Source organism: Ictidomys tridecemlineatus, unplaced genomic scaffold (genome assembly GCF_052094955.1).
Source record: "Ictidomys tridecemlineatus isolate mIctTri1 unplaced genomic scaffold, mIctTri1.hap1 Scaffold_46, whole genome shotgun sequence".
Lineage (NCBI taxonomy): Eukaryota > Metazoa > Chordata > Mammalia > Rodentia > Sciuridae > Ictidomys > Ictidomys tridecemlineatus.
In genome coordinates this window covers 123,149-195,237 of record NW_027522984.1, presented here as the reverse complement: position 1 = coordinate 195,237, position 72,089 = coordinate 123,149, and the positions used below count along the sequence as shown (strand labels likewise).

Below are 72,089 nucleotides of genomic sequence, written 5' to 3'. Positions count from 1 at the left end.
GGAACCACCCTGGGCTAGGGTTGTCCAAGCATGTCTTTGTATTTCTTATCATAGATGACAAATAAGTAGCTATGTAATTATTTTCATATATTTCTTTGTATTTTAAGCAGTTTTATTGTTATAAATATAACACTTTCTTGCAAAATGATATGAATTTGTGTCAAGGAACAAAATGAATGCTATGTCCATTCACTATCCTAAATTCTTTAAAAAAAATTTAAATTGCGTTTTTAAAAATAAATGACAATGAAATGCATTAAAATTTTTAGTACACATATGTAACACAATTTCTTATATCTCTGTTTGTATATAAAGTAATTTGCACCAATTTATGTTTTCATATCTGTACTGTAGATAATGATGTCCATCACATTTCACCATCCTTGCTAATCCCCTGCCTCCTCCCTTCCCCTTCCACCCCTCTGCCCTATCTAGAGTTTGTTTATTCCTCCCATGCTACCCCTCCCTACCCCACTATGAGTCAGCCTCCTTATATCAGAGAAAACATTCAGCATTTGTTTTTTTGGAGTTAGCTAAGTTCACTTAGCATTATCTTCTCCAGCACCATCCATTTACCTGAAAATGCCTTGATTTTATTCTCTTTTAATACTGAGTAAAATTCCATTGTGTATATATGCCACATTTTTTAATCCATTCATCTACTGAAGGGCATCCAGGTTGGCTCCACAATTTATCTATTGTGAATTGTGCTGCTATAAACATTGATGTGGCTGTGTCCCTGTAGCATGTTTATACCTTTTAGGTATAAACCAAGGAGAGGGATATCTTGGTCAAATAGTGATTCCATTCCCAGATTTACAAGGAATCTCCATTCTGCTTTCCATATTGGATGCACCAATTTACAGTCCCACCAGCAATGTATGAGTGTACTTTTTCGCCTACATCCTTGCCAACAGTTATAATGGCATCATAATAGTTGCCATTCTGACTGGAGTGAGATGATATCTTAGAGTAGTTTTGATTTGCATTTCTCTAATTGCTAGAGATGATGAGCATTTTTTCATATATTTGTTGATTGATTGTATATCCTCTTCTGAGAAGTGTCTGTTAAGGTTCTTGGCCCATTTATTGATTGGATTATTTGGGTTTTTTTGGTGCTTCACTTTTGAGTTCTTTATATACCCTAGAGATTGATGTTCTATCTAATGTGTGAGGGGTAAAAATTTGCTCCCAAGGTGTAGTCTCTTTATTCACCTCACAAATTGTTTCTTTTGCTGAGAAGAAACTTTTTAGCTTGTTAAATTCTTTAAATAATCATGAATTAATAATATGATCATGTTCTCATAAACATATTTCTAGGCATATGTAGATATTTTTGCTAAACTAGATTGTATCATATTTGATTTTTGCTAGCACCTGATAATATATACATTGAACCTCTGAATGTATGATTTTTTTTTGCAAGGTACCAGGAGTTGAACTCGTGGGTGGTCCACCACTGAGCCACATCTGTAGCCCTATTTTGTATTTTATTACAGGCAGGGTTTCGCTGAGATGTTTAGGACCTCACTAAATTGGTGAAGCTGGCTTTTAACTTGGGATCCTGCTGTCTCCACCTCTCAAGATGCTGGGATTACAGGTGTGTGCCATGCTCAGCGTGTATGTATGGTTTTTGCATCTATACTTTCAACTAACTTATAAATGTTTTTTCTTGTCAGTTTTCTCTAAACAGTGTAATACAATAAGTATTTATGTAGCATTTAAATATTATTAGTTATTATAAGCAATCCAGAGATGATTTAAAATATATTTCAGGATATGCATAGGTTATACAAGTATGTTCCCATTATTTTTATAAGAGACTTGATCACCCAGGATTTTTGTTTATTCCTATGCTAAAACTAATTATCCTCAGATATGGCACCATGACTCTGTTTGTGTATATGCATGTGCGTGCATGTGTGTGTGTGTGTCTGTGTTTATGTGTTTTCAAATTTTATATCATGTGCCATAACTGACATAATCACTATCTCATTTCATTGTATGTATTCACTCTCATACTTTTTATATTTTATGTGTGTTTTGTTTTCTTTAATGTCTCAATTTACCATGATTTCCTTTGAAACAGCATTTATCTCATCTCAAAAAGACTGAAAGGTCCTGTAGGCTAAGGAGAAGAAATGTGGAAAACTATATAGGCTAAGGAAGAGAAAGGTAGAAAAACTCCATAGCTTAATAATTCTCAGAGCAAAACCACAGCTGTATTTCAATGACAAGCCCATGAAATCATTTTTTACACTATTGTTTGGGGGTGTCTAAGGCACAAACTGAAACAAGTAACTGTTGTGGTTTTAATATTTCTTTGACTTCTCATCTATTGTGGAACCAGGTTCAGTAAGAATAACAAGGACAGCATCAATCCTTACATTCACATGCCCTTTGGAAATGGACCCCGAAACTGCATTAACATGAGGTTTGCTCTCATGAATATAAAACTTACTCTTGTCAAAGTAATGCAGACCTTTTTCTTCCAAACTTGTAAGGAAACACAGGTCAGTACCTTTTCATATACATAATGTTTTATTTGAAGATGTTTTTCGAAATAGAGGGGCTGAGTCACAGAAAAATATATGTTCATTCATTATTTAATTCTTAGATCTATAGTTCAGTGAGTTTCTTTTACACCATCTTTGAGATTTAGAGTTCTTCACCATGGGGGCTCCAAATCTATGGCTTTATGAAGACCAAAGTGTAAAAAACATATGGGCTCAATGAAGATTAGTGTGACATGTGTATGTATGAACTGTGAACTTAAGCACAGTGTAGATTCAGCTCCATGTCTCCTGGAGAGACCCTGTGCATAGTCATGAGGTGTGGTGACCACAGGGTTCTGATTTTTGAGGAAAGTTCTCCTCACCAGAACTTACAAAACCTGCCTATCTCAGGCCTTGTACAGTATAAATGTTTATGAAATAATTTTTCAGATAAATGAATAATTTTACTATCCAATCATGACACACCTTAGAGAATGATTAGGACAAATTCAAAGTACATGATACTAAAAATAGTTTTTTTGTTTCTGGAGCATCACTGGGCTTAATGTATCTTCTCTACTTTGCTGCTTCGGTTCCTGGTGTTTCATTCATTGCTTCTCCATGTGCTTGTCTATACATTACAGATTCCCCTGAAATTAACTAATCAAGGACTTCTTCAAACTGAAAAGTCCATTATTTTAAAGGCTGTGTGCAGAGATGGGTCAATAAGTGGAGCCTGAACTTTCCTAAGGATTTTTGCATTGTTGTCCTCAGAGCCTGGGACCCAGAACATCAGAGAACAAAAATTTATTTTGTGAAGAAAACTCAAAATAAAGATAAACTCTATATTCCTCAATTGATAAATGATAAGAGATGCTGGACCTTTGCTGAGCTTGCTAGGGTCTGTGCAAAGTATTATGTATTTTCTGATGGAAAGGAGGTACTCACTTCAGTTCTGGATGTGAAGACTCACCCTTTCTGGGTATAATGGGCTCTCTCCTCTCACTGCCAGTTAGTCCTGGCAGCTCCTCCTGAGCTCTAATTAGAGAATCAACAATTATCACCAAATATTTCAATAATTTTTAATTAGAATGAGGGTGGTTGTGGTGGCTTTTGTAGTGACATTGATATATGATGTGTTCTTTGAAATATGTTGGGATAAATTTTATAATGAGAAAGTCAATAAACATATCCTTATAGATGTTTATCTGAAGCATTTATGTTTATTTAAGGGGATATATAGTACTGAATCAGTGAGAATAAAAATTCAGTCTTGTGATCACCACAATCAGTGAATACATGGAGCTTTTTCAGAAATTCAAATTAAATAGTAAGATAGAGTTAATCCACTGTGAATTTACCCATTGCTTGAAAAGAATATTCATAGTGGCCTTGTGTCATTTTTGAAGCACAAAATTTGTAACACTCTACTGAGGTAGGTATTACTATATCTCTAGCTTAGCTTTCATACTCCAATCCTATCTCTATTGTTGATTCTGGAAAGCAAGAAACAAATTTGTAGTCCATCTGCAACTCCTAAGTTTATAACAAGCAGAAGGATCATTGAATTAGAAAGTGGTTGATAGTCAATTGTTTCTATAGCACTGCTCCTCAGATTCAACTGGTATCAGGAGCTACACAAGATTTTTCCATCTTATGTCCTGTCCCTTCTCTTCCTTCCCTTTACTTCCCCATACCTTCTTGAATAATTCACTCCTAATGCCATTAGATGTGGTTCAGCAATGTGAGGGCACACTTTGTGATAGAGGAGTGAATAATGGTGGCTTCAAGTTAGATATGAGATACAATTGGGAAGGTATCCTCAGAAGGGACAGCCTGGCCTTTGTATGGAAGCCCAAGGAACCTAAGATGGGCTCCACAGAGAGAGGTAGCCTATCATAAACACTCATTTACAAAACAGGGTAAAAAACACCTAGGTGAGCTAAGGAGGGTGTGTGGTTTTAGAATAGGATGAATAAAATTTAGTTGTATAAAAGAGAGATTGTTTAAATAAGTAAATACATTAAGGACAATAAAATCCAGTTTTTCATAGGAAATTTTGGTGAAGTGACTCTATGATTCAGTAAAGAAAATTGGGATGCGGCCTGTTAAGTAGGACTGAAATGGATGAATCACTGTGAATTTATGCTTTTCCAGATATAAAAATAGAGGAAACAAGTGTGTGTGTGTTTTTGAGTGTTCGAATGTAGAAAATTAAATTCATACTTGTCTGCACTAATGGGACTGGGTAACAGTGACATTTTAATAGCAAGACCAGTGGATCAATCTTGGTGATCAGATCATGGAACTAAAATACCATATTTCACTATAGGAAACAGGGCTGGTTACACAAAAGGCTGATTCCAGGTTAAAATTTGTGAAAGTCCAAGGTGAGTCTTTTTGTGCTAAATGCAAGAAAACATTCAAAAAAGGGTGGAAGAAATCCCAGGTCCACCCAGCCAACTGGCAGACCTACAACAGAACTCAGGCCTAACCCCACCTCCATATTGGGCCTCTATAAGTATCACCATAACCTTCCTTATGCAGTAGTCTCCACCTTGGGAAAACAGGTAGGGCGTGGAGGCAGCTGCATCTCAGAACAGACAGCTCAAAGCCACTGTAAGGCCCACTTTTTAGCCCCATCTCTGAAAGTAGTTGCATCCATCTTAAGACAACCCCACAGCTATCTTGAATTATCTCCACTATTGCCACCATCATATTTAGTTACAGTAGCATTATCACGGGACATTGACTGGGGGCCAGAAGTCCAAAACCGAGGTGAGGTACAAGTAATCTTCAGGAAAACTATAAGATTATAGGGTAGAAACTGTAATAACACAGATTTGCACTGCAAAAAAGGAAGACATATACATAACATGGAAAAAAAAGAGAAAATTGTCCCCAAAACACAAAGATACTATAATAATAGAATCCATGGACAGTACAGTTGATGAAATGTCAGAAAAGGAATTAAGAATATACAAAATTAAAATGACCTATAAAGTAAAGAATGACCTAACTGAGAAAATACAGGCAACCATTGATCACACCAACAAAGAGATAAGGGGGCAAATATCGGTAGCAATAGAGGACTTCAAGAAAGAGAGATTCTGAAAATAAAATCAGAAATCAAGGAAACAATCAACAAACAAGCAAAAACTTAACAGAAAGCATAAACAACAGATTAGAACACTTGGAAGACAGAATGTTAGATAATGAAGAAAAAAATATACAAGCTTGAAAGTAAACCTGAGCACAGCGAAAAAGTTAAGAAAAGATAAACAGAACACCCAATAATTATGGGATAATATCAAAAGACCAAATCTAAGATTTATTGAGATAGAGGAAGGGAAAAAGATTCAAACCAAAGGAATGCACAATCTCTTCAATGAAATAATATTAAAAAAATTCTTAAGTATGAAGAATAAATTGGAAAACCAAATACAAGAGGCCTATAGGAAACCAAAATTACAACAAATCTACACCAAGATGCATTATAATGAAAAGGTCTTGCATACAGAGTAAGGATAAAAATTTATAAGCAACAGATAAAGGAATGAGATCACATATAGGGAAAACAAACTAGGATCTCTGCAGATTTTTCAATCCAGACCCTGAAAGCTAGAAGATTCTGCAAAAATATATACCAAGCTATAAAGGAAAATGGATGCCAACCAATAATCATATTCAGCAAAATTAAGCTTTAGATTTGATGACGAAATAAAAATCTTCCATGACAAATGTAAGTTTAAAGAATTTACAACTAGAAAGACTGCACTACAGAACCTCTTTGCAAAATAGTCCATGAGAATAAAATAAAAAACAGCAATGAAAATCAGCAAAGGGAGTTATTACACTAAAGGAAAAATAAGTCAAAAGAGAAACCAAGTCAATTTAAATACCAAAAATAAACATAATGACTATTTATGTTTATTTTTGGTATTTTAAAATACAAATCATGTCTAAATAGTAACCCTCAATATTAATGCCCTTAACTCACCAATCAAAAGACATAGAGTAGCAGGTGGAATTTTTTTAAAAAAGACCCAACAATATGATGCATTCAAAAGGCTCATCTCATACGAAAAATCATCCACAGACCAAAGGTGAAAGATTGGGAAAAAGCACATGCACGTGGACTGTGTAAACAAGTAGGGGTTTCCACCCTCATATGAAACAGACTTCAAGCCAAAGTTAATCAAAAGGGATAAAGAAGAACATTGCATACTACTTAAGGAAACCATACATCAACAAGACATAAAAATTATAAATATGTATGCCCCAAGCAGTAGAGCATCTATGCTCACCAATCAAACTCTTCTCAAATTCCAGAGTCAAGTAGACCACAATACAGTAATTCTGCATGACTTTAATATGCCTCTTTCACCACTGGATAGATCTTCCAAACAAAAGTTAACAAAGAAATCATAGAACTCAATAATACAATCAATAACTTAGACTTAACAGACATATAGAGAAATATCATTCACCAATGAGTGAATACACTTTCTTCTCAGCAGCACATAGATCCTTCTCTGAAATAGATCATATATTATGCCACAAAGCAACTCTTAGCAAATACAAATAAGTAGAGACACTACCCTACATTCTATCTGATTATAATGAAATAAAATTAGAAATCAATAACAAAATAAAAAATAGAAGATACTCCAAAACTTAGAGAGTAAATATTATGCTATTGAATGAACAATGGGTTGTGAAAGACATCAAAGAGGAGATTAAAAATTATTAGAGGTTGTGGCTCAGTGACCCAATGCTTGCCTAGCATGTGTGAGTCTCTGGGCTTGATCCTTAGAACTGCTTATGAAAATAAGTAAAATAAAGACATAATGTCCATGTACAACTACACACAAAATCTAAAATAATTTTAAAAATTCTTGGAGGTAAATGAGAACACTGACACAAATATTGAAATCTCTGGGACACTATGAAGGCCATACTAAGAGGAAAGTTCATTGCATGGAGTTCATTCCTTAAAAGAATAAAAAGTCTACAAATAAATGTCCTAAAATTACATCTGAAAGCCCCCCAAACGAACAACAAATCAAGACCAAAAGCAGTAGAAGACAGGAAATAATTAAAATCAGATATGAAATCACTGAAACTGAAACAAAAAAAACAATTGAAAAAAATTGACAAAATGAAAAGTTAGTTCTTTGAAAAAAATAAATAAAATCAATAAACCGTTAGCCATGCTTACAAGGAAGAGAGAGTAAACTCAAATTACTAATATCTGTGATGGAAAAGGTAATATCATGATGAACACGACAGAAATACAGAAGATAATTAGAAACTATTTTGAAAATTTGTACTCCAGTAAAATAGAAAATATCGAAGATATAGACAAATTTCTAGGGTCATATGATTTGCTCAAAGTGAATCAGGATAATATTCACAAGTTACATAGATAAATTTTAAGAAATGAAATAGAAGATGGCATCAGAATCCTCCCAAACAAGAAAAGCCCAGGACCAGACAGATACATAGCTGAGTTCTAAAAGACCTTCAAAGAACTAATACAAATGCTCCTCAAACTATTTCATGAAAGAGAAAAAGAGAGAGCACTTGAAAACTAATTCTATCATGCCAATATTACCCTGATTCCAAAATCAGACAAAGACAGATCAAAGAAAGAAAGCCTCAGATCACTATCTCTAATTAACATAGATGCAAAAATTCTCAATCAAATTCTAGCCAATAAAATACAAAAACATATTAGAAAGATAGTGAACTACAATCAAATAGGGTTCATCCCAGAAATGTAAGGTTGGTTCAACATAAATATAAATGTAATTCATCACATCAGTACAATTCATTCATTATAAAATGTAATTCATTACATTAATAGACTTAAAGATCAGAATCATATGATCATCTCAATAGATGCAGGAAAGACAAAATAAAGCACTCCTTTATGTTCAAAACACTAGAAAAACTAGGGATAACAGGAACATTTTCAATACTGTAAAAGTTATCTATGCTAAGCCACAGGCTAACATCATTCTAAATGGAGAAAAATTAAAAGCATTCCCTCTAAAAACTGGAATAAGACAGTGATGCCTTCTTTTGCCACTTCTATTTAACATAGTTCTTGAAAATATAGCCAGAGCAATTAGACAGATTAAAGAAATTAAATGGATATGGATTAGAAAATAAAAAGTCAAACTCTCACTGTTTTCCAACAGCATGATTGTATGCATAGAAGATCCAAAAAATTCCACCAGAAAAATTCTAGAACTAATAAATGAATTCAGCAACGTAGCAGGATGTAAAATCAACACCCATAAACCAAAGGCCTTTCTTTACATTAGTGTCAAATCCTCTGAAAGAGAAACTAGGAAAATCATCCTCTTTACAATAGCCTCAAAGTAAATAAATAAATAAAATATTTGGGAATCAACTTAATGAAAGAAGTAAAAGACCTCTAATATAAAACTACAGAACACTAAAGAAAGAAATTGAAAAAGCCTCAGAAGATGGAAGATCCTCCCATGCTCCTGGAGAGACAGAATTAATATTTTCAAAATGATGATACTGCCAAAAGCACTATACAGATTTCATGCAATCCCAATCAAAATCCCAAAGACATTCCTCATAGAAATAGAAAAAGCAATCATGAAACTCATCTGGCAAAATAAGAGACCCAGAATACATAAAGCAAACTACCAAAAAGAGTGAAGCTGGTGGCATCATTATACCAGAATTTAAACTAAACTACAAAGCAATAGTAACAAAAACAGCATGGTATTGGCACCAATGGTACAGAATAGAGGACACAGAGACAATCCTACATAAATACAGTTATATAATACTAGACAAAGGAGCCAAAAACTTATAATGGAGAAAATAGAGCCTTTTCAAAAAATGAGGCTAGGGAAACTGGAAATCCACATGCAAAAAATGAAATTAAACCCAATTTCTCACCATGCACAAAACTCAACTCAAAGTGGATCAAGGACCTAGAAATTAAACCAGAGACACTGAATTAAAGCAGAGACACTGAACCTAATAGACAAAAAAGTAGGTCCAAATCTTCATCATGTTGGATCAGGCCCTGAATTCCTTAATAAGACCTTTATAGTGCAAGAATAAAAATCAAAAATCAATAAATGGGATGAATTCAAACTGAAAAGCTTCTTATCAATGAGGTGAATAGAGAGCCTATAGAATAGGAGCAAATTTTTAACCATATACACATTGATAGAGCATTAATATCTAGGATGTATAAAGAACTAAAAAAAATTTAACACCAAATAACACATAATCCAATCAATGAATGGTCCAATGCATTGGTTAATACCTGGTACATATTACATTTCGTCTTAAGCACAGATTATCCTATTGATATTGATGTCAGTTTTTTTAATGATTCTATTTGTGTGTTATATATAATATTGGGGTTTGTTTTGATGTAATCATACAAGCATAAAATATAATTTGCTTCACTTTGGTCCCCAGTGCATCCACTTTTTCTCCTCTCCTCCTTTCCCCTGTTCCACTTCATTTAATCTATTGGTGTTCTATTTATTTATAGCTTTTAAATTAGTGTTTGTAGATGTACATAAAGGTGAAATTCAATGTATGTAATACATTCATTTATGGACATACAATAATTTGGTAAATTTAATTTTATTTTTTCTCTCTTTTTCCCATTGCTCCTTCCTTCCTCTCAATCCCCTTTTTCTGCCCCCCTGACCTCCCTTTCACTTTCATGGGATTTCACTCCCCATTTTATTTCTTAGTTTGGTATAGCTGCTGTGTATGACAGAAAACATTCAACACTTGACTGTCTGAATCTGGCTTATTCCACTTATTCTGATGTTATGTGGTTCCATACTTTTCCTATTAGATGACATAATTTCATTATTCTTTATGGCTGAGTAAAACTCCATTATGTCCATTTTAACATATGTGAGCTGTTGCTCATGTAAGCAGAGCATGTGGAAAGTCAAATTAGATTTAGTCATAACATCATCTCAGAAAAACACATGTTTTTATAACATAGAAACATATAGTTTCCATAGGAATGTGTCTCCAAAAAAAAAATAAAAATGATTAGAGTTTGGGTGGACTAATTAAATTGTTTATAGTTATGAAATGATATTTCAAACTTTCCTTGATGAATGAATGTTGTTTCACATGCATTCAAACCTTATCATATTTTGCCAGTGAGAAGTCCACATTTTCAGGCTAGTGTCAGTAATCCCTGGGGATTTACAGACCAGAGAGATGGGAAGAGTTGCCTGGGGTAGTTACAAGTTTATACAGAAGGTTGACACTGAGAACAGATAAAAATAGAATGACCTCCTTGTGCTGCTTAAATTCCTACTTTTTTCTGTTGATTTTTAAGAACTTTGAAGATTTATCACCTAATCCTTAATTCCTCAGACCAAGTAGACACAGAATAATAGATAATGTTCCAATTAGATAGATAGTCCATCATATGGTGAAATTAGATAAAAAACTGGTGTTATTTCCATATAATCAGGGGATGTCTTTCATCACTAAAGTGATGGGGGCTTACAGGTAGTAATGACACCTGTTACAGAGCTGTTCCTCTCTTAGCTTCCCAGAATTGATGCCCACCCATTTAATTAACCCTCTATTCACCAAAAATCAGGAGGCCATATATTCTGACTTATGATCCCAAAGGAAAAGTTCAAATCATATTTTGGTGTTCCTAGACCTTGTATCCGCTCTGGCATTGCACCAAGGGGGTTGGAGGTCTATGTGTCCATGCAGGCCGCTGTTTTCTTTTTCTTTTCTTTCACATCCATTGGTTTGGGACATGCAGAATTTCCGGAAAGCATGAACCTCTCTTTTGTCAAGAATTTGGGTAACTTGCTGTGTACTGCAATATTCCCTCAGGAACTGCACAGCAACATAAATACACACTGGTGAGACCATCAGCTCCATCTTGTCTATGTCCCATCTCTTCTTGAGAGGCCATCTTCCCAACAGAATTAGTACAGATCAGACTGAAAGTACAGTTAAGGTGACTGACACAGAGACAACTTTTCTTGGTATATTAACAAGGCAGGAAGATTAAGTGGTCACCAAAGACTCCCCAGAAAGGATCATGCACAACCACAACAATCTCACTCAGTTCAACTCAGCCAACTTTTCTTGATGCCAGGAGTAAAACCTTCTGCTGGATATCAGGCTAAAATAGTGGATGATACCCAGACTGGGCCCTTGAGAAGCTCAATGTCTGGTTCAGGGAAACACTGGTGGAAACAAGCAATGTGATATAAGAGTAGAGAAGAAAACAATGGAAGTGTGTGCAGAGCACAGAAGTTGCTTCAGAGGAATAAGTGCTATTGCTGGTGGTGATGGTGGTGGTTTGTTCATTTCTTGGTTTGTGAGAATTTGTTTTGTTTTGTTTTGAACTGGGAATTAAACCAGACGTGATTCTCCACTGAGGTGCAGCCTTTATTCATTTATTTTTATTTATTTGTTTATTTATTTTGGTTCTGGGGATTGAATCCAGGGGTGCTTAGTCACTGAGCCATATCCCCAACACTTCACTATTTGTTCTAATTTGTTGTACATGACAGTAGAATGCATTTTGACACATTATATAAAAATGGAGTATAAATTCTTATTCTTCTGGTTGTATGTGATGCAGATATACACCAGTCATGTAACCATATATGCACATAGGGTAATGACCAGTTTTTTCTGCTGTTATATATATGATGCTGAGGGGTTCACTGCATTTCTGAAGCAGGTTTTGAACTCATAATCTTCCCGCCTCAGACTATAGAGTCCAAAGGAGAAGAGACGAGGAATAAGTTGTCCTACTCTTTGAGATTAGTAAGGAAAGACTACCAAAATAGGTGCTAAAAGAGCTGGCTTTTGGAGGCTCAACAGGAGTCTTTTCTGAGGCACAAAATTATTCTAGGCAGAGAAACCTGTGTGGGCAAAGATATATGGATGGAGCTTGTGTTCACAAAGGTCTCAAGATTTGTACATACAGCAGCTATGGGACTGGGTTTTCTCAGAGGTAGAATGCTCATCTACCATGTGTGAGACACTGGGTTTGATCCTCAGCATCACAGGAAAATAAGAATAATGATATTGTGTCCACTTATAACACTAACAACAACAACAACAAAATCAGCAAAAAGAAAAGCAGCTAGGTTCCAAGAACACATAAGGAGATTAGTCCCCGTAGCTTCAGTTGAGTTTGTCATAATATCACATAACCTTTGGCATTATTGACTACACAGTGATTTATTGATTTTCCACAAAATAATAATGTAAAGAATTATGGGAGTCCCATGCCAGGTACAAAATCCTGGTCTGGCCACTCACCCCCCCAAAAAAAAAATCCAAAAAGAAATTGCAAAAATCAAAAAAAGAACTTTAGTCAGTGCAGCCACACCAGAAAGACAAGGTGATCCATGTTTTTAGTCATGTCTTCTGGGTGCTGGCATGACCTGAAGGTTTAAATAGAAGCAGAATTGGGACAGTGGGGAAGAAGTATGCATTGTGAAGCAGTCTTGTCCAAACTGAGGTCTGAGGGATCACTATCTCACTTCTAGCACTCTTAGGTGGCTCCTGAGAAGTTCTTACCACTTGAAAGGAATAAATTTTATTTACTGTTCAGGATATTTATCTACCAGACCTGGAATCCTAAAAAAAACAGTGTATGTCCCATGAGATGATTGCTCCTGTTCAGGAAATAAACTCCTGTGTATATCTGTCTACAAGCTCTGCCTTTCCTGGAAGGAAATAAACAATGACTGAAGATTTCTGAGAAGCACCCTTGGATTCTGAAAAAAGATACTGTAAAAGCTGACACTTGATGGGCTGGGGTTGTGGCTCAGTTGTAGATCACTTGACTGTCATGTGTGAGACACTGGCTTTGACCCTCAGCATTGCATAAAATTAAATGAATTAAACAAAGGTGTTTTGTTCATCTACAACTAAAAAGAATATTTTTTTTTAAAAGCTGATAGTTGAATGTTCCTTCAATATTGCCTTAATATTCAAGGGGGATAAGACAGATTAGATAAATTGGTAATCTATTGCTAGTTTTTATATGAGCATTCCTTAAATTATTAACATGTCTATGTGCACAGCTGAGCAGTCACAAATATTAAGTTAGTAAAGGATCCTGAATTAAGGCAGAATGCCAAGCTTTATCCTGCTTTTAGTTACTCATTGTACAGCGGCAGGCCCCAGAGTCAATGTCTTTACCCAAGGCAGTATCTGTAAGTCCTTGTTTTCAAGCAAAGGTCAAAGAAGGAGAGTGCGTGATTCTTTGCCAGCTGCAAAGAGGACACTTGACCCCTCCAATTCTAGGAGATGCAAAGGTGGCCTTTCCACTGAATTCATCCCTGGCCCCACCTCCTTCCCCAGCACAAAAACTAGCCTCACTGAATCATAGCTTGTCACAGAAGGGACACTCTGCAGGCACAGTTCTGCAAAGGGCAGCCCATCTTGCTGAAAGAAAGATACAGAATTCAAAACTTATGAGGAAAAGTGGTGAAGAACCTATCCCTGAATTCTTTCATAGACACCTGGGTGCTCCTCGCTATCAGCCTTATGCTTTTCTGTCTGTGAGTCACTGTCAAGCCTTTTCTCCTCCAGAAGCCTGGAGTTGGTGGCCTAATCAGGTTCCTGTTTTCCTTAACTATTCAGAAGATCGAAATAGATGATGGAATTGAAATTGTTATACACACTTAAGAATTTTCTATTGATATTAGGCAGACTGCTTGAGCTTCTCCCTGCACTGAAATCTATATTCCTATGGGTTTGGGGATTCATGTTGATGTGTATTCCCAGTAATAATCTGATTGGCTCTGAGTTTACACATAGAGTGATGAACCAGAATTCAACAGATACAGCTAATGCATAAGTTCTTATCACATGTAGTGGGAACGTCACCCTTTCAAGCTTTGGGAATTCTGGGGAAAATTAGTCTCTTCATCTTCTGGGTTATCTGCTAAAAATATTCTGGAGGACTGTACCTGTTCATATGGTGATTCCTGTGCCCTCCTGGCTGTAGAACCATTTGTACAATGCACCATAGCCCCTCAGACTCCCTGGGAGGCTGACTGAACAATTCCCTCTTTTCTGTGAACCTCTCCTAGCACATCCTTCCTTCAAAAATCTCAATTCTCCCACCCTGAAATTCACAGAAATGTCTAAATGATGAGCATCTAGAGCAAAAATACCTGACAGAAATTTTAAGAAGTTTTATTCTTTTCTTTTGTATTATCTTTCCTTTCTCTGGGAGATTAGCATCAGTAAAGAGACTTATTTACCCCCAGTATAAAATCTACTAGCAACCTGACAAACACCCCAAACCCAATTGGGCTTTTCTTTATTATTTCCCTCCACACTCCAGCATGAAAGAATGAATCCATACAATCTAGAAGTGATGTAATTTAGTTTTATTGTACTGTTATAGTTAAAGCTTTGTCCCAGGGTTTTATAAACTAACTTCCATTCTGGTCACATATAATTAAATCAAGCGTTTATTGCAGTGCACTAGTGGCCACTGACTAGAACTTAAAGCTGCCCCCCACACCCGTCAGCCCTGAACAATTTCAAGGGTGCTCCTTAGAAGCCTGAAAACCACAAAAGGGATGTTTGGGGGTCTCGCCAATGTAAGGAAGCCAGGTTATAGAAGCAGGAGAGTGAAGTCAAGCGATTGGAAGCCTAACCAATAACAGTGAGTCCAGTCACCCCAGTTACAGAAACAGAGCTCTGTTACCCTAGTTAGAGAAACATTGCCCCACTAGGTAGTTCCATGTTCTTAAGGTTTTGATAGTAAAAGTAAAAGAACATCTTGACCCAATCATGACCCTTCTACTTTGCATGGCTGTTTTACAGAATGGAGTCACAAAACAAAATGGAGTCACATTTTTTTTACTATCACATTCCCACTGGTTTTAGTAGGTTTGTTGTCAATCTTGCACATCATTAGGCTTCAGTTTCTTTTTCATCCTTCTGTGTCTAAGGGACCATACTAGGCTGGCAAGACCATAAGTCGCACCTCACCTACACTCTTGTGTAATAGGCAGAGCCCTATAGTAGTCCCAATCAGGAGAAAGACTTAAGGGCCCAACTATGGCTGAGATGATTGTAGTCAGCCAAGGAGACCAGGAGCAATAGTTTTAGAACTAATTGCCTGAAGCTTCTTATGGTTTGTGTTTCTTTCTCACTAGCACCAAATTGTTTTTTTTTTTTTTTCCCAGAATGGTTTGCTTAAAAACAACACATTTTTCCTAGGGCCATACAAAATCCTACTTGTTTTAGAAAGAGATGATCTAGACCCCATCTGTTTGTAATACTATTTCTGTCAGAGAGTCTAGTAAAAATTCTAGTTTGGAGACTGATATTTTTAGTTCTCCAAAATCTATATATATTCTATGGCTGAGGGACTTAAAATTTTTAGAGCCTGTGATAAGAGCTGCAGTTCCCAAAGCAGTATACTGATCCAGCTATTCCCATACCAGCCAGGAGGGGAACTAAAATGGGGTCAGCCTGTCTATGTTGATAAATCAGAGGGCCCTGGTCTTTTAATAAGCCCAGGTACTTTTCCAATTTCTCCATCAAAATAGTAGGTTACATAGATAAGAGTTATTGACAGTTTTGAGATTTAGGCAAGGAGTTTAAAGTGGGACCTGGAAGCACAATTTTTGGTAAATGGGGAGTTGTCCCACTTATAATTTGGATTGTGAAAGCAAGTGTCTCTTTCTGGAAGATCACCCAGGGTGATCTTGGGGGTAATTCCCCAGGTACATCTTCCTGAGCTAGACATATTGGCGAATATCTATACTGACCATAATTTTTTCTATAATATTAGGGACCTACTACTGCTGTAAAGTAAAAGGGAGATGACTGTTCTTACTGCTTCGAGCTGAGAGGGAGCGATGTGCAGTGGGCAAGCAGTTTGGAGTCCCTTTGTAGAAACTGAGAGGGTCAAGGAGTCCATGGTAAAAATTTGATTCAGGAAGAATAGATTGTAAATTCATCTGGGGGTGTGCACTTCTATGAGAGAAACAAAATGACATGAGTACTGAAATAAGATTAATGCAAAGTAGTAGTTGTAGCATCTGAAATCTTTTCATGAATATTATGAAAATGATAGAAATTAATAATTGTTTACCAGGAGGCAAAAGACCTGAGAAATTGTTCCCATAACAAGGCCTAACAAAGCCTAATAAGGCCCTTTTTTAGGGAAATAAATCTTTAACATTGTCAGAATTATCAGGAATGTAGACACAACATTTAGGTAAGTTAGATAATGTCATCTTATTTTTGTAAAATATCTTTATTGGCATGACCTCTACATTCAGTAGAGATTTCTTTGTTACATAGGGGAAGATAGTTATACTAACAAACACTGATTAAGTCTATTTGTGTATGAGGTTAGGAAAATACGTAGGCCTTAAACTGACTAAAAACTTCTGACTCGCAATTTTTATTATCAGGCATTCTTGCCCAAGAATTTTTCTTTTGTTGTCTCCAGTCTTACTTACTGGAGGGTGTTAACACAAGTGTACACTTTATGTTACATTAAAATAAGTGTTGTTTATTTTAAATGCCAAGAAATGGCTATGCTTTGGTTTTTAACTGTTTTTGCTAGGTGATTAAGACCAAGCTGGTCAAACTGACCTTTTTTCTATCTATTGGAAAGAGTCAGCTGAGTTTCCTTGGAGGACACTCTTGGGGAAATTGTGAGCAGTATTTCAGCTCTGCTAGTGCCATCTACATTAGGATGGGTCAAGGTCTTGCTGACCATGTGGCTTCCCTTGGAAGCATCAGGCATGTCTCCTCTTTTTAATGAACCTTCTCTTTTGAAGCATGTATACTCATTGGCTTTCTGTTCTCCAGTAGTCTCATTAATCTCCCTTATCAGGAGGTTATGTGGCCCAGAGTTGCAAAGCTCTTCCTCCTGTTCTGGGTTCAGGCTGACACAGAGGGCAAGAGCCAAATATTGCTTTTCTTGTCCCCTTTATTTTAATCTTAATTTTTAAATTTGATCCTAAGCATCTAGCAAGTCAGTTATATCAGTGTTAAACTGAGAATACTCTGTTTTAACCTTAATGTTTATAACTTTAGAGTTAATTTTTTTACATAACACTATATCTTTATTTTTTATTAACTTATTTAATGTTGAGGATTAAACCCATTGACTCACTCATGCAAGGCAAACACTGCACTGCTGAGCTATAACTTTAGCCCCTTTTCAGTTAGTTTAACCTCTTTTAATTATTATCTGTCTACAGATGATGGCTTATTATGTCAAATTAACTTAGGTTGTGTGTTAATGAAGTTTTACTTCTATAACACATTAACAGGCTCAGTTATTGTTAGTTGTGGAGCAGGCTGAACAAGTGTCAGCTTCTTTTGTCTGCCTCAAGTCTGAACACATTCAATCTGTAAAGAAGAGTAATGTACCACACTTGTATTGATGTTTTTATATTAACCAAGGTTAGCTTTTAATGAAAAATCTAGACTGTGTAATGTAGAAAAATACTTTAAAATAAACGTTGCTGTTTAACCAAGATTATTTGTTGTAGGGGATAAAATTCACAGACACAATGTAATTAATATTTTCAGAAGGTTTTGTCATTTTAGTATATAAATATATCAGTACATTAATATTTGTCTGTAGGGAAAGAACTTGAATAGTTTTAACTATTTGTGTTACACATATAACCAACTTATTTACATATAAACCTTTTAATATTTATCTTTTATTTTTAGACCTTTATATTACTTAATTAGATCCTTTTGTTGTTTACTTAGAAGTATTAAAATTATACTTTACCACATAAAGACTTTTTACCTGGAACCTATTTTTAAATGGTTTTAAAGCTGATTTTTGTCTCTCTTTTAAAATATTATTTTATAAAGTTTACATATATTGTTTCCTGACTCTGTATGAATGTTAGCTAGCACAATATGACATACATCTGAAACATTAGCTTATTTTTTAAAACCTATTAGATTTTTACTAAATATATTTTTATATTAGAACATTTTAATAATTTTTAATCCATTGATCTTTCTTTCTGTTTATACCTTGAAATAACCCTTATACATTCCTGAATTAGATAAATTAATCTATTTTAATAAGATGAAATATTTGTTATTTATGGTCTTTAATTGAAATGTAGTTGAAACGTCTTGACTCCTTGCATATAGAACTATACTTGTTGGGACTTTTAATTTGTAGTAACCTTGTTTTTATGATAACACAAAATATTTTTGGAGAAAGAGAGAGAGAGAGAGAGAGAGAGAGAGAGAGAGAGAGAGAGAGAGAGAGAGAGAGTTTTTAAATATTTATTTTGAGGATTTTGGTGGAGGCAATATTGTTATTTTATTTTTATGTAGTGCTGAGGATCGAACCCAGTGTTCTGCATATTCCAGGCGAGTGCGTTACTACTTGAGCCACATTCTCTGTCCCACACAAATAATTTTTTAAAAAATTAATTTACCAACTTATGAAAACACAAACATTGTTTAGGTATTTTGCCTTATGGAATTTAAGGTGTTAAAAGTACTTGATACTATATTTAACAGTTAGAATTTTAACTTTGTTAAACAATTAGATGTCTATACCAAACACATCCATGATTAATTTTATATATGTTTAGGTGTAATTTATGTTTCATTTTTAAAAAACAAGGTATCAAACAGGTGCATTCAATAGTGTTAGTAATCGTTTTTTCCTGTTGAAGAAAAGTCCTAGAGAGAATGGATATCAGACACTTTATAAATATTAACATTTTAACAGCTGTTTAACCATCTAGAAAAAAACTGTCATTAGTAACTTTAAAGACATTTGTATTTTTATTTATTTTACCAATTTAAATTAAAACTTTTAAATCATAATAATGAAAGGTATTTGGATCTATTTTTTAATTTTAATTTATGATCTCAGATGTCAATTTTTTTGTACCAAATATATGTAGACATGGCAATACATGTAGATGGACAGTACACGGGTGCACCCACACAAAGCAAACAGGCAAACAAAAGCCTTGTAACTTATTTTTTAAAACCTATTAGATTGAGGGTTAACCCTTGTAAATTGGCCTTAGAATAAAGCAGAGTGTAATCAGAAAAACATATTAATCTAGGCATATTGGATCAAAGTTATCAATTTGGCAAATATAAAATTTTAAAAGTTTTTTTGACCTTTTCCTTGAGGAGGTCCTGTTCATCAAAGCTAAAATGAGTTAAGGGAATATAGACAAATGAAAGGGTCTTATTTTTTTCCTGAAAAAACTTCCGAAAGATGCAGCTCCACTGGTCTCCTAGGGAGAGTCCCTAGGTTGGGGACTCATTCTAAACTGTTTTTTCCTCATTTCCTGGATTGTGGCGACCAAATTTTAACCTGACATAGAAAAATCTTTGGACCACTTTTTTAATAGTTGGGAGTTATTCATGCTTGCAAATACTGAGAGACAAAATCCAAACTTCCTAGACAAAATTATGCTTTTTGTTATACAATTTAGTAATAATAATTTTATAAAACACTTTAGTTTTAATCTGTTCTCTATAAGAACTGACACGATTTACCCAGTTGGCACCTGGCCTAGTTACTAAGTGAAGGCAATCTCCAGATTGCTTTTTTTTTTTTTTTTACCTTTAGCTTTTACTATTGACAATTCCTGTTGGAAGCACTTTATATTTTAATGAAAGCTGTAGTGAGCACAGTTAAAACCATTTTAATCATTTCTTTTCTCATTAGAAACAAATTGAAGTAGAAATCAACACAGAACACAAAGGCAACAAACAAAAACAAACCAACAAACAAAAGTTCTGAAAATTGTTAAGAAAATAAGTTAAAGGGGTCCAGGTAGAGATCTCTATAGAGCTTCCTTGTCCCATGATGATGGTGAAGAGAAGGAGTTCTGATGAGAGAAGAGCAGTTGTGAGAACAAAAAAAGGGCCCATGCACAACACAGGAACAGATAAACACAAGACAGATGTCCGGCAAACAGACACTGGACAAATAACAAATAGAAAGGCAGAAGCTGGAGAAACGATAAACAGCAGAACAGATGCAGGACAAGCAACAATCGGTAAGGTCACACAGGGAGACCTCAAATGGGGCACAGACCACGTCTCATTCTGCCCCCAGGTACAAGATGAGGCCCCACAGGGAGTCCTCCAGGGGGACAGAGACAATGTCTCCTCATGCCCCAAGATACAGACAGGTGAGGTCACACAGGGAGTCCTCCAATGGGGCAGAGTCATGACTCATCCTGCCCCAGGCAAAGGTAAGAGCCCACTGGGAGGTCTCCAGGGAGACAGTGGCAATATCTCCTCCTGTCCCAGGAAAGGTGTAAGCAACTTTGCCCAATCTGGCCTTTTCCCCAGAGGAGTCCACTCACCATTTCTGAGAGGCCAGCCGGAGGAGCATCCTAGGATGCTATAGCCCCCCAGATGTTATAGTTAAAGCTTCACCCCAGGGTTTCACAAATTGACTTCCAGACCACTCTTGTATAATCGAATCAAGCCTTTTTTGCAGCACACTAGTGGCCACTTAACAGAATATAAAGCTGTTCCCCTGATCAGTCCTGAACAATTGCAAGGGTGCTACTTATAACCCTGAAAACCACAAAAGGGATGTTTGGGGGTCCAGCCAATGCAAGCAAGCCAGGTTTCAGAAGCGGAAGAGTGCAGTCAAGTGGCAGGAAGCCTAACCAATCACAGTTGGCTCAGTCACCCCAGTTACAGAAACAGAGCCCTGTTACCCTAGTTATAGAAACCATGCCCCATTAGGTAGTTCCATGTCCTTAAAGGTTTTGATAAAAAAAGGAAAAGAACATCTTGACCCAGTCATGACCCTTCTACTTGGCATGGTCGTTTTATAGAATGGATACACAAAACAAAATGGAGTCACATTTAATTTTACTATCACAGTATTAAATGGCAGGATTTGTAAGAATATAAGAAACCTACACTGCCTTAAACATTCTCCTCTAAAAAGCAGCAGCAAGTTCTTATTGCAACTGTCTGGAACACATTATGGGTTCTTATTTTATATTGCATATTTTTTTCTCATTCAAAAAGACAGTTCCTGAACTTTGGAGGGTCCCCCTCCATGTAGATGAGAGGAATTACAGAGCATGCTGGGCCATTTATCCATGCCACAGTTTTCTCCTTTGCCACTATGGGGCCACTTTTGCAGAAATAGCTGTTTAATGGTTAAAATAGCTGCTAGGAGTCTCTTGTACACTATTTCTTTTTCTCCATGTTTCCCTCATTTTGGGGATGGTGGAGCATGGGTTGTATGACATAGAACACTCTGGCATGGGGCTGTGAGTATGACACATCTGAGTTGCTGCCAGCCAGGCTAAAGGAGCACCAGCCTTTGTGGGTTTTCATACAAAGGAAGTTGATGCATGGGGGCAATAAACAAAGTGTGCTGTGACTGGCCACCTTGATGAACATGAGCATGCCTGGCTTTGGGCTACTATCTGAGCATCACAGTTGGAGAAACAGAATCAATGAGAGAGAATTGCCTGGAGATGATTCCTCAGTCATTCATTCCTCGCTGTAGCACTCAGAGGACACAAGGAACTCGGTCTTCCCTTTGAATCAAGGCAACCAGATTGTCTGACAACAGACTTGGGTGACACTCAACATGGCTCACATTTGTGTGAGGTAGAGGGAAGTCTCATTGTTTCAAAATGGTATATTTGCCATTCAACAGAAGGATATTATTACTGCTTCCAAGGATCCATATAAAGTCAATTTTCAAGAAGGGCTGGATGCTGAACTGGGAGCATTGCAGAGAAAAAATGAAAAACCCCAAAGTTTTATGACCAAGTTGTAAGAAAAAAATGTCACCAGAGGCTCTCAATGGGCCCTCTGTGATTGAATAGACTGTGTTAAGCAAAATCTCTTCATCAAAGTAACTTCAAAATATCACCCCCCTTTTTAGACTTGGAAATACTACATTAAGGAAGGGCCAACATACCAAAGAGACATGCAAATGAAATGCCCTGGCAGAATGCCAGGCTGGACCTTGCAGGAGCACTCAAGTCTGGGAATGTGTATTGAGTATAAACCTAATAATTGAGTAATAAAATCTCAACTTCTCTTAACTCATCATTATGACTTTGGTGTAAGGGAGTGCTTTCTAAATGAAGTTGGGAAAGATCGAATGTGCCCACTTTCTCACACTGTGAGTTGGAGTTGTTATATATCACCTACATGTTACCTATCTCATTGCCTGGTCCAGTTTCTGAGTCAAAGACTGGTCAGGCTCTTATCTATAGAATGACAATCATACTCACCTGGCTTTGTCTCTCAATTTATATATTTGAAACCTATTCATATGTGCTGTTTGAGAAGTTGGGAATTTCTGAGCCAACACCTTTGTCTTTCTTTGGAATGTTTCTGTACTACTGCAAGGTGAGTATGGTTGAGTTCCCTCTTTTTTCTTTGGCAAAAAGAAAGTACCAGTTTAATGTCATTGGTAAAACTGCACTTCTTTTGGAGGAAGTTCCCAGCTCTCATCCTTTTTGAAACAGTGTGCAAGCTCCACGCTGAGCATGGCCAGATTTTCCCTGGGGCTCTGCTGTTAAATTTTCAAGAGCCTCAGTGGAACAGCTCAGATCTCTAGTTCATCTGCATTGGATGCTCATGATGTTGTTCAGACTTGTACATATCATAAAGGGGATGTTTAATTTGCCTTTGCACATTTCCAGGAAATTTATATTGTATTTAATATTTGATCAAAAATCTGTGAAATAGAAGACATCAAGCACATTCAAACACTCGTATTCATAACTAGATTTCATGAGTAGCTATTTAAAAATGTTCATGGATAGATTTGAGACTAAAATTTCTTGAGCAATGCAAGTATTCATAGTTTGATAATTTACACATACATAATTTCTTAATGTCTAAATTTGTGGTTATTTCTATGGCACTACTCAAGTTTTACTACTGAAGGTACATTTAGAGGAATTGAGAGATGAAACAAAAGCATTCTGAATTTTTTATTATTCTCCAAAGATAATGCCCTGTCTATAAATCTTAGAAGGAAAAAATTATGAATGAGATCAGACAGTTTTTATCTATGGACTTCACATAATTAAACATAAGATGAGTATTGTTTTTTCAACAAAGGCACATTTAGTGATGTCAAATGAAAAAAATTATAAATAGATCAGACAGTTTTTATCTATGGACTTCACATAATTAAACATAAGACGAGTATTGTTTTTTCAACAAAGGCACATTTAGTGATTTCAAATGAGCAGAAATTGGGTGATTTAAATATTATTAAAATTTAAGTCAACTGAATGGAATATTCCAAAAGAAATGTGAAATTGTGGCTTGCATTTGGGACTAACCTGGTTAGGTATTTGACTCAAATCTTGATTACTGGACAGAAATTCATGAGCTCAAAATTAGAGGCCAGAAAAAAGGCTACACTCTGCTCAGATTATCTCTCCCAAACACTGAGGCTTATTTATCATATTCTAATTCTAAAATTCTGAGATCTAATGACCATCTGAGAATTTCATAATTTAGCTATTTCTGCTAAAAAGGCATTATTTTCCTATTCACGTTTTTCTGTTCAACAGTATACTAGACAGGCTGTAAGATCCACATAATTGGGGGTCTCCCTGTGCATCATAAAATATCACCCCTGAAACATAGCAACAAGAAGATTTATTTTTAAGTGTTAGAAGCAAAAACTTAGAGAACTTAATTTGCTGACTCCCATGGGTAGAGTGGCATCTCCCCATCTTTTCCACATTGAGCTGGAAAACTGGAAGGTGACCCCATTTTGTCAATCCATACTTATTCTTTCTCACTTTACAACATACATGAGAATCACTGTTATGGCATTGGTGTCCCTCAGAAGCTCATGTGTGAGGAAAGTTCAGAAATAAAGTGATTGAATTCTGAAAGCCTTAATCTACTCATTACAGAATTTCCTCAGTAAGGATTAACTGGGTGCAACTGTAGGAAGGTAGGATATTGGTGGAAGAGGTGGGTCTCTGAGGGCCTGGCTTCAAGGCATACATTTTGTCCCTGGTTAGTGGAGTTTCTGTCTGCTTTCTAGTGCCATGTCCTAAACTATTTTATTCTTTTACACTCTTCTGCCATGTTATTCTGCCTCACTGCAGACCACAGCAACATAGTAAGCCGTGTATGAATTGAGACCTCTGAAACTGTGAGTCCAGTGGTTCTTGTCAGGGTCACAGTAATGAAGAAGCCAATTAAACTAATCACATCAACATGGTTAACTAAAGAGGTGATTTGTGCCTTTAATTTCCTAATTTCCCCATGATTCTAGAAGGATTAATGAAAGAAATGAAAAAGATCTGGGGAAAAAATGAGTGAAGTGTCCTTGAGAATGTCCCTGGGAAACTCACTCACTTTCTCTCAGCTTTGATTTTTTCACATCCAGGTGGAAGGAATGATTCAAAGTTGGAAGGATTTCAAAAACAGTTCATGCACATGAGAAAATGATACAGAAAACTAGATTTGCTTCATATTCCTACTCAAGGACAACAAGCAAAACTGTGGCACATACCTATAGTCCCAACCACTCTGGAGGCTGAGGCAGGAGAATTGCAAATCCAGGAGTAATCTGAGGACCTTTAAGAAGATATATCTGCCATTTGTCCCAGATATCCCACTTCTCGGACTATACCCAACATAGAGAACATCGCAAAATCTTATCTCAAAGAAAAAAGAGAATAATTACTTCAATATGTACAATACTTCAAGAAAATTCAAGATTGACTCTAAATTCCCTTTTCTAATATCTCTTTTCTTTTTTCTTTTATGCTTTTAGATGTCTTAGTATAAGATCTTCTCTCTAATATTCCCTTTTTAGCAAGAAAGTATAGAAGGTGGCATCACCATATTAGAACTTAAACCATACTACAGAGCAATAGTAACAAAAACAGCATGGTATTGGCACCAAGATAGACTGCTAGAACAATAGTACAGAATAGAGGACACAGAGACTAACCCACATAATTGCAGTCATCTTACATTAGACAAAGGTACCCAAATAAAACAAAAACCACCTTCTTGCAAAATACAAGCATGACCTATGGCCCACATAATCACTGTGTCTTGTCCTTTCCATTGATCAGTCTGTAAGTCCTAAAGGGCCTGTTGCTGTGGAAGAGATGTGTCACTCAGTGCAGTGTGACCTTCTGAGTCATAATTTAGAAAATTTAAAACAAATACAGCATTATTGAGGTTTTTTTGGGGAGTCATAGTCTTATATCCCCCTTTTAATTTTTGTAATTGTAGCTTAATAGATAAACGAGCTCATTCTACAATGGCTTGACCTTGAGGGAATATGGAATATTCCTTATGAAATAACTGTTTTATGGTAAATCCAAAATTCTTGGTGAAATTGTTGAAAAGAAAAGCTTACATAAGCCAGTGAATTATCAGTTTTAATCTGTATCATAGTGAGGTTCTAAGCAACTTAGGAAGACTCTGTTTCAAAATCAAAAGGACTGGGTAACAAAATCAGTAAGAAATGTTAACAGATGCATTTTACAGAGATCTCCATAATGGTGAGCAGGTCATTCCCTGAATAAGGCCAGCCCGCAGTCCCACCAGGCAAGTTAGAAAGTCACTGGCCCACATAGAGGGGCAGTGTGCAGGCTTTTCAGGCTTTTTCAACATAACCCCATGATGCACATTTTGTCCTCACTGATTAATTCTCTCAGTTATCTTTGATTTATTGGTTTTGACCTCTTTTCCTTCTTGTTTTCCTGACTATTGGAATGATTCTGATTGCAAAATGGCTGAACTCCTTTTACCTCTGACTGTCTGCTGACTCATAGAATTCAGTGAATTCACATTTAGTAATAAATAAACAAAAGGTCGTCTGTAGATTTGTGTTTACAAGCAGTTCTGCAACATTTTGTAACTGTGTTGGGAGTGTTCTGGAAGATGCGGAAAGAAATATGTAACACATGTGAGGTTGAAACATCAACCAGGTTTTTTAGAAGGTCTTTTGAACTTTCAATGGAAAATGAAATTACAAGATTTTGCTCCAGGGCCCCACTTTTTGATGGTAGTAATTAGCTATGTAACTGTATGTGATGAATTAAATTTCTGGGGCTTAGTTGCTCTTTCATAAAATGATAATTATAGCCATACATATCTCATAGAATTGTTGGATGGGTTGTGCCAGTTAATGAAGGAGAAGTCCTTACAACAACAACAAAACAACAACAAAAAGATATTAGAAAAGAAAGTAGAAGTAATTGGATGTCACTTTCCTATGTTCATATATGCATACATGACCAGAAAAAATCCACATGATGTACAACCACAAAAATGGTATTTTAATTTGAATAAGATATACTCCACGTATGTATAATGTCAAAATACAATCTTCTTTCATATATATCAAAAAACCCCAAATAAAAATTTAAAGAGTTAAAAAATAAACACTAGCTAGTTTTTCTTGAGGTAAGGGGTGTGTGGAGGTGTGGTGTACCTCTCTCTCTGCACTCCCAGTTGAGAAAACTCTCTAGACTTTAGGACTCAGAGCTTCCATGGCAGCTGTGTCTTCTTTAAGATCCTGCCTATTCTACCTTTGTGCATCATGATCATAGGATCTCTTGGTTCCTGACTGGACTGCAGGAAATTATGGACTTTAATATACAAGATAAGTAGAATAATGAAGAAGTGGTGTGTTTTATATCAATCCTGAGAGAGGCAGGCGGTCCTGAGCAAGTCCTGTGATTCAGATAACAAGACCCGCGGACATCTTAGGTCAATTCTAGCCAATATCCATCACCTACATGAGGAAAGAAGTCTAGTTACACCCAATGGCTCACACTTCCCTTCTCTTTAGTTTTGTTGATTATGCTATTTTTATATTTTTTGAAAAATGAGTAAGTTTGACAAAGGAAAAAATGAGTGAGTCAAATCCTGCTACAAGTTTCAGTAAAGTATTCTTTAACTTCACAGAACTCATCCAAATTTGTAATTCAAAATCTATATGTGTGGGTTTTTTTTCATCTTGCTGTTTAGTGTTTAATTCCCCCAACAATGGTTAAAATTCATGAAAGCCATGTTTCTGGATAGTTCATGTGTAATGCTTGACACAGGTCCTGAACACAGTGGGCATACATCACATTCAACCTGCAGTGACTATGGGTTGAGGAACATTTTTCCTTCAGTCCAAGAGGATGTGTTCCTGGACCTGACAGTCTTCACACCACTCAAAACACAAGGCCGAGAATACTTGGCTATTCCCTCTCCCCACCACAAAGCTTAGATACTTCTGCCTCTCAAAGTTAGCAAGATGAAAATAGTACCTACTTAAAAGAAAGAGCATTTGAGAGCTGAGTTTAAAAAATCATCTTACTTTTTTTTTCTTTCATTCCATTCTATTTTTTTGCATACTTAAGATTATGACCTGTGAGTTTTGAATGTAAAACAAAAGCCAAACCCATGTGCAATTTATTTGTCAGTGGAAGTGATAACAGGCTTCTCAAAACAGATATTATGTGGACTTACGATGCACAAGAGAATGGACTGTCCCATGCCAAGAAAGAAGCTCCACCTTTAAAATTGATAAGAATGTTTTTTTCTCATACCTCTATGATTACTTTATTTGGCATCCTACAATTGCCTGTTCATGTGTGCCCCTCTCAAATCAGCATGGTATCTGGGGCTGAGTCTGTATATAACCAAATACGTGAGCAGATCTTCATACTTAACCTATGGAACAAATGTAGGTGTCCTTCAAAAGATGAATATATAAAGAAAATGTGATACACACACACACACACACACACAATGAAATATGACTCAACCTTAAAAAAGAATAAAATGGCATTTACTGGTAAATGGATGGAGCTGGAGAATATTATGTTAAACAAAATAAGTCAATCCCCCCAAACCAAATTTCAAATGTTTTCTCTGATATCTTAATGCTAATTCACAATAAAGTGGGGTGTAGACATGATTAAGTAGAAATATGTGAAGGGAATGAAGGGGGTTTATGAGTAGGAAGTATAGTAAAATGAATCTCTTGGTTGTACATGATGTAGATTTACCTGGATTGTGTAACCATATATGCACATAAAGTAATACTGTATTATTCATTCTATTATTCTTCCCTTTTTATATTTTATTTTGAGAGAGGGTCTATCTAAGTGTCATAGGGCCTCAATCAATTTATGAGACTGGTTTTAAACTTGCAATCCTCCTTCGTCAGCTTTCAGAGTCTTGGAGATCAGAGCAAGGAATAAGTTTTCCTACTGCTCAAGATAAATTAGGAAAGACTATACCAAAATAGGTGCTGTGGGAGCTGGTTTTTGAAGGGTAAGCTGAAGTCTTTTGTGAGGCACAAAAACATTCTAGGTGCAGTAACCTGTATAGCCAAAGATTTATGGATGTAGCTTGTTTTGATGAAGGTCTCGTGTATTCTCATGTCATCAGCTATGGTGCTATGAAAAATTAAGAAAATTAAATGCTAATGGTTTTGCTTGAGTTCAAAAATAAAATATTAAATAACATTGACATTATTGATTACACAGTGATATATTTATTTTTTCACCAAACATACACTAAGCATACTACAGAAGTTTCAGGCCAGATACAAAATCTAGGTCTGGCCACTCACCCCCAAAATCAAACGCAAAGGGTAAATGTAAAAAGCAAGTAAAGAAATATAATCTGTGTATCCACCCCAGGAAGATATATTTTTAGGCATGTCTTCAAGGTGTGGAGTTGACCTGAAGGCTTTTATATAAGAATTAGAGCAGTGGGGAAGAAGTATGCATTGTTAAGCAATCTTGCCCAAACTGTAGTCTCATGGATCACTATCTCAGTTCTAGCACTGTGAGGTAGCTCCTGAGAAGTCCTAATCACTTGAAAGGGGTAAATTTTACTTACTGCTCAGGATGTTTATCTACCAGATATTGGATACTAGAAAGGCAATGTAGATGTCATGATATGATTCCTTTTGTTGAGGGAACATTCTCTTCATAGTGATCTGTCTACAAGACTCTGCCATTCCTGAAAGGAATTGAAAAATGAATGAGAAATTCTAGGTACCACTCTGGTGCTCTGAAGAAAACCTGCTTTAAAAGCTGAGGATCAGGGCTGGGGTTACAGATCAGTTGGTAGAGTGCTTGTCTTGCATGCACAAGGCCCTGGGTTCCATCCTCAGCACCAAACAAACAAAACAAAACAAAACAAAACCCCCAAAGCTGACAATCAAATGTCCCTACAATCTTGCCTCAATCTCCAAGATGGTATCAGATTAGGTATATTTGGGACTAAATATTCTTATTTTGCTAGTTTTTAGATAAACACTCCTTAAATGATTAACATGTCTTGTGCAAAGCTGCGTAGTCACAAATATTAGGTTAGTAAAGGATACCTAATGAAGGCAGAATACCAAGATTTATTCTTCTTTTAGTTACCCATTGGACAGCTGTTGGCCTCAAAGTTAGTGAAATTACCAAAGGAAGTTTGTTTAAGTCAATAGTTTAAAAGATCAAAGAGGAGAGTGCATGATTCTTTGTCAACTGCAAAGAGAACACCTGACCTCTCCAATTCCAGGAGATGCATAGGTGGCCTTTCCACTGGCCCCACCTCCTTTCCTAGCACATAAATTGGCCTCACTGAATTACAGCTTGACACCTTTTGGCAAAAAAAGCCCAAATAGCAAAAAAAAAAAAAAAAAAAAAAACAATTAAGAAGACAGAACTGCTGAAGAAAAGTGGTGATGGATCTGATCTCCAATTCTTCCATAGAGACCTGGGTCCTCCTGGCTATCTTCCTGGTGCTCCTATATCTGTGAGTAGCTGTCCAGTCTCCTCTCCACTGTTACCCTGGAGGTGGGGACCTAATCATGTTCCTCTTTTCTTTGTCTATTTGAAAGATCAAAAGAGATCATGGAATTGAAATTTCTATAAACACTTAAAAAGTTTCTATTGAGCATGCCTGGCCCCATCTCCTTTCCTAACACATAAATTGGCCTCACTGAATTACAAATTGACACATTTTTGGCAAAAAAGCCCACATAGTAGAAAAAAAATTCAGAAGACAGAACTGCTGAACAAATGGTGAGTTCTTGTGGATAGGGAAATTGGTGTTGAGATTTGTTTCTGGGGGTTATCTGATTGGCTCTGTGTTTCACCTAGAGGAATAAACCAGAATTCAGCATATACAGATAATTAATAACTATTATCACATGCATTGGGAACCTCACTCCCTTTCAAACTTAGGGAATTCTGGGGAAAACCAGTTTACTTGGGTTTTGTCTCTTTATCTTCTTGGATTTCTGCCTATTGCAGAAGACATGCAAGAGGACTATCCCCTGTGCATGTGGTGACTCCTGCCCCCTCTTGCCCCCAGCACCCTCTATATAACACACCAATTTCCCCTCAGACTCCCTGGAAGGTTGACTGCACAATTCCCTCTTTTTCTCCTGGCACTTTCCTCTCTTGTAAAACTCAATTATTTCACCCTGAAATTCACAGAACTGTTTTCTTGTAAATGATAAGTGTCTAGAGCAGAGAATACCTGACAGAAATTTTAATAAGTTTTATTCTTTCCTTTTGTATTATTTTTGCTCTCTCTGAGATATTAGCATCAGTAAAGAGACTTATTATCCCTCAATATGAAACAGTCTAGCAGCGTGAACAACATCACAAAGCCAAATTGGCTTTACTTCTTTTCCTTTACACTCCAACATAAACGCAGGAATGAATATCATCTAGTAGGGAAATTGCTTTTACTAATGGGATCCTGACATCATGAAACAGAGGGAAAGAGGTTATTTTGATTGTGGGTAGGAGAGATTCCACACAGGTCACATCTGACATTTGTCTCAATTTCACTCTTAAAAATAAGGAATCAAAATAGCATGGAAAATGAAAATATAGATCTGTCTTATTGTCTGAAAGAAAAGGTACTACTAATTCAGGGTGTTGTGGCAACATAATCCTCTCTCTGCAGACATTCTCTAGTGAATCAATGTAGTTTAATTTTACTGTATGTAATGACAGGATTTGTACAGAGTATGTGAAAACTATACTGCCTTAAAAATTCTCCTCCAAAGAAGCAGCAAGTTCTTATTCAACTGTCTGGAACACATTATGGATTCTTATTTTATGTTGCATATTGTCTGCTCTGTCATCAGGACTGTAACTAAAATTTGGAAGGTCACCTTCTATGTAGTTAAAAGGAATTGCTGGGCATGTTGAGCTATTTAAACATGCCAGACTTTTCTCTTCTGTGCTACTATGGGGCAATCTTTGCAAGACTGGTTGTTTCGTGATTGAAGTAGCTGCCAGGAATCTCTTGTTCACCATTTTTCCTTTACCTAGTCTTTCATCTATTATCAATGCTGATAGGGGTGAAGATTTTAGGATCCAGAACCCTCAGGCATGGGGATGTGAACATGACACATCTGTGTTGCAGGTTGGCTAGCCCAAGGAAGCACCAGCCTTTGTGGGTTTTCATACAAGGAGAGTTGATGTATAGAGGCAATACAAAAATTTATTTTATGATTGACTGCCTTGGTAAACATGAGCATGCCTAAATCTATGCTGCCATCTGAGCATCACCAGTTGGAGGATCAGACTCAATGAGAGGAGGAATGGCCTGGAGATGATTCCTCAGTCATTTATTCCTCACAGTAGCACTAAGAGTCTAAGGAAACTCAGCCTTCCTTCTTGCTCAAGTCACTTAGATTGTCTGACAATGGACTTGGGTGACACTCAACTTAGCTCACGTTGGTATAAAGCCAATGGAAGTCCCAGTTTTCTTAAATGTCACATTTGTCATTCAACAGAAATAAGAATACTATGACTGCTTCCAAATATCCATGTGAAGTCAAATTTAAAGAAGGGCTGAATGCTGAACCAGAGACATGGCATAGAAAGAAGGAAAAGTATGAAAGGTTTATGACCAAATTGCAAAAAATAATGTTACCATAGGTTCTCAGTGGACACTGTGTGCTTGAATGGATTTGGTTACTCAAAATCTCATAATGAAAGGCATGTCAAAGCATTGGCCCTTTTTTACTAGGAATCTCTACGTTAAGGAAAGGTTAACATACCAAATACACATAGCAACTCTGATGCTCTGGCAGAATGCCAGCCTGACCTTCTCAGGCGCAGTCAAGGCTGGGAATGTTTATTAAGAACAAACCCAGTTATTGGGGCAATGAAGACTCAAGTTCTTTTACCAAATCATTGTGCCTCTTGTGGCAGGAAGTTATCTCTAAGTGGTGTTGGAAAACAGAATGTGCCAGTTGGAGTTTTTGTTGTTATGTATCACTGACATGTTACCTATCTCACTGCCTGGTCCAGTTTCTAAGTCAGAGACTGGTCAGGACCTTATCTATAGAATGACAATCAGGGTGACCCGGCTTTCTATTTCACTTTATAGATATGGAACCTACTCTCATGGGCTATTTAAGAAGCTGGGAATACCTGGGCCAACACCTTTGCCTTTATTTGGAACTCTTCTGTACTACCGCAAGGTGAGTGTGCTTGAGCTCCCTCTATTTTATCTCCTGAGTACAAATGCCAGTTTAGTGTCATCAATAAAAATGTTTATCTTCAAGAGAAATTTAGTAGTTTTTATCCTTTGAGAAACAATGTTCAGGCCCCTCCTGGAGCATGGGCAGGTTTTCCCTGGAGCTCTGATGTCAACTCTTCAAGAGCCTCAGTGGAACAGCTTGGATCTCTCGTACATCTGCATTTGATCTTCATGATGTTGTTCAGACTTTGAATTTTTCATAAAAATGATTTTTAACTTGCTTGGTGCACATTTCCACGACGATTATATTGTGCTTAGTATTTGAGCAAAAAATCTGTGAAAGAGGGCATGGTAAACACCTTCAAACATTCCTATTCTTTGCAAGGTCTCATGAGTCCCTTTGTAAATTAAAAATGAAACTACAATTTCTGAAGTACCCCAAGCATTCATAAGTTGACAATTTGCACATAGTTAATTTTTTAATATGTAAATACCCTGTGGTTATTTCCATGGCTTCACCCAAGTTTTACTTCCTGTGACATATTTGGAGAATTTAACAGATGAAACGACAGCATTCTGCATTTCTTCTTATCATTCAAAGATAGCACCCTAGCAGTGAGTCTTAGCAACAAATAAGTATGAATGAGATAAGTTAGCCCTTGTATATGGATTTCACATAATTAAACACAAGATGTGTATTGTTTTTTAACAAAGGCAGTATCACATATGAAATGAACAGTAATCACATGATTTAAAAAAAATTTAAATTTTTAAACTAAATACAAGGTAACATGTTCCACAAGAAATGTGAATTTTCATCAAGCCTTTGTCATTAACCCGTTTAGATATCTGACTCGGGGCCTGACTCTTGACAGAAATTTATGAGCTCAAAACCAGAGGCCAGAAAAAAATGCTACACTCTGCTCAGATTATCTCTTCCAAACACTGAGGCTTGTTTATCATACTCTAATTCTATAATTCTGAGCATAATTATAGACCCCCCTGAGAATTATAGGCCCCCTGACACCCTGAGAATTCCATTCTGCTATTCCTGCTGAAAAGGCATTATTTTCTATTTACGCTTTCCAGATAAACAGTATACTAGACAGGCTGTAAGATCCACATAATTGGGGATCTCCCTGTGCATCATGAAAACATCATCCCTGAAATATAGCAATAGGAAGATTTCTTTTTAAGTGTTAGAAAAAAAAACTTAGAGCAAGTACTTAATTTGTTGACTCCCATGGGTAGGAGTTGCATCTCTCCATCTTTTCCACTTTGATCTGGAAAAACAGAAGGTGACTCCATTTTGGCAATCCTTACTTGTTCTTTCTCACTCCACAACATGCATGAGAATCACTGTTATGGTCTTGGTATCCCTCAGAAGCTCATCTATGAGGCAATGTAAGAAAGTTCAGAAATAAAGTGATTGAATCGTGAAATCCTTAATCTACTCTATACTATTTCCTCAGTAAGGATTAATTGGGGGCAACTGTAAGCAGGTAGGGTATTGTTGGAAGAGGTGGGTCACTGGGGGCCTGGCTTCAGGGCATACATTTTGTCCCTGGTTAGTGGAGTTTCTGTCTGATTCCTAATGCCACATCCTGAGCTGCTTTATTCCTTCACACTCTTCTGCAATGCTATTCTGCCTCACCACAGACCACAGCAACACAGGAAGCGATGTATGAACTGAGACCTCTGAAAATGTGAGCCCAGTAAATCTTAGTTTTCTACATGGTTCTTGTCAGAGTCACAGTAGTGAAATAGTCAGCTAAACTACTCACATCAACATGGTCAACTTAGAGGTGACTGGTGCCTTGAACTTCCTCATTTCCCCAGTATTCTACGGAGATTCATGAGAGAAATGAAAAAAGATCTGGGGATGAATGAGTGAAGTGGCCTTGAGAATATCCCTGGGAAACTCACTCACTTTTTCTCAGCTTTGATTTTTTCACATCCAGGTGGAGGGAATGACTCAAATTTGGCAGGATTTCAAAACAGTCCATGCACATGAGAAAATGATACAGAAAACTAGACTTGCTTCATATTCATACTCAAGGACAATTAGTGAAACTATATCACACACCTGTAGTCCCAACCACTCTGGAGGCTGAGGTAAGAGAATCACAAATTCAAGGTTCATAGGAAACTTGGCAATACCTTGTCTAAAAAAAAAAGAGGATAATTTCTTCAATATGTACAATACTTCAAGAAAATTCAAGATGGACTCTAAATTCCCTTTTCTAATATGCTGCAGTCTGGCTGGGCACAAATTAACCAAGCCGCCACAAAGCCTTGTAGGTTCAAACAGCAACTCTTTATTCTGGAACTCTCACCAGCACTCTACATACACTTCCCAGGAACACACTCCCTCCACAGGGCTCCACGCAGTCAATTCTCTCTGAATCCCAAGAGAACTCAACGGGAACTCAAAAGTAGCGAGCACCAGAGGCAGCAGGATCCGCTCTAATCCCAGAGCCACCCTAATCTCAGAGCAGGGTCATCTTTTAACCATTCCCTTCAGCAAAATGCCAGGCATCATTCCGACTAAACTGTGGCTCTCAACACTAATATCCCATTTATTTTCTCTTCTTTGCCTTTGGATGACTTAGAATAAGAGCTTCCCTCTAACTGCCAGTTATAGACCATATTCCAGTCTGATTTCAAGGGATTCTAAATATTGGTTCATGAATTAAAAGCAGGGTTCAATATTTTCAAAATAACAATATAAATTCTCTTGTTTCTCCACCCAGAGTTTTTGGCAGTATGATGTCCAATGTCATAAAAAGTATGGGAAAATGTGGGGGTGAGTGCCACGTCCGGCTAACGGGAACCGAGTCCGGCGAGAGACATTGAGGTTAAAAAATTAAAAAATCACAGGACACCAAGGTTCTTCATCCAGGAGGAGGCATGTGTGCGCTTTATTGCCAAATTTGTTCTCCTTAAATATCTTTTGTAACAGGGGAAATGACTCAAAGGCGAGGAGAAAAGAGTAATAACTGTGTCCTTGGGTTATCGTCATGTCCCCTTTCAGGAGGCTCGAACAGGTCAAGCTGTTCCGAGAGACACATATGCTCGAGGTAGATAAACTGGAAACTGCAAGCCTGTATCACGGCCTTGTGAGCTGGCCACCTGCGTCACGGCCTTGTGAGCTGGCCACATTGACATGCAGAACAAGGAATTGGGGGCTGGGCCCCGGGGGACAGGGAAGGCCTGCTACCAGCAGGTGAGTATTTTGGAAACTTCCCTTGAGTAGACTTATTAAATGAGGCACTCCAGGGCAAGAGGACAATGCCAGCCCAGAGCTATTACTGGGAATTGATTACATAAAGCTTTTAGAGGCTCCTCCTCCTGTCAAGAGTCCCATATTTCACCAGATGTCATGGTTCATGGACAAGAATGTCATACTTTTGACTTTTCTCAGTCTCTGATGACCCAAAAACTCTTGGCCTCACCTTCTCTCTAGTGCCCAGCCTCTACCCCCTTTTCCATTTTTTTCTTCATTAGGAGCCTTTAATACTGCATAGGAGACATTAAGTCAGACCTTCCTAAAATGTTCACCATGCATGGCTTAATCTACTTTCAAGATTGTCACATTGAATAAAAGTGACCTTTATATAAATTTTGGGGTTATTATGTACATTTGAAAGAAAAGAGGAGACAGAGATGAACAGATTGGGAAATGATTTGACCTCTGCTTTCTTTTGTTTTAACTTTCTCTGCAAGTGTGAAGTCTTGGAGATTTCATTTGTTTTTCCCTGACAATTAGGAGTTTTCACTAGAAGTATACACAGGGATTTCTCTGCCTACCTCATTCTACTGACTTTCAAGAATAGACTTCCAGTACATTTTAAACCACTGTGTTTCCATGGGCTTATGTACTTCATAATCTGCTAGGGTGAAAACAGCTAATTTCAGTAGCCATTTTCTTAATAATTCTTGATGAAAGCAGCTCCAGAGGTATTATTGTAGTTATTGTGTTCTATAAGCAAGTGGAAGAAGGCTTTGCCTCTTCCTCCCTCTTCATCGTCTCTCATCAAGTCCTCAAAACAGCAGAGCTGACCACATCATCCTACCTAACTGGCATGGCTCATAAAGGCCATGTTGTTGATTGGAAAGAGCACACAGGGCTGAGTCCCCACTGATACAACCTTAGCCATCTCTTGTATCTTAAGCACTTGTAAGAACTTAATAATTTACTTGTCTATTTTTCTCTAATTTAATATACTTTCACATCAGAAGAAACAATTAAAGCATAAAAAGAGAACCTTCAGAAGTGGATAAAATCTTTGCCCCCTGAACTTCATTTATGGTGTTAATATTCACAATATTAATAAGCTTAACACCAACAAAACAAATAACCCAATCAATAAATGGGCAAAATGACTGAGCAGACCCTTCTCAAAAGAAGAAATACAAATTACCAATGAATATATGAAAAAATGTTTAACATATCTCCCAATTAGAGAAGTGCAGATTAAAACTGCACTGATTATAAAATATTTTTAAATACAAAATTATTAGAGAATGAGGTAGAAAACATGTACGCACCATTTAGACATCTCTGACCAGGCTCTTCTTATAAAGAGTTTCTTTATCTTTAAATATCCCTTCCCTGCTTCAGGTACATGACCTTCATTTTATATGTCCAGAATGTTCTTGTGTGTCATTACCTAACTTGAACTTGTATCTAGTGTCACTGTGCATTCTACAGTCAGGCATACGGATTATGGAATATCAGTTTGGATTCCTGGGTGTTGCTCTAACTGAAGAATATGTCTTAGTAGGTTTAATGAGCTCTTCTTTCCCAACACAGATTGTATGATGGTCAACAGCCTGTGTTGGTTATTACGGATCCAGAGATGATCAAAACAGTGCTGGTGAAAGAATGTTATTCTGTTTTTACAAATAGGGCAGTAAGCATTAATTTTTTTAAATTTCTTTTTTTTAATTGATTTTTTAAAAATAAATTACAGCAGAATGCATTACAATTCTTATCACACATATATAACACAATTTTTCATATCTATGGTTGTATATAAAGTATGTTGACACCAATTCATGTCTTCACACATGTACTTTGGATAATGATGTGTATCACATTCCATCATTTTTGCTAACCCCCGCCCCTTCCCTTTCTCTCTAACCCCTCTGCCCTATCTAGAGTTTATACATTCCTCCCATTCAACCCCTCCCTAACCCATCATGAATCAGCTTTCTTATATCAGAGAAAACATTTGGCATTTGTTTTTTTGTGGATGGGCTAACTTCACTTAGCATTATCTTTTCCAATGCCATCCATTTATCTACAAACACCATGATTGCATTCTCTTTTATTGTGGAGTAAAATTTCATTGGGAATATATCCCCCCCCCTTTTTATCCATTCATCCACTGAAGAGCATCTAGGTTGGTTCCACAGTTTTGCTATAGTGAATTGCGCTGCTATAAAACACTGATGAGGCTGTGTCCCTGTAGTATGCTGATTTTAAGTCCTTTGGGTATAAACCAAAGGCAGGGATAGCTGGGTCAAATAATGGTTCCATTTCAAGATTTCCAAGGAATCTCCATACTGCATTACATATTGGCTGCATCAATTTGCAATCCTACCAACAAAGTATGAGTATGCTGCTTTCTCCCTATGCTCGCCAATATTTATTGTTGTTTATCTTCATAATAATTGCCATTCTGACTGGAGTGACATGATAGTGGTTTTGATTTGCATTTCTCTGATTGCTAAAGATGATGAATAGCTTTTAATATATTTGTTGATTGAGCTTATATCATTTTCTGTGAAGTGTATGCTAAGGTTATTTTTAAAAATACAAATATTTATTGATTAAATTTGTGTCTTGGAGTAATCACAGCTTCACAGAAATTAGCTCCAAAACTGTTCAAGGAAGTTTCATAAAACTTTTCTTCTGTTTTTCCCAATTGACATGCTTTGAATATCATATTACTTATCTCTGAATGTAGTCTATTCCTGTTATTAGAGTAACCAGAAATTGACATTGATATAATCCACAGAACTTATTTAGATTTCACCAGTTTTATGTGCCCGTGTACATAAGAGCCTATGTACATTTGGGCAAAATTGCTGCTGTGGATAAATCCATATAATCATCAGCTTTCTTGGGATATAGTGATCCCCAAGGCTCCCTCTTGCTAGTCTTTTCAAGTCCTGATGGGTCACTTGTCTTTTTCTCTTAACAGCGTCTCCATAAGAGCAAGTATTGTCTTTTATGGGGGACGCTAATACATGAAAAGATTTGCCTCTAACTTTTATGTTGTTCTTGTTTCTCTCCTAAAAGTTATAGACTTTACAATTTACATAAAAACCTATGATCTATGTAATGCTAATTTTAAAACATGGTGAGGGTTCATTTGTTGTTGTTGTCTTGTTTTGTTGGTCTGTGGCTGTCCAGTTGTTTCAGTACCATCTTTAGAAAGACTGTTCTCCCTCTGATCATTCTGTTTACACCATTGCAAAGCATTCATTTGGGCTGAGAGGGTGTGTCTATTTTTCACTCTGTTTTATTTTAGTTGTGCCTGTGCTCTTCTCTCCATTGTGTTTTTTCTTGCAATGAGTTTCATTACCACTTTAAGTACCAACCTTGGGGGATGGTGACTATGTTAATAAAGCAAAGGAAAAAATATGTTATCATCTTGGGGCCAGGGTTGTGTGGTTCAGTGGTACAGTGCTTGCCTAACATGTGTAAAGGGCTGGGTTCAGTCCCCTGCACCACATAAAAAAAATAAAATAAAAATATTGTGTCCATCTACAAGTATATATATATATATATATATATATATATATAGACAAAGAAGTTACCATCTTAACTTTTCTATGCATGCATTTGCCCCTTAGTTCAAAAAGATGTGACACCTCATCTGGGGGAGTCCCTAGTATTATTATCAGAACAGGGAAGACTAGTGGCCTCTCTCAGTGGGTTTTATTGTAATGAACTGGTCTTTGCTTCTGGCTTGTTGGTTTTTCTGATGAATTCATAGCCTCAGAATGCTGAGCTGACTTCTCAAACTCCTGTCTCCTGGTGTGTTAAGTTAGCATTAGAGACTATCATACTGTTTAACTCCTTATTTTCTGTTATGTTTGTATGTGGTGCTGAGGATCAAATCTGGGCTGCATGCATGTCAGGCAAGCGCACTACCGCTTGAGCCACATCCCCAGGCCTCCCACTTTATTTATGTTGGTTTTTTAATTTTTCATACAAATTCAGAATAAGTTTGTCTGCAAAAACCCACTTGGTGAGATTTTGATAAGAATTCAATCAAATCTATAGATTACTTTGGAGAAAATCTGTATCTTTTCTGGGTTGAATCTTTCAATACATGTTATGCTTCTCCATTTCTTGAGATTTTCCTTAATATCTTTGATCAACATTTTATACTTTTCTGCATAGCAATCCTGTACTTGTGTTTATATCTGTTCCTAATGTGTTTCATTTTCTTTGGAGTGACAGTGAATAGTATTGTGTTTTTAATGTTTTTTTTTTTTACATTTCCCTTGTTTTTATATAGCTTGTTTTTGCATGTTAATACTGTATCTTACAACCTTGGTGAACCTATTTATTAGTTCTAGAAGTTTTAAAATATTCTTTGAGATTTTTCACATTGATAATTTTGTCCCCTGAAGACAGGGTCACTTCAGGTTCTTTCATTTGCAATTTTTATGCCTTTTTAAAAACATTGTCCCATTGCTCCAGTACAAATTTAGAGTATAGTAATATTGGATAAGAATGATAAAAGTAGAAAACTATACATTCTTCCTGAACTTAGGAGAATAGATTCACCATTTCACCAGTAAATGTTATGTTACCTTAAGGTTTTGTTGTTGGTTTTGGGTTTTTTAGTATATAGAGTCTGTTTCAGATTGAAGAAGTTTTTTTTTTCTTCCTAGTGTTTTGAGCTTTCATCATGAATGAGAACTGGATGTGTACCTTTATAAATAAAACACAGTGTTGGAAGCTGAATGACAGCTTCCAGCAGGTTGGATTGACAGGCCAGTCTCAAGCTGGGAAACATAATTATCTTTCCTTTTCCTTCTGTCCCTCCATGTTTGTGTAGTGGGAGATGATTCAACAAAAGTGCTTCCATATAATTGCATAATTTTTTCAGAATTCAGAAGAAGTTCCTAATATTTTAAGTTATTAGATACTATATTTAAGTGGCTATATCCTGGCATCCCTTGCAAGACATTTATGCTGTACATATATGGAAAAGCATAACTGGTCTAGGCAACCTAGTTTTCCAAGGTTATCTGGATGACTGTCATCAATCAGTTTTTTCCTGTGCTGCCTGTATAGGATGCCCTAGGTCATAATGCTCTCTGTACCCTGGAAGAACAGTTTACCTACCATGAGGGGTCTTTGTATTTACACAGCAGCCGTAATATAAATACTGAACATGCATCTGGTGGCTGGGTACCCCCTCTACCCTCACAAGAGAAGAGGAATTTGGGATAAAAGTTTATGGAGCATCTAACACAGGGAGAGCCCCCTAGTAGACACTCAGTAAAAAACTGATTAAAAAAACTGATGCCTGTTTAACAAGTTCTCTACAATGTGGAGACTTCCAAAACATACCTCATACAAAATGTCTTTTTTTGTGTGAACTTCAGGTAGTTTTGCCATTGGGATTTATGCAAAAAGCTCTATTTGCAGCAAGGGATGAAGAGTGGAAGAGATTTCGAGTCTTGCTGTCACCAGTGTTCTCCAGTGGGAAACTCAAGGAGGTAATAAACTAAGAGGACTTTAGTTAAAAACTTAAATAAGGATTTGGGGATAGGACATGTGTGAGAACATCATCGTTTTCCAAAGAATATTTCACTAAGTTTGAAATTTCTAATTAAAAAAACTAAAAGTAAATATCAGAAAGATCAATACAGTAGAAGGAAGGGAACAGAGGGAAGAAAGAGAGGAGAGAAAGGGGAAGTATTGGGACTGAGTTAGAACAAATTATTTTCCATGCTTTTATAATTATGTCAAAATGAAACTTATTCTTATGGATAAATAAAAAGAACTAATTAAAAATTTCAAATGACCTATTGTCTTTATATCTAGAAGAGATATTATTTTATTCATTATAAATATCTCATACTTTATAATCCTGGGAAAACCAGAGCCTCGGGGACTCGATTCTCCTCTAACTGTGGGTGAAGTTGTGTTTTGTGCTTAGAAGATCCCCATCATTAACCAATATGGAGAAGCATTGGTGAAGTACCTGAGCCAGGAAGTGAAGAAAGGCAAGCCTGTCACTGTGAAAGAGTAAGTAGCAGGCAGCTCTGTGGTTCTGAGCTGTTTTAAGACCTTCCAGCACCCTGCCAGGGAACTGAAATTATGACTGTTGAGCTACCCCCTGACCAGACAAAAGTAAGTGTGTGCTGTCACAACCACAATGGGCCACACAAGGAGGAGAGGCTCCTAGGATGAGGCAGGGTGCTGGGACATCTGTGTACAAAAACAGAATTAGTTTATCTGCTTGATCGTCAATGTGGATATTATGTAAGTCAAAACACATATTTTACAATGAAGAACATAATCACTCAGAAGTTGAGGGTAGAGCCTAGGGAATGTTGGATGGGGGGAAGTTTCTTGTACCTATTGAGCAGGGATAGAAAGATATAACACAGAGCTAGGGATGTAGCTCAGTGGCAGAACACTTGCCTAGCATGTGTAAGGCACTGAGTTTGATCCTCATCATCACATAAAAATAAACTGATAAAATAAAGGCATGCTGTCCTCTACAACTAAAAAAAAATATTTAAAAAAAATTAAAAAAGAAAAATACCATGCAGGCCATGGAACAACAAATCTCTTCATGGTTGCACTGAGAATATCAGCAAAATACAAAATATGAAATATTCTCACCACTTGTTCCTCCAGTCTCAACAGAGATAAGGTCCTGAAAGGATATGGATTACAACTACCATATCATTTGTTATATAAAATGGGTTATTTTGACCCATGAACAACCACTGATACTTGGTGAAGGTGATCCCCCCACTCACTGCTTGACAGGGTCACAGTGAGAAAAAGTGTTGGAAAAGCCGCTCTCCCACTGTCTTGACAGGGTCACAGTGAGGATGAATGCTGGCAAAGCCATGCTGGTTGGTGGGTAACCGAAACCATGAGACCCTTTTTTTTATGTAATTGGGACTTTGCATTTTCATGCATATGCTTCTCACAGGAGGCATGAGTATGTTAAATGCCAAACAAATTAAATCTTAGATGGCTAGAACATAAAAGGTAGTTCATGCCTTGGAGGGTGTCCTACTACCCAACATATCAAGGACAATGTAGAAGGCTATTCTTCTATCTTAGTACATTGTGGACAAACCTAATAACAGACAACAATCATCTTCTGAAAGGTCATGAGAACTAGTGCTCCTTGACTGAGAAACAAAGAAACTCTTTGAGAAAGCAGCTCAAACAGTTTTATGAGAATAAATTTAGGAATTAATTAAAATAGATTTATAAGACACAGTTTTAGAATAATGTTAGAAATATTATTTTATTTAGATTCTTAAGTTTAGAAATTCTTAAGTCTTTAGTTGTATAGGTTTTTGATATGTTTTAAGGATAATTCATAAACTTTAGGATATTTTAAATATAATATTTAAAGGGACATTTTTAGATGGGCATTTTAGATTAAAAATAAAGTACAAGTGTACTTTAGGTTAATGATTGGTTAGGAGACTTAGAGTCTGGTTACGTAGTTTGACATTAGTTAATAAGAAAATAACATATCTTGGGAAAAATAGTAAATCTTGGGAAAATCTGCAAAAGTAAATTAGTGACATATTTTATTAATGATTCTGTACTTTTAATAATTATATAACTGAAGGTCATATCCTGGAAAAATGTAAATTAATGTACCCTCAATCATGGTTAAGGAAATGTCATGTCTTGGCAAAGTTTTAAATTATATAATTAATGACGTATTGTGAATCTATAATGATGAGAAAAATTGTAATAAAAGGGGACGCAGAGAAAGCTGCTTTAGCTCTCTCTCTAGATATTGCTCGAGGGAAGGTCTCCTGTCTCATCTTATCGCGGACGCAACTCATCCTTCAGGACTCCCTGGACCCCGCTAGGGCAGGACCCCGGCAGATACTGTCTTGGGAAATCTGAGAGAATGTGTTCCCCACGTTGTGAGATCATCCAAGTACATTTTGAGAAAATTTTCAATGTTTTAACTGAGGATATTCTTACTCATTTCCTTTTGTGAGATTCTGCCCTTGGGGCCACTTTGGGTCCTGAAGTTCAGGACCTCTCAGGAGCTGTAGCAGTGGGTGCAGAGAAGGGGGGGCAATGTTTCTGCCTCTCAGAACAGGGTGTTGCTTTTATGTGATGTGCTAGAGAGGAATCAGCTCTGGGCACAGACTGTGCTGAGGCAGGACCTAGGTCAAGGTCACCTATATTGGATCTCCTACCAGGAGTCAATTATAACACCTTGGTTTTGCTGAAGCTCCATACTTAATCATCTTTTATCTTCTGCGCTCCACTCACTGAGGTAATTTATCTGATTATGGGTGTCTGTCTCTGTGACTGAACTCCTTGAGCTCACTACCCTGGTATCCCTAACTCCCCTGGCACAGGGGCAGCTGCCTCACGGCATTTGATAGGAGCATGGACTAGTCATTTGATCAACAGATATTTCTGACGGTTTGTGAATGTGCTCATATCACTTCTTCCAGCATGTGTAGTAGGAGAGTAAAGCAGTACAGATTGAAATTTTACATTTCTTTTTCTACTCAGAATTTTGGGGAGCTACAGCATGGACGTGATCGTTAGCACATCTTTTGGAGTTAATGTCAATTCCCTCAACAATGCACAAGATCCATTTGTGAAAAAAGCCAAGAAAGCCATTGGTTCAGATGTCTTCCATCAAATTTTTCTTATAATTAGTATGTGGATCACCGTTTCTTTTTTTTTTTCTTTTAAAATAACAACTTCATTAAGATATTATTTACATACTATATGATTCCTTACAATGTAAAACTCCATAATTTTTAGGATGATAAATGATATGTGCAGCCCTCACCATTGTCAAAACTCAGAAAACTCATTATCTTTTAACTGTCAGCTTTCAAAATGGTTTATGCTAAACAAACACTACTGTATTTTCTATTTCTTTAGCCTTGCATATGATGCATACATTATAAAAATGGGGACATACAATATGTGGTCTTTTGTGATTTAAGGTGATATCATTTAGTATTTTGTTTCCAAGTAAAATATATATCAGTATTTCATGTTTATGGCCAAATAATATACCATTGTATAGATATACTACAATTTAGTTATCCTTTCATCAGTTCATAGACATTTATGTTATTTCCACCTTTTGGCTATTATGAATGGTGCCATTATGAACATTAGTGTGACAACTTGTTTGTGAACTCTAGTTTTCAATTTCATCTGAGTATATACTCAGGAGTGAAATTGCTGCCTTACAAAGTACTTCTGTCAGTGTTTTCCATAATAGCTGTACCATTTAATATTCTTACTAAAAGTGTATGAGGGTTCCAATTACTTCACTTATTTTCTAACACTTCCTGTTTCCATCTCTTATTTTAGACATTGTAGTGGATGTGAGATGTCAACTTATGTGGATTTGATTTGTATTTTCCTGTTGGTTACTGATAACAAGCAATGTTAATCACTTTTTTATTTGTTCTTTTCAGATATACATCACATATTTATAAAAACATAAAGTATACCTTATTCTAATTAGGATGGCAGGCTTGTGGAGGTACATGATGTGGAGATTCACTATGAGGTGTTCATCTATGTACATAGGAAAGATAATTCAGATTCATTATTTTAAAGAATGTCTATCCATATCTTTCCCCACAATTACCTGAAGTATTTGTATTTTTGTTTTGAGGCTTAAGAATTTTACTGGTGTGATTCTGTACTATGTACAACCAGAGGAAGGAAATCTTGTGCTCCATTTGTGTACAATGTGTCAAAATACATTCTACTGTCATGTATAACTAATTGGAACAAATTTAAAATAAAAGAAAAAATAATTTCTAAATAATTTATTTGAAAAAATACTTCTTCATATATTCCTTACACAGTTTCTTATCAGATTATGATTTGAAACAAGCTTTTCCTATTCTATAAATATCTATTTACTTTCTTGATAGTGTCCTTTAAAGCACAAAGTTTTTAGTTTTTTGCAGTTTATTCCTATCATGGAAGGTATTCCATATCCCAACCATTAAAATGAATGAGCTGGATTTCAAAATCTTAAAATGTATTAATATTAAAGCTGTAGTGTTCACAAAAGAAAAGCAATTGATAGTAGATGCATGCAATTTGATGCCATTTATATAAATGTTAGAAACTGAACAGGTCTTGGAAACTTAATATTTAAATCATTTTCTTTTATTGTTTGTGCTCCAAGTATCAAATATAAGAATTGATTGAAACCATATTGACTTACATACTTTTTATTGTTTACTACTAAAAATTGTAGTTTAGCTCTGATATTAAGGTAGCCCAATGATTTTAATTTAAGTTTAACATTCAGGGCCAGGTGAGGACAACATGTTATTCTTTTGCATGTGGCTATGTAGTTGTTCCAGCACCATTTTTTGAAGAGTGTCTGCCCTGTTCAATGGCCAGGGCACCTTTCTCAAAATTCCATGGTCCATAGACATGTGGGTTTATTTCTGGACTCTAAATCCTATTCCATTTATCTATATGTTTACCCATCTTGTAGGACCACATTTTATTTTTGCTTTGGAGTGGGTTTTTAAATCAAGAAATGTGAGTCCTACAACTTCAATCTCATTTTCAACATTATTTTAGCTATTCTGTGTTCCTTTGAATTCTATGTGAATTTTAAATCAACTTGCCAATTCCTCAAAGGAGCCAGCTAAGATTCTGTTACAAAGTACATTAGAATCTGCAAATCAATTTCAGTACTATTGCCATTTAAACAATATTAAGTTTTCTGATCCACAAACCTGAGATGTTTTTCCTAGTCATGTAGATCCTCTTTCTTTTATTTCAACAATATTTTGTAGTTATTATTGTGCTTGTCTTGCACCTTTGTTAAATTGATTCCTATGTATTTTATTCTTCTTAATGTCATTGAATATAGAATTATTTTTTAATTTCTTAGTTTTTCTTTTGGGTTGCTTATCACAGTGTAGAGAAATGCAGTTTATTTTTGTGTACTGATCTTGTATCATAAAATGCTGGTGAACTTTTTATTACTTACAGTATCCCAAGAGAAGTGGTGAGAGAGAAATGCTTGTCATGTTCTTGATTTGGGGTAAAACTATTACATTATTAAGCTACAAATTTTCATAGATATCATTTATCAGATTTACAAAATTTCATCCTAGTCCTAATTTGCTGAGGGTTTTATCACAAAAGAATGATTTTGAGAATTATTTTTCCACGGGGAATGTTGGTTTTGATTTTATCAAATGTTTTTTTCTGCATCAATTGAAATAATCCTCTGTGTTGACTTTTTTATTTCATGGATTTGGTGTATTACACAACCATTTCCTGTGTTGTCTTTGCTTGGTATTAGTATTAGGGTAATACTGGTCTTTTAGAGTATATTCAGAAATGCTCTTTTAATTTTGGAAGTGTTTTTGAAAAATTGGTATTAGTTCTGTATTTTGTAGAATCTACTATTAAAACAATCAAGATCTGGGCTTGTATTTGTGAATAATTTTCTATTACTAATGCAATCATGTTACATTTTACAAGTTTATTCATGTTGTATATTTACTTCTCAATCAATTTCTGTAGTTTGTGTCTTTTAGGATTTTCTGCACAAATATATGTGAACAAGCAAATTGTTAGAATTCTTTCATAATCCTTCTCCAATGGTAGTAATAAATTCTTTTTTCATTTCTCTTGCTATTCATTTCTTTTTTAATATTTATTTTATTTTTTCATTAACATGTATGAGTTATGCAAATAAATGGAGTTCCATGTGATGTCTCAACACATATACACAGCATACACAAATGAAATAGAGCCTTTCTTTATCCACCTTCTGCCATAGCCCTTTCCAACCTTTAATAATCACTATTATACATTCAGGTCAAATATTTTTACCTTCCACATATGAGAAAAAACATGTGGTACTTGTACTGATGTGTCTAGTTTAGTTCATAAGCTGAATGTCCTCTAATTCCATCCACTTTTAGCTACAAAATACAGAATTTCATTCTTCTTTATGGATGAATGTTCCATTGGGCATATATGTATGTGTGGGTATATATATTTTTTATTTTAATATATATTATAAATACATAAATTTTATATTATAATATATAATAAATAAATATATATATCACTTTCTTTATCCATGCATTGATGGATACCTAGATTTAATGCACATATCAGGTATTCAGAATAATATAGAAATAAATCTGGATGTACAGATGTTCCAATCATATAGAAAAAATATATTAATATAAAATATGTTTTATATATCTATAAAGTATTACATATATAAATGATATATATTTTCATAATATAACAAATTTTTAAAAACATAATGGCCAAATACCCAAGTAATCCAGTTTAAATATAGAAAAATTCTCCAAATAGTTATTTCTCAAAAAAAATGACTTAAAAATACATGAAAAAACTATTCAATATCACTTGGTGTAAGGGAAATGCAAATAAAAACTACAATAAGGCATCATCTCACCCTGGTTAGAATGACCATTATCAAAAAAAGAAAGAATGAATGAAAAAATAACAAATGCTAGTTAGATGTGGAGAAAAAATTCTCTTACATACTGTAGGTAGAAATGTACACAATTCTGGAAAAGAGTGTGAAGGACTCCAAAATAAATAAAAGTAGATATACCTTCTGATCCAGATGCCCATTTCTAGTACATATTGAAGGAAATATCATATGAAACTGTTATGCCTTTGTATTTCTTGGTCAATCTGGCTAATGGTTTGGTGATTTTTATGACATTTTCAAAGGGGTAAGGTGACATATACACACCTTTTGTTTTTGTCGATTTTATTTCTTTTCTATTTCATTTGTTTCAACTTGAGTTTTATGATTTTCTTTCTTATGCTTCCCTTTTGTTTAATTTCCTCTTTTCACCATTTTATGATTTAACTTAGACTATTGACTTGAGAACTATCTTTTATAAAACCTATACATCTGTAGCTATATGTTTATGAGCACTGCTTTGGCTACTTCTCCTAAGTGTGATATAACATGTCATCACCTTAATTCACCTAAAAAACAACTTCTAGTTGCTTTTGGATTCCATCTTTCATGCTTGACAGTTGTGTCTGGAAGTTTTATAGTTAATTTGTATTTTTGTCTGAGTTTCCTGATTTTCCATCTGTTATTGATTTCTGGTTTCAGTTCTTGACAGCTGAGAAACATAGGTCAACTTGTACCTATCCTGCCTACTTTTCCTTGAATGCATAATTAATTATAGCACAGAGTATAAACTGTTTTACCCAGAGACCCTATTCCAATACACAAAAGGGTAAGGAGCCAGGGAATTTAATCCTCTTCCTTTTATCAGTCCAGTGGCATTGATGGGGCCACTGATCTCCTGCTATGGTGGCTGCAACCCCATGTATGAAATGCCCTTGCTCAGCCATGAACCAGACACCAGGTACTGGCCACAGAGGCAATGGCTTCTGCTGGAGGAAACTGATGATTTTTCTCTTCTGTATTTTTTATAAAATAATCAATGCTCCTGGGATGTTGCCTTTTCATCAAGGTTTCTCTTTATTTTTTCTTTCACTTTTTTTCTAGTGATATTTCCATTCCTTAGACCAGTGTTTCAAGCATTAAATGTCTACAAGTTTTCAAAAAGTGCTCTGGATTTTTTTAAAAATTCTGTAATGAAGGTGAAACAAAAACCCCTAGAAAATAAAGAAAAGGTAAAACCTGGTGGTGGTGACATGACAATGTTCGCTTTTTGATCATTTATTTGCTGTGTACATCTGACTTGTGCATATACAAATGTACATGTAATTTTGTAAGTGGTGCTGGGGATTTAATCCAAGGTCTCATGTATGCTAGGCAAATACTGAATCACTGAGCTTCATTCCCCAGTCCCTCTCTGTACATTTTTTAAAGTTGATGGAATACTTTAAGATTTGCACTGGAGAATTTTTACATTTTGGTTAGAATGAAGATCAAATTTAAAAAAGTCAAACTGATAATGAGTAAGATTGAAAATTTTTGATACAATAATAGACATGATGTTATGTCTTGAAAAAAAATATCATTCAAATAAAAACCTTATCATTTCCCTCTCATTCAGTAAACTGTCAAAATAAAAATCGTATTTCAAAATGATTTTACTGTTAAAAGTATTCCCCAAATCTTAAACTGGTGAACAATCATTACAATTCCAAGCCCTTTACATCTTAATTGGCACATTCTTCAAAGGAAGGTCCTATTGGGCACCTGGTGAAGTATGTGTATGTTAAATCTGAGTCTTTTCCTGTCCACAATCAGGCCGTGCTCTTCAGTTACCATCAAGGTAATATGATAACCCAGGTTTGCCTTCTGCTTTGCCTGGAGGTCAGCACAAGAATGTCTCCAGGTCAGGGAGGCAGGACAGACATCCCCAAGTGTGACTGAAGATTGAATCATGTACCTAATGGGTGGAGGATTTGATGATACACAAACAAAAGCTAGTAATCATCTTTGAAACTACCAAGTGTATTCAGTGTGGTCATTGAATAAGAATTAAGGAAAAATAAAAGAATTGAAGTCCAAGACCACTTCCTGGTCAAGCAAGTATGACAGGAAAAGGAGACAAACTCAGCATTATGGGGAGCAAAGACCAACAGATATTGGACACCATAGCTGGATTTCTCTCAGGAAAATATCCTGTTTTCCATGGTTTATACATGCATATTTTTTTCACTTGTGGGTTGTGTAACCCTAGCCAGACTTCTGGACTTAAAGGACCCATATTCTAAGAAGGGAGGTGAAATGCTACATTCAAGATGTACTTCTGACTTTATGACTGATTTTGTCATTCCCATTTCCATTTCTAATTCCAGAACCGCATTGATTTTCTCCAGTTAATGATTGATTCCCAGAATTCCCAAGACAAGGAGCCCTACCAAGGTAACCAAGAATGTTTCATGGTCCATTGACACGGAAATTCAAATAAGCAAATTATCCTGAAAATATACACATTTTCTAGAGAAAATAGATTTCCACCAAATTGCAGGAAGATACACATTTGGATATTGCAAATGGTGCCCACATGTACTGTCTAGAATCATACAGATGTAACAAGGCTCAAAAATTGAAGGGAAACTAGGAAAAAGCATTTCAGTCATGAAGTTAGTCTGTTGTCTTTTTACCATCAACATCAGAACAAATGATGATTTGAAGCCTCATTCAGATACACTGAATCAGAACCTCTGCCTGGATATTTGCATTTGTACATCCAATCAGGAGGTTCACTGTTCCAGTAGTGGTGAGGGTCAATGGCAGTACTGGGTGAAAATGTGTTTACTAGCTTCATCTGATATTAAGATTAACTTTTCCCATGTAATTCATAAGAATGTTGTGGGGGAAACCTCCGATACTGTGTAAATATCCTATTCCTCAGCATACTTTCACCAACTAGTTTTATCATACATGAATGATTTTTGATATAAAGCATTTGAATTATGATGTTTACAAACTGCTGTCTTTATCATTCTATTGTCTACTGTACATTTATGAGTTGGTATTAGATTGTCAGAGAGTTCCATTCTTATTTATGTCAGTATGATGTTATATACTATGAATTTATTCTCTTGCTATCATTTTTTATTTTTATGGTCAAATTCTCTTGGGCTTAAGTCTTTTAACAACTTATCCCTTCTCTTTCTGTTCCTCGTCCCTCTTCTCTTCCTCATCTTATATTTTGATTGATAAAATTGACTATATTTTATAGCAGTTTAGGTTCATAACAAAACTGAGAAGAAGGCATAGAAATTTCCCATATCCATTTTTTTCTCGAAATTCATCTGTTTCCCCCATTACAAAGGTCCCTCACCAAAATGATATATTTGCCACAATCAATGAACCATCACAGATAAGTCACCTTACCCCTAAGTTCATAGGTGAACATAAGAGTTCTTGAGTTTGTACATTCTATCAGTTTTGATTCCTATATAATGATATATATCCACATTGTAGAAACATACACAGTATTGCATATGTTTTCTCAGATTGTTTTGGGAGAACATTCTTGCTTTCTGGTGCAAGAAACTCTAGGTTCCTTGTCTATATCCTTTGATCAGGCCTGGAATCACCCATTTTTTCTAGAAGCCCTGGCTTTTTTAAGTGAGAGATGGTATTAGAAACCAAAATCTGGAAGTGTAATGTGACCATTACTACTGTAGTTTCTTTGAGATCGTTTCTCTGAACAGAGATATGAAAATAAAATATATTAGTGCAGACTGAGCAATATAAATATTTCTATGTGAGTCCATATACATGGTTGAAACAGTAATCCTCTCCCTGATTCCACTACAACTTTCTGTGTTGAATGAAGTACTAAATATAAGTATTGTTCATACAGTAAGCACTGGATACGTGGCTATGTAGCTTTTGGCATGTAGGTAATGTTACTGAAGAAGTGTACTTTCTATTGTTATTTAGATTTAATTCATTAAAATTTAAATTTAGATAGACACATATGGTTAGTGGCTACCACTAACTTAAGTGTAACTTAAGTTTATACTCCAATTTCATTTTAGTATCATTGGGTTTATGCCAGTAGTGGGGAAAATTTGGTTTGAGTTTTCCCACAATAGCATCATAGAAAGCTTCTGTAAGCTAGAATTCCATGTAGATCTTTCTCACACTCATTTTGTATTTTTGTATTATTTTTTGTTATGAATTACATCGTTGGAATGTATACCATATTTCGTTCAGGTATTTGAGTATCAACAAATCCTAATCATTTCTCCAATCAATGAGATGAATACTTGAATGTGACATTTTAGGAGAAAAGTCAAGAGAAACAACACCTTCTATCACAAAGGCTGTTTGATGATTATGAAGTTCAGCAAATAGAGGGGATGTGTACTAAGAAAGATGACATTCAGCCCAAGATTGATAAGCAATGTTAATTTCACTCACTGAACCCCATCATCCTATGGCTTCTGCCTAATGCCCTGTATCAACACATTCTTTCTTGTGTGATTTTAATACCACTCATTAGGCTCTGGTTAATCACTACTCTTCTGGGTTATTTTTCTCTGTATAGTTTCTGCACACCCTGAGATCATCCAATTTGAAAACTGGTGCCCCAGGTCTTCTATTACCTGATGATTCTTAGGCTAGTTTGTGAACAGAGTTGACTACATCTCATGGAAGTTCAGATTTCAGTTTAGTAGCTTGAAACTCTGTGTTTCTAATAAGCTCCTTGAAGCTTTTGATGCTGCTGGTCCATGGACCACAGTTTGTGTAGAAAAATTTCTCTGTGGCTCAGTATAGTTCTGTCAATTATGGCCTTTATTTTCCCTGCAAAGATGCCAGTATTGCAAATGCTTTCAAGGTTCTTCAAACTACATTCTAGATAGAGTAAGTTTATTTTTTTCCCAGGGGAAGAGTGCTACCCACTATTTATAGCTAAATAACGTTCATGATATGCAAGGCACAGTTGAAAAATACTGTTTGTTTGACATCCATACTGTCTCTTGAAATCACCCAGTTGTGTTCGTGGTGGGGGGTGGCAGAATGAGGAACATTATGAATTGCTCTTCCAGTTTTTCCTCATTGGATTTTGGATCATCATTCTGATTTATGTTCATGTGAACTGTAAAGTGTGCATGTACATGCTTAGACTAAATTGTCTTTCCTCCCCTTTTAGGTCTATCTGATCTGGAGATTGCAGCCCAGTCTATTATCTTTAATTTGGCTGAGTATGACACCACTAGCAACACTCTTTCATTTATTATGTATCTACTGGCCACCCACCCTGATGTCCAGAAGAAGCTTCAGCAGGAGATTGATGAGACTTTGCCAAATAAGGTGAGTGAATGGCACCTGGAGGGGAGAGGAGAGTTAAAATCTCTGGGCATCTCAGTGTGTTATTGGGCAGTTCTAAAATTATGATGGTTATTAAATACTTTACAAATGCTATGGTATTTTACCAATATGAGTTATTTGAGGAGCTCTGAAAACATCAGTGTACTGTGTCAACAAAGTTTTAAGTTATTTCCAAATCTTAATTTACAAAAAATTTCTTTCTTGTCAGGCACCTGTTACATATGATGTACTATTTGAGATAAAGTATCTGGACATGGTGGTGAATGAAACTCTCAGATTGTATCCAATTATTGAGAGAATTGTGAGAGTCTGTAAAAAAGATGTTGAACTCAATGGGGTGCGCATTCCCAAAGGAACAATCGTGGCTATACCAACATATAGTCTTCATCAAAACTCCACGAACTGGCCAGAACCTGAAAAGTTCTACCCTGAAAGGTACAGGGCTCCTGAGAAAAAAATCCACCCTTAAGAGGCTGTTTCACACATGTTCTGAGGACTTTTAGTGCAGATGGCATACATGTGATTTTAAAATTTTCTTGTTTTAAGAAAATTTTAAGAAGTCTTTTACAAAGTGGTAATTGTTTTAGAAGACAAACATTAGAAAAAATAAATGACTATAGCCATTTAAGGCCCTAGAACATCAAGATAAGCCCTATCTATTATTAATGTGATTAATTCAGTATGGAAATTTTTATATAAATGTGTAGTTTTTAAGGACTGAAATGCTATCACATTTCATTTGATGTTAAACTGTTTTTTATTTTATTTAACAGTAATCTATAAACCTTTCTGCCACTTGACCAGTCTCTTATTTTAGATGCTTATCTTTTTTAATCATTTTAGGATTTTTGTCCTGTTCACTATAGCTCCTTGAATTTTCTACCAGCTTTAGGAAGCACTGCTATCTTCCACTTGATTAAACATTGCTTCCTGGTTCCTCCAGCACAATTGTTAAATACAAGTTAAGGCCTAAGAACCACCCCCCACCCAGATAGTTTAAGCAGCCTCACTGAGGATGGAGAGAGCTCAGATCCTCAGAGTTTTGTCTCTGGAGTGTTCTGGGCCAGCTCTTCATACTATCCACATTTGATGACTTTTTCAAAGCCAAGTAACCTGCCCCCAAGACACCTGAGATATTCATCCTTAAATATGTCTTGACCTTGGTCTTCTGAAAATTTTGATCCTTGACCTTGGTCTTCTGAAAATTTTGATCCAACCTCACAGTTTGCACTCTGGAAAGAGTTACTGTTTTCCTGTTGTTGTACTGAGGAGCAAAATAAAGAAAGTTTTCAGGGTAGTGTCTGGGGGGTCCAGTGGCATGGGATCAAGACTACTCTTGGCCCCTAATGTTACACTTCTTGATTAGAGTGACCTTGTCTTGTTGGTTATGAGTTCCTCAATGCCAGTTTCCTCCAATTTCAGCACTTCCAACTTTTGAACTTCACAGATACAAAATCAGAGATTACACATCTCTTTGATTCACTGAGGCATGATAAGATACTACATGCTTAAAGTGCATCAGGGACTAGACCAGGATGAGGAAAATTACAAATATGTGTGGTATAGAGGACTCTTGACATACACACAAGCATAATCTACAGACAGTAGTTTGGAAAACGCTTTCCATGCTTCCGCATCTGCTCATCATCTGCTCAAACAATTATCAACCAACCTCATCAGAACCTCCACACACCACAAACCCTCCAATAGATTCCATATTACTTTGATTCATAATCACCTATAAATTTGCCAAAATGTTCTCAAATATATAAGAATACATTAAAAAAAATCACAATGTCATTATCACTTTCTCCAAATAAACACTTTCTCCTTAAAGTAATCAAAAAACTAGGGCTCAATTTAAATACAAACTGGGTTCAACATTCCAGATATTATTTCTAAACTTATGAGACAGACTCAGAAGACAATGATAATATTCTATGGAGAGAGAGGCAGAAACAGAAGGAGAAGGAGAAAATAGATGAATGAGGAGGAGGTAGAGGAAGAGAGGAATTGTGTAAAAGAAGGGAGAGAGGAAGGAAGGGAGACAATAAGATCCAGATAAAAAGGAGTATAGAGAAGAGAGGTAATCATGGTGGGAGAATTTTCTCCTCCTTCATCAATAAAAATATGAAATGCAGGAGTGGAAGTTATGGTAGGAACACACTTTGCTTCATTTATATGCTCATTTTCTAATTTTTTAAAGAGTGTGTATGGATCACAATCCTGAATATAATTTCAGTACTTAAAGACATATTTTCTTTTAAATAGCATTCATCACATCTTAACAAGACAGAGAGCTCCTCTAGTGTAAGGAGAATGAAAGTTCTGTAGGTTTCAATTCTTATAAGAAAAGTCACAGAAGGATTTCAGTGACCATTCCACAAAAGAATCCTGTGCTTTGCTGCTTATGAATGTTTAGGAGACAACCCCAATTATGTAGGTTTCATAGATTTATGTCTCAATAACTTATTTTCATCTACTATTGTGAAATTAGGTTCAGTAAGAAGAACAAGGAGAACATCAATCCTTACATATACAAGCCCTTTGGAAATGGATCCAGAAACTGCATTGGCATGAGGTTTGCTCTCATGAGCATGAAACTTGCTCTTATCAGATTACTGCAGAACTTCTTCTTCCATCCTTGCAAGGAAACACAGGTCAGGACACTTTATGAAAAAGTAAGGTCTTGTGGGTAGTTACATTTAGTTGAGGAACCTATTTAAAGAAAAGTATCTGCTCACTCAAAGACTCTCTTTTGAGACACTTGTGCAATGTTAGGCTTCTTCAGTTTTAGAGCTCTATATCTGTGGCTTTATAAAAAACAAGATATTAAAGATCAGGTAGCTAAGGAATCCCAGACACAAGAGGCTGAAAGTATTTTTTACTTGTTTGTATAGCTTTATTGTCTGAAATGTACTTTTTCTGATTCTTTCTGTTTTTCGAGTTTCATTTACTACATCTAAATATACTTGCTTAATGTTTGCAGATTCCTCTGAAATTAAGCAAGAAACCATTTCTTCAACCAGAAAAACCCATTGTTCTAAAGGTTGTGTCAAGAGATGAGCCTGGAAAGTAGAGTCTAAATCTCCCTGAAAATCTCTGCTATGTTCTTCAAAGAAGATGTATCTCAGAAGAAAAGACATATTGATTTTCTCTATAAATAAAAAATTGGTCTTGAAAATAGATTTATGGGTGGATGATGCTCTTGAGTTACTAGGAGGCTGGACCTTTGCTGGGCTTGTTCATTGTCTGTGCAAAGAATTATGTGTTGTTTTATGGAAAGGAGGTGACCATCTGTGTGACAGATATGAAAACTCAGCCTCTCTGGTTTTGGAGGAATTCTATCCACCCACCTCTGCACCCTCACCTCTTCATATCTGCCCTTATAAATTCTTAAACACTGATTCAGTAACTCAAAATATCTGAGTAGAAATACTTTATCATCAACTTTTTTCTTTCAAAACACGCTTTATTTCACAGGTTTCTAATATTAATCAACACATTCTAATTTTATACTCCCTAAATAGTCTTTGTTGTCATGATTTACATATGTATTTTCCATAAAAATAATGATAGAAAAGGTCTTTATATATTTATCTTAATATTTTTAGAGTATCACTTAACTTCATATGTCTACTTTAAATGGGATTGGTAAAGGTTTTTCCATAATACTCTGAAGGATTTAGACACATATACAATGCTACTTGAATTTCTGCAACTCAGTTAAAATAGTGAAGGTATACATAAACCACTTTATTCTTTGGATAGTCAAAGTACATCATGGATCTGGAATCTTGAAAATTCTTAGAGTTTTACCCATAATAACGCTCTATACTTGGGCCAAATACAGGTGTAGTCATTGGGTTATAATACCTCTCCTCAACACTCTCCTCAGAGCCTTAGCTACATCCTTATTCCGGAGAGTATAAATCAGAGGATTCAGTGTGGGAGTAATGATGCTATAGAACACAGAACCAACTTTGTCTTGCAGTGGAGTGCGCTGGGACCTGGGCCTCATGTACGAGAAGATGCAGGCACCAAACCAGAGAAAGACCACAATGAAGTGGGAGCTACAAGTGGCAAAAGCATTTCTTTTACTCCCAGCTGAACGCATCTCAGTGACACTGTGCAGGATGAAGCCATAGGATGTAGAAACCAGAATGATGGGGAGGAGGAGAAGCACGATGCTACAGATATACACTGTGGTCTCATAGACGGTGACATCACCACATACCAACTTCACAACAGCTGGATACTCACAGGAGAAGTGGTACATTTTTTGAGATCCACAGAAGGGAAAGTGCATCAAGATGACTGTGTGAATTAGGGAGTTCAGAGATGCCCCCAACCATGAGGTGAGGGCCATCATCAGTGCCACCTTTCTGCTCATGAGCACAGTGTAACGCAGAGGATGACAGATGGCAAAATACCTGTCATAGGACATGAGAGCTAGCAGAAGACACTCAGCACCACCCAGAGACAAATAGAGAAAGTGCTGGGTGGCACATCCCAGGAAGAAGATGGACTTGCTGCCAGACAGGTAGTTGGTAGCCATCTTGAGGATGGTTGTGCAGATGTGCATCAGGTCTATGAAGGAGAGCTGGCTGAGCAGGAAGTACATGGGGGTGTGAAGTCCACGATCCACACAGATGAGGAGGATGGTGAGAGTGTTGCCACTCAGTGCAACAAAGTAGACCACCATGGTCCAGGCAGAAAAGGAAAAGGTGCGTCGGGGAGTCATGGAAGAGCCCTTCAAGGATGAAGTCTGCCAGAGACGTCTGATTCCTCAGCCACATGGTCCCTTCAAAGTCCTTGGGGAAACAGGGAGTGGAGACAAAGTGTGATGCCAGAAATATGGGATCCTGTGTACAGGGTGGTAAGCTCTCTTGATCCAAGAAAATATTTGTGAAGAGTTTTTTCTCTATTTGTAAGTATCCAGAAACTGAAATTATTGAAATTCATTTTTTTTCAAAGCAAGACAAACCTAAAATTTGTCATCACGATCATGGTCATTTGAAATTCCAAGACTCTATTAAGGGCCAGAATTTATGACTCTTTTTACTAAATATAGGCCTATGTGTGTGTAATCATGTGTATGATTTGTGTGAGTGTGTTTCTGTGTTTTTATGGTTGTTGGATTATGTTTCCTGTTTTACCATGCAGGTTCTAATAAGAGCAGCTTAACCACTAAGATGTTGTTAGTTATGCATGTAAATGTTAATGGTTGTGTTACAGAACTTTGGCCTTATTTCTTTGTGGAAGCTGGTTAAGGAGTTGGTATACTGCTGTCATGTTTAAGTCTGATGTGGAAATTTAAAGTCTACAGGACAAGCAGTAGAAAAGGAAGACAGTACAAAGCAGGGCAGACAAAAGAAAGACAAAACCCCAAAGCATGAGCTGTGACCCCACAAGAGAAAACAAAAAAAAGTCAGTCTGTTTGTCTATAGAATTAGGCACTAAGGTTCTTCTTTTTGTATTGGCTCTTTTGAGTTCTACAAAATATTAGGAATTCTTTTGACATAATTAAAAAGCATAAAATAGGCCTCAATTCAGTCTCCATACTTCCCATTTCCCCTCTCCTCCTCTCTTCCTCTGATTCCTTCCCTCTGCTCTGCTGATATGCTATTTATTTATGGTTTTTTTATTAGTTACTTGTGGCTATACATAAAGATGAGATCCATATGGTATGTTCATACAGGCACATTGGAAATTTAGGTCAGATTTCTAATGAAGCTGAATGCACACCACTAGCCCAGAATTCCAAGAGCCTAAGGGAGAATCATGGGGAAGATTAAGTAACTGCAGGCCCAGCCACTGCTCCTTACCAGTGAGGTGTGAGCCAGCAGACCAGCAAAAATGTATTAGTACTACAGGATGGCTGCTTCCGTTCTGCTCTCTAATCTCCCAGGAAGCTCCTCTTGAGACCCACCTTAAACAGAAACGATGGATTAGAGGGAATTTGGTGAGATGTAGTTCATCCTGGAAAACATCACACATCACAAAGTCACTGCAGTTCATCTTCTGTCTTTTTGGTACACATGCACACCTCCATAAGTCAGGTTAACCTTCAAATACAAAAATGATACCTGTGTAACTAAATACAATACATGCAGCATGAAGGCAAACACCTTAACCCTTTCTCCAGAAGAAAACCCAAAGTTCTTTACGTTGCCTACAGGAGACATTCATTCCTCTGATACATGTGTTCCCTTTATTATCCTGGAAGTACAAAATTTTCTGGATAATATATATGAAAAAAATATTCTTATGAAAACCACCCATGGGATAGAGATTCTTATTCCAAAAAGGGTTAACCAGTAGTTTGGATATCAGCCCCTGTTTCCTCACTCAGTCCTGGCATCTGCCCAATATATCCATGAACAAACTGGACATGGCATCTGGGGTAAAGTTTATCCCTGGATTCATCATGATAAACTTACACTCACCAAGGCAAATCTGTCTGAAGCCACTGCTGAATACCCATGGCTAACAGCAAAGACAATCGTGAGTTCCCAACATCACACCATTCCCTGGGATAATCAGCCAGCCACTGCATAGCACATTGATGACATTGGACCACATTCAGCATGAAAGGGACACTCCTTTTTTTTCTGGACTGGACACTCACTCTTGGTATGGATTTTGCTTCCTCTCATGAAGTGCTGCTGCCAGAACTACCATCTCTGGACTCACAGAATGCTTTATTCACCATAAGGGTATTCCATGCAGCATTGCTTCTGAACAAGGAGCTCCATTCACAGCAAACAAGTGTGTAATGTGGCCTGTGTTCATGGGATTTGTTATAATTAACATAGGTCCTCCATCTTCCTGAAACACAGAACCTGATAGAATGGTAAAATACCCTTGGAAGACTCTGCCTCAAGTAACACCTAGATGACAACACTTCTCATTGCTGGAGCAATGTCCTCCAGGATGTGATACATGCTTGATGTCTGCATCTAATTTATGGTATTGCTTCTCCCACAGCGAGAATTCATAGGATCAGACCCCCAAGAATTCAGTGGATAGAAATGAGAGTGTGTTCTCTCCCTATAAGATTGATTGATTCTGGGTCTCATTTCTCCAAATGAATTTTATGATTGATTTTTCTAGAATGTCATTGGGAATTGCATTAAATCTGTATGACAGTTTTGGTAGTATGGCTATCTTGACAATATTAATGCTGCCTATCCAAAAGCATGGCAGATCTTTCCATCTTCTAAGGTCTTCTTCAATTTCTTTCTTTATACACTAATATTCTTTGTATGTTTGTATAAGCCCTCCTCCTTTATTCTTCAAGATTTTCTTGCCTATTCTTGGCTTGTTGAATTTCCATATAAATTTTAGAATCAACTTGTTGTGTTCTAGTGTGAGGGGGGGATTTACTGGGAATTTATTGAAATTGTATTGAATCTTTAGAACAATTTGGAAATAAGTGATATTTTTAGTTTAATATATACCACCAAGTAGATCTTCTTTACCCTGGGATGTTTGAAGTTCTTAATAGAGAAGTCTTATACTTTTTTCTGTTGGCTTTATCTCTAGGAGTATGGTATATTTACAATTATATGATCAAGCATTTGTCTTCTTGGTTATTTGCGGCAAACCCAAGGCCAACATCTTACTGAACACAGAAAAACTGAAAGCATTTTCCTCTAAAATTAGGAGCCAGACAACAATGCCCACTCTTATCACCCTATTCAACATAGTCCTTGAAACACAGACAGAACAATTAGGCAAGAGAAGGAAAATAAAGGGATACATATAGTAAAAGAAGAGGCCAAATTATCAGTTTGCTGATAACATGATCTTATATTTAGAAGACCCAAAAAACTCCATCAGAAGACTTCTAGAGTTAAAAAAAGATACAGTAAAGAAGCAAGATACAAGATTAACTTTCCCATATACTCCATTAGTGATAATGAATCTGCTGAAAAAAAATTAGAGAAATTATCTCATTCACAATAAGCTCAAAAATACAATAAATTGCTTGTGAATTAATCTAATGAAGGAGGTGAAGGACCTCTACAATGAAAACTATAGAATACTGAAGGCATTGAAGAAGACCATAGAAGATAGAAAGACCACCTGTATTATTGGATAAGCAGAATTAATATTGTCAAAATTGCTACACTACCAAAAGTGCTATACAGATTCAATGCACTTCCTGTTAAAATCCCAATGACTTTCTTCATGGAAATAGAAAAAAAAACAGTCCTAAAATTCATTTGAAAAAATAAGAGACCTAGAATAACCAAAGCAATCCTGAAAAAAGAAGAGCAATGCTGGAGGCATCTTAATAGCAGATCTCAAATTATATTACAGAGTTATAGGAAAAAAACAGCATGGCATTGACACTAAAATAGACCCAAAGACCAATGGACTAGAAGACACAGACACAAACCACATACAAACGGTCATTTTTTATTTTTCATTTTTGTATCAGGGATTGAACCCAAGGGTCTTTAACTACTAACCAAATTCCCAGCCTTTTTATTTTTTATTTTGAGACAGGGTCTTGATAGGTTGTTTACAGCTTCACTAAATTGCTGAGACTGGCTTTGAACTTGTGATCCTCCTGCCTCAACCTCCCAAGATGCTGGAATTATAGGCATGCACCACCATGCCTGGTTATACAGTTATCTCATACTACATAAAGGTGCCAAAAACATATTGGTTAAAAGATAGCCTTTTAAAACCAATGACGCTGGTATAACTGGATATTCCGTGTGCAGAGAAATGAAAATTGACCCCTATTTCTCACACCACACAAAAGACAAATCAAGCTGATCACAAACTTAGGAATTAGACCAGAATATGTGCAATTGCTAGGAAAAAATGTAGGCCCAACACTCCAACATATTGGCACAGGTATTGATTTCTTTAACAAGTCTCCTAAAGTGTAATAAATAAAATCACAAATTAAAAAGTGGGATGGCATCAAATTAACAAGCTTCTCCACAGCAAAGGAAACAGTGAAGAATGTGAAGAGAGAGTCTACAAAATAAGAGAAGATCTTTCCAGCCATTCCCTGGACAGAGGATTAATATCCAGTAAGAAAAAAGAAATTTAAAATCTTGAAACACATACATATACACACACACACACAAAAAAATAGCCCAATCAATAAATTGGCAAAAGAACTAAAAAACAGACTCTTCTCAAAAGAAGAAATATAAAAATACAAATGGCCCACAAATATATGAAAAATGTTTAACATCTCTATCAATCAGAGAAATGCAAATTAAAACTACATTGAAATTTCATCTCACTCCAGTCAGAATTGCAATTAAAAAAAATACAAATAAGAACTGTTGGTGAGGATGTAGGAGGAAAGGTATACACCAATATTGTTGGTGAGACTACAAATTAGTACAACCACTCTGGAAAGCAGTATGGAGATCCCTCAAAATACTAGGAATGGAACCAATATATAACCCAGCTATCTCACTCCTCAGTATATCCAAAAGATCTAAAATCTGCATGCTATAGAGATGCAGCCACATCTGTGTTTATAGCAGCACAATTCACAGTAGCCAAGATATGGAACCAACCTAGATGCCCATCAACAGATGAATGGATAAAGAAAATGTGGTTTATATACATATGAGAGTATTACTCAGCCATAAAGAAGAATGGAATTGTGGCCTTTGCCAATAAATAGATGGAACTTGAGACTAATGTACTAAGTGAAATAAGCCAGACCCAGAAAGTCAAAGGCTGAATATTTTCTCTGACATGCAAAAGCTAGTCAAAAATAAGGGAAAAAATAGAAAAGAAAAGGGGAAGGATTTCATCAAAATAGGATAAAGATCAGGAAGGGGATTGAGGAAGAAGCAGGAGGGATGGGATAAGTGAAGAACAGTGGAATGAACAACGTTCGTAGGTATATATATGAATATACCTCAGTGACTCTCACCATTACATATATTCATAAGGCACTAATTGAAAAGAAAAAATACAAGTAAACAGCAGAAAGATCAGTAGAGAAGAAGGAAGGGAATGGGAGAAGGGAGGATGGAAGGGAAAAGGGGAAATACTAGGGACTGACTTCAAGCAAATTATATTTCAGACTTTTATAGTTACATCAAAATGGATCCTAATGTAATGCATAACTAAAAAGAATTAATAAAACTGAATAAAAATTTCTCCATGTGTTTAGAGCTGCTATAGCTGATTTTTAAAAATTAAACCTGCATTTGATAGGCAACTTTAATAAATTTCATCATTAATTTTAATAGATTATCTACAAAGTATTTTAGACTTTCTACAAAGCATATGCAAATAGTAACACTGAAAAGCTTCTAATTTTAACATAGTTTTAGACTTACAGGAAAGCTACAAGAACAATGGAGCCTGTAGATTCTTTAAGTACCTTTCCCAAATGTTAACATTTCAATATAGTTGCTTTCATGTCTCTTTCAATATATAAAACTACTTTCTATTTCCTGGACCACTTGTGAATAAAGTGCAGACATGAGAATAAGTAATATTCACTCCTACATATTTCATTGTACATTTCTTAAAAACAAGGCAGTATAAGAATCAAAATCAGGGAATGAACATTCCCACAATACTATCAGCTAATCAAAGTACAAATTTGCCAGTTGTTCCACTATTCCTATCACAAATTGCATTAATCAGATATAGGTCTCTAATCAGAATCAGGTTTCCCACCTTTACTTATCACTCATGCTCTGCATTTTGAAGTATACAAGCCAGGAAAGATGCTACTCAGTAAATATTTTGAGGCTAAGTAAATATCCTAAAACTTATTATACTTTTATCCCACTAATTATAGCATTTATTGGTGATTCTTGTCTAAATGACCTAGTATATGTACCGGAGATTTTTGAAATCTATTCTCTCTTCTGAGCTCATGCAATGCAATTCTACTGTGAGCAAAAGGTTTTCTTCATTTATTCATTAGTATTTAATTTTTTTTATAATTACATGGGCTTGTGGTTTCTTATTTTACTCAATGTTATGACCTATTACTATTGTCAACTTATATGCTCAAAATGTCCTCAGATTTGGCCAATGGGAGCCACTTCAAGGTGATAAGTTCATTTCGATGTGCCCCACCATTCTCTGAGCACTTTCTTACTTTTTGGCATAAGATGCCATAAGGCTCATCTCATTCATTCCCAGCCATACTCCTGGAGTCCATTAATTTTCAAAAAATTCTAGTTCCTTTTTGGTGGAGAATGATATTAAGAAATCAAGATCTGGGTGCCAAGGGTACTCACCAGTACTCAGGTGATACTGCTGCCAGGACCTCTCAGTAGACATATCCAGGAGTTCATAAAACTCAATTCCAATTCAACACCACAGAGTTTGTTTTAGCCTTCCTCCTTTGCACATTCTGACCTTGTTATCCATAACATGTGTAGTTATTTTTCAATTTTTCAATCCTATTGCAAAAGTTATTCCAGGCACCTTCTGTTGGGATGATTACATTCTAGGAAATCCTTCAAGGAGGGTTTATGGCTACAAAATTCCATGAGTTTTAACATATTTAAAATGATTTTCTTATAACCTTTATAACTAAAGGATAACTATTTTTATTTTTTACAGTGCTGGAGATCAAACCCAGGGCCTTTCACATACTGGGTAAGTGTTCTACCACTTTTCTTTTCCTTTCACTTTTTTTAAAAAATATATTTTTTAGATGTTGATGGACCTTTATTTTATTCATTTATTTACATGTAGCACTGAGAATTGAATCCAGTGCCTCACACATGCTAGCCAAGTGCTCTACCACTGAGCCACAACTCCAGCCCCTTTTCCTTTTAAAGTAAGAAAATACCAAGGCTTTATATATAAATCCTTGGTTATATATATATATATATATATATATATATATATATATATATATATATATATAATCTTCTTACTTTATTCTCTTTCATTGCTGAGTAATATTCTATTGTGCATATACGCTACATCATCTAGGTTGGTTCCACAGTTTAAGCATGTGTGTGTGTGTGTGTGTGTGTGTGTGTGTGTGTGTGTGTGTCAGGAATAAAATAAGAAGATAGTACTAAGTGAAGTTAGCCAATCCCAAAAAAACAAATGCTGAATATTTTCTCTGATATAAGGAGGCTGACTAATAGTGGGGTAAGGAAAGGGAGCATGAGAGGAATAGACAAACTCAAGATAGGGCAGGGGGTGGGAGGGGAAGGGAGGGGGCATGGGGTTAGAAATGATGGTGGAGTGTGATGATCATTATTAACCAAAGTACATGTATGAAGACACAAATTGGCGTGAATCTACTTTGTATACAGCCGATATATGAAAGATTGTGCTCTATATGTGGTAGTAAGAATTGTAATGCATTCACTGTCATATATAAATAAAAAAATAATTTTAAAAATAGCTCTACTTGTTAGGTAAGTGGAAACATTTTACACAGTTCTCATGAGTAAATAAGATTTATCTGCTTTTGAGGGGTATTTCTAATCTAAAAGAAAGCCCCTCTTGTTTTATTGGGTGGAAACTGTTTCTTTTTTTTTTTAAACTAGTTTGCTTTTTTGTAGCAATTTTGAATTTATAGAAAATTGAGCCGAAAATAGAGTTCCCCTGTACATGTTCTTGCCCACAAGCAGTTTTTCGTATAAAATGGTGCCCTCCACCAACTTCATTGATATATCTAATTAATTAATGATTGCTTACAGTATTCTCTTATGACCTTTATATGTCTATAAAATGGTTAGTATTATTATTTTTGTATTGTCTCTCTGATTTTTTCTTTCCTCCTTCTAGCTTTGAGTTCAATCTTCTTTTTTCTAATTCCTTACAGTTGAGTTATTGGCCTGAGATCCTTTTTAATTTATAGCCATAAATTTCCTGCTGAGTCCTTCTGACTTTGCTACACCTCCTCCTAAGTTCTATTACATTTTCACTTTCATTCATCTTAAGTATTTAACATTCATCTTTAAAAGTATTTTCTTTGTAATTCGCGTGTGCTGTGTAATTGCTACATGGAGCATGTTAGAACATGTTAGAATTAATGAATCCATACTGATACATTATCATGGAGTCCACAGTTGACCTTAGGGACTCAGCTTCATGTTGTGAAGTTCCATGAGTTTTAACAAATGACAGACATGAGTCCACCCACACAGTATCATACAGAGTAGATCCACTGTCTTAAAAACTCCCTGTGCTCCACCTCACCATCCCACTTCCTACCCTCTCCCCTCACTCCTGGCAACCCCTGATTTCTGTCTTTGTAGTTTTGCCTTCTCCACAATGTCTTGCATTTGGAATCACAGTCTGTAGCAGTTTCAGACTGGCTTCCTTCCCTTAGGAAACCTTAGGTCAAAGGTTCCTCCATGTCTTTTTGTAGCTTGATAACATTTCCTTTTACCACTGAATAAGACTGGATGGTATGGGCATATCCATTTGTTTATCCATTCACCTTCTGAAGGACATCTTTGTTGCTTCCAAGTTTGGACGATTATAAATTTACTGTGAACACTTCTGAGTAGATGCACTGAATGTAGGTGTATGTGTACTATAAACATTTTTGTGAACATTTGTTGTTGTTGTTTTAATTCAGTTGGGTAAATGCCAAGAAAGGAGAGCAATTGCTGGATTGTGTAGTAATGCTGTATTTACTTTTGTAAGAAAACTGCTTTCCAACGTAGCTTGTCACTGTGTACTTCTGTCAGCAATGAATAAGAGTTCCTGTTGCTCCCAATTATCACCAGCATTTGCTGTTTTCAGTGTATTGGGTTTTAACCATTCTAATAGAAATTTAATGGGATCTCATTGTTGTTTTAATTTGCAATTCTCTAATGATAGAAATGTTGAGCATCTTCTCATATGTTTATTTATTATTTATCATCTGTAGTTTTGTGTCTATTTAGATCTTTTACCCATTTTTAATTAAAATTTTTGTTTCTTTCATGGCTTGTGCCTTTGGTGTTGTATCTAAAGGGCCATTACAAAACCCAAAGTATCCTATAAACTTGGTATAATTGCTTATTAGATTCAGCAGATTTTGTTTGGGGGTACTGGGAGTTGAACCCATCGGCATTCTACCACTGAACTATATCCTCAGCCTTTTATTTATTTATTTATTTATTTATTTATTTATTTATTTATTTATTTATTTAATACTTTGAGACAGGTTCTCAATAAATTGGTAAGGATGGGCTTAAACCTCCTGCCTCAGCCTCCTGGTTCACCGGGATTATAGGTGTGTCCCATGGTGCCCTGTCAGCATTTATTTTTCTGTTGATTATTTGTGATTTTCTACCCAATGATGTCACCTATAAAACGTTTTACTTCTTCCTTTCAAAGCTGTATATTTTAATTTTCTTTTTCTTGCCTTTTTGCATTAGTTATATATAAAGCAAAAACTATTCTAAGCCAGGTATGGTGGTGCACACTTGTAATCCCAGTGACTTAGTAGTTTGAAACCAGAGGATTGCAAACTCAAGGCTAGCTTTAGCAACTTAGTGAGACCCTGTCTCAAAATAAAAAATAAAAAGGCTGTAGTTCAGTGGTTCAGCACCCCTCGCAACTACCAATAACAAACATAAAAAAAATAATAATAATTTTAAGGTTGGTGTTGTTTTTTAAATGATTAGAAGAATGCATTCAAGTTTTGAGCCTAGAGTTTTCTTTATGGAAAAGCATTTAGTTAAAATGACAATTTAATATTAGGTAATTCAAATTTTATTTCTTAATGTTTTTTTTAAAATAAGTGTTTTTCAAAAAATTTAATCAGTTTATCTTGATTGTCAGATTTGTTGGTGTAACCTGATCATCCACCTGTTATCTTTTAAAAATCAGTAAGTTCTGTAATGTATTTTCTTTATTCCTGATATTATTAATTTGTATTTTCTTTTTGACTTCATAAATCTGGTTTGGATTTTATCAGTTTTATAATCTTTTTAGATAATCAATTTTTGGCTTTGTGGATTCTCTACTACATACTTATACACTATTTCATTGATTTCTTCTTATTAATGTACTTTCTTTCTCATAAGAAAATATAAAGGTTTAATTGCTAGATTTTCTTTTACTTTCCTCAAAGTTTAAACTGATAATTTGAGGCATTTCTTTTTGCACATTATACATTCTGAAAGCTGCTTTCTACAAGATTTTAGAAATTTTTCTGTGACATAGCATAAAAGTCATCATTTTAACTGTTTTAAGGTGTCCAGTTCAGTGGAATTAAGTACATTCAATGTTGCAAAACCATCACCACCATCTAGTTAAAACATTTTCTTCATTTCAAATTGAAATTGTGTCCATCAAGCAGTTTTTCCCTTTTCCCTTCTCCTCTCTGTCTCTGCCAACCAGGAAGCTCTTCTGTCTATGGATGAGCCTATCTAGATATGTCACACAAATGGAATTATAAAACAAATGTCTTTTGTGCCAGTTCTCAAGGTTCATCTACATTGCAGCATGTATCTTGTTTCCTGCAATTCTACAGTGAGTTTTGAAATGGAAATTTGTGAAAGACCTCCAACTTTCTTCTTTTTAAAGTTGAATTTAGCTATTGGGATGCCATTCAATTCCACTTAAATTTTAGAATTAGCTTTTCTGCAAAAAAAATGGCCATTGGGATTTTGATAGGAATTGCATTGATTCTGCAGATCACTTGGGTCATCTTATGGACCAAATGTGCCCTCTCCCCAGTCCTATGTTGAAATGCTAACCCCTACTGCCATGGTACGGGGCGGGGGGTGCTTCAAGAGGTAATCAGGTCATGAGGGTAGAGTCCTCATGAATGGGACTAGTGACCTTATAAAGAGACATGCACTTACTTTCTCTGTTCTTCACCATATGAGAATATACAATGATTGCTCTGCACACCAGAAAGTGGGGCCTCATTACATTGCATCTATTAGTATCTTTGTCTTGAACTTCCAAGCATTCAGAAGTGTGAAAAATGTTGCTTGAACCACCTAGGATTCAGTAGCCCAAACTGACTAAGACAGTGAGTACTGCCATCTTAACAATATTGAGCTTTTCAATTCCTAAACATGGGGTAGCTTTCAATTTATATTACATTGATTTTCACTTTAATCCAATCTGAATTCCTGGAACAAATCCTACTTGGTCATTGTGTTAGTCAGATTTTCATTGCTCTGACAAAATAGAACTTGGGGGAAGAGTGTCACTTTGGCTCAGTTTCAGATGTTTTAGTCCATGGTCAGCTAGCTACATTGTTCTGGGCCTGTGGTGAGGTAGAGTTTCATGGCAGAAAGGTATGACACAGCAAAGCTGCTCACCTCATGGCAGCTGGGAAACACAGAGGGAGGAAGAGGCCCTGGACAAGATACAGCCCTCAAGGGCACACTGCCAAGGACCCACTCCCTCCAACTAGGTCCCACCACTGTCCAATAACCCATTCAGCTATGGATTTATGGATTAACCTATAAAAAAGGTCAGGATTCTCCCGATCCAATTACTTCCCCAAAGTCCCACATCTGCACTGGGGACAGTCTTCAACCCATGAGCCTTTGGGGGGCAATTCAGATGCAAGCCCTGACAGCCATGGTATCTATTCCTTTACCTTACAGAGTTCTGCAGCCACAGTCATCATTGATATTGGTCTATAGTTTTCTTCTAAAGTTTTTTTTGGTTTTGGTATAAGGCTAATACTCTCCTAAAAGAATGAGTCAGGAAATGATCTTCTACTTTTTTGGCAAGGTTTGGAAAACATTTAATAGAGTTTGCTCGTGAAGCCAGTAGGTCCCAGAATCTTATTCTGAAAGTTTTTTAAAAAATATTATTTATTTTTAAAATTATTATTTAAACTATTGACTGTTACAATCTCTTTTTTGTTATGCCACATTATAATTTTTTTTCTTCTTAGATTTTGGTAGTTTTTTTTTCTAGGAATTTGACAACTTCATTGATATATCTAATTAATAACTGTTTACAGTATTTTTTTATGATTTTTATGTCTATAAAATGGTTAGTATTGCCTCAATTTCATTTCTAATTTCATCAATTAGAGTCTTTTCTTCTTTTCTATTGGTTTGTCTAATTGAGTCTGCCAATTTTATTGATTTTTTTTCAAAGAATGAACGTTTTGTTTCCATACATACATCTTATTATTTTTGTATTGTCTCTCTGATTTTTTCTTTCCTCCTAGCTTTGGATTTAATCTTCTTTTTTCTAATTCCTTAAAGTTGAGTTATTGGCCTGAGATCCTTTTTAAACACAGGAATTTACAGACATAAATTTCCTGCTGAGTCCTTCTGACTTTGCTACATCTCCTTCTAAGTTCTATTACATTTTCACTTTCATTCATCTTAAGTATTTAAAATTCATCTTTAAAAGTATTTTCTTTGTGATTCTTTGACCCCACTGGTGGTTTAAGCATGTGCTGTGTAATTGCTAGTGATCATCAGAGATCTCCTTCAATGCCGACACTCAGGCTGATTTTTTTCTTGACTGTTCCCTCACTGCTATACATTCTTGATCAATCTCCAGAGTTCCTGCAGTCACATTATGCTTTCTACAATTCCTTAGTTAATTGGCTAATTTTGTAGAGGAACGGGTGGTCCATTGAAGCTCCCTGTACACCATTTTTCTCTGACATCTCTCAGTATTCTATTTTTAATCTAAGAAAGGAGGTGAAAAGTTTATCTACCTATTTTGTCTACATAAAAGTTAGGGGAGAAAAAGTAAGTCATACACAAGGATAAAAGCAACCTTTCTTATAAATATATTTTATTTTGTAGATTATGGATCTACATATTATAAATAATTATAAAAAATAAAATATTAAACAAGCAATACACAGGAGCTCTGGTTATAGTTCAGTGGTAGAATGCTTGCCTAGCACGTGAGGAGGTGCTGGGTTTGATCCTCAGCACCACATAAACAAATAAAATAAATGTAATGCAACTATTAAAAAAAATCTTACAACTATTTAAAAAAAAAAGCAATACCCAAAGCAACTGTTCCCAGAGACAAAGTTGCCCAAGTCTAACTTTATGCTGAGAAGTTGAGATTTGGGTTCAGATATCCTAGAATGCTACAATCTTATTAT

General features: G+C 36.0%; 1 protein-coding gene and 2 pseudogenes across 1 annotated transcript; 2 read left to right on the top strand and 1 right to left on the bottom strand.

Annotated features, from left to right (window-relative positions):
• The window catches only part of LOC144373705 (cytochrome P450 3A9-like), a 20,476-nt pseudogene extending 16,780 nt beyond the window's left edge, over positions 1–3,696 (top strand).
• Positions 3,697–30,187: 26,491 nt separating this feature from the next.
• Positions 30,188–57,483, top strand: LOC144373691 (cytochrome P450 3A9-like). The gene is made up of 13 exons (XM_078036724.1): positions 30,188–30,314; positions 32,916–33,009; positions 35,762–35,814; positions 37,825–37,924; positions 41,646–41,759; positions 42,203–42,291; positions 44,785–44,933; positions 49,802–49,929; positions 51,067–51,133; positions 53,883–54,043; positions 54,270–54,496; positions 56,559–56,721; positions 57,051–57,483. The coding sequence occupies exons 1-13, from the start codon at positions 30,244–30,246 to the stop codon at positions 57,138–57,140; spliced, it is 1,506 nt and encodes a 501-aa protein (XP_077892850.1). The 5' UTR covers positions 30,188–30,243; the 3' UTR covers positions 57,141–57,483.
• LOC144373689 (olfactory receptor 2AE1-like) lies at positions 57,411–59,163 on the bottom strand (annotated as a pseudogene).
• Positions 59,164–72,089: the final 12,926 nt, after the last annotated feature.

Bases quoted from the DNA above. Each gene is read 5' to 3' on its own strand.
- LOC144373691 (XM_078036724.1), top strand. From the start codon at position 30,244: ATGGATCTGATCTCCAATTCTTCCATAGAGACCTGGGTCCTCCTGGCT. The intron at 33,010-35,761 runs GTGAGTGTGCTT...TTCTCCACCCAG, and splicing joins CTCTTCTGTACTACCGCAAG to AGTTTTTGGCAGTATGATGT. The intron at 35,815-37,824 runs GTGAGTGCCACG...TTCCCAACACAG, and splicing joins AAGTATGGGAAAATGTGGGG to ATTGTATGATGGTCAACAGC.